Raw genomic sequence first — 72,089 nt, 5'->3', positions numbered from 1 at the left:
TTTTTTTTTTTTTTTTTTTTTTTTGTGGGTTTTTGAGTGTGTTGTGTTTTTTGTTTGTTTTGCTGGACTTTAGCTTTTTAATGTGTTTAAAACCTCTTGATCAAAATACATTTCTCAAAAGAGGTTTACAATACATTTTGTATTTGTACAAACATGTTATATTTATGACGCGAAGGATGCATTTACACCTCCTTTATGGTGCAGTACATTACAGAATCCTACTACCACCATCTTTTTAGTGCAGTTTCATGCAAACTATATTTTACATAAGGATAAATGTTATAGGTGTGGTTGTAGCCAGGACAAGACGGTAAGAAATCTGCGTTCTTGCTCAAATATCACTTTACTGGTACCTGGTTATGTCTTCTCTGACCAATAATGATGAATAGGTGCAGTAAACTTGTGGGGAAAGATGTATACCCTTTCCCTCATTGAAAAAGATCGGCTTGAAATTCTGTGTTTTGTTAATGAGAATTCAACTCCGAAGTTCCCTCCCTATTCTTCCCATTTTATGACCTATTAATTTCTGTCCAGTTTTGCTACAAACTAAAGCCCTACATGTTATAAATATAGATATATTTGGATCACATTCACTGTGGTTTAGACTGTATGAACTGGATGTGTGTCCAGAACACAAGTGTGTGGTGTGTGGGTTTTTTTTTTTTTTTTTTCCCAAAAAAGTGTGAGGGACCTCCGGCTACTAAAGCAGTTTGGCGGAGACTTCCCACTCCCGGAACAAAGTAGTCAGGCTGAGCACTGTTTGGCCATTCACAGCAAGCTTTGTGATCTGTGAATGAAGCTTTCTCTGACTGAGGTAAAATGATGATGTCACGATCTCTGCCTCTACCAATCAGAGGAAGCTTTGCATTCATTCATGGAATACAAAACTTGCTGTGAATGGCTGAGCAGCACTCAGACTGACACTATTGTTCGGAGAGTGGGATGGGAAATCACTGTCCCACTCCCCGGAACACGGAGCTGGAAATAATCGTTGTTTAGGCCAACTTGGTAAAACAAGCTATTTTAAAAGAGCATTAGAAATCTAGCTGGGCTTTATTATTTAGTACAGTGTCCAGCAACTGCACCTGTTAGTGCACTCAATAGTTTGTTTGGGCTAGCTTGGCCCAAGCAAGCTATTTAAAGGGACATTTAAACCTAGTTGGGGTTTTAATTTTTTGTGAAAAGTTGCAAAGGATAATTCCATTTCAAGTTTAGCTTTAGAAGCTGTTGGTAACATTGGCCCTGTTTAGTGTGTTTAGGCTTGGCACTGTTGCTTTGCAGGATTGAGGTCCTGGGGTTCATTCCCACCAGAGACTTTTTATTTGCATGGTTTTTGTGTTCTCCTTTGTTTCTGTGGGAGCCTTGGTGTGCTTCCACTTCTCAAACCACAACTATACTACTGATCATTTTGGTTACTTCCGCCCCCCCCCCCCCCCCCCCCCCCAAAAAAAAAAAATTTTGGCTGTACCTTGGTAGGACTAGAATCCCTCTTGGATATTCAATGTTCTCCACTCAGTGCTCTGTAGAGGCGTAAAATAAACTGTTAATACATCAGTAAAAGAACTGAATGTTCTTTGTAACAAAATGACTGACATTCTGATTCCAAGAATGAGCAGTGTAGCTCTTGTGTTAGGGATGCTGGAATTTCTAGGTCAGGCAAAGGACGGATCATTGACTCTTCCACTCATCTAGTTTCTATTATTAGAGCTTTTGATGGGAAAGGCCAAGATAGCTTGAAGATTTGCTTCATATGCACCCATGTTGAGAATACTGTATGTAGCATTCTTATTCAGTAGGGACTGTTCAAGTGGAGTAGCTCTTGACAACCCGTTAGACGCAAGTTTGCACTGGTCAGGCTGAAGTAGAGCAAAGTGAAATCTAAAAGGTCACTGGTATTGTAAGCTTGTACATTTTATTATTGGATCAAACTTTTATAACTGGATGGAAGTAGAGCCCCGTTACAACCTGTAATAGTTTTTATGTGATGTTTCTGGCAGGTGGATAAAGGGGTTGTTCCTCTTGCTGGTACCGATGGTGAAACCACAACTCAAGGTAGGTAATTAAAATGTTGTTGCCTAAATCCCACAAATTTGGAATTTAAAGATAATGAATAGGTTAGTGTGTTTAATGCTCTATAAAGAAGAAAAAAATCAGCCTAATGTACTGGAGAGGGAGGGCACACAATGCTTGCCCTACTTATGACTTGGATTGCTATTTGATGGTTTGCCGTTTACTGCTGCTCCTCCCTGGAGCAAATCTGCAAGTCCGTTGACGCAATAGAAAGCATATACCCCCTGTATGACTGATCTCTTAACATGTATGCATGAGAAAAATCTTGCCCTCTACTGGCAATTGTACAAATCTCTAAATATTAATAAAAATACGTAAAAATGTGCAATGCAAATAAAATCTAGACCAACCTTTTGTCTCTAGGATAATAAAATGTTAATGGACCCAGTTGGTAAAATGTTTAACCACTTTGGTGTCTTGAAAGTGAGAGATGCGTACTAAAAAAACGCTACAACTTCAGCATAGTTTAGGATGCATGTCCTGTGCCTCTCCCCGCCTCTATTAGCAGCAATAACAGCCGGGAATTACTTTGTATTACAGCAGGGGTGACTGACAAACTGCTGCACTTCTGTGTAAAATGATATTTGCAGATAGTCTGCAAGTATCATTTGAGTATTTTGCTGTGCTGGGAGCATGCTCTCTGCCCGCTCCCAGCACAGTAACTGAAGCGTCACAGAAAGCACCCGATCATAAGTATGCATCGGGAGCTTTCTGATCATGTGACCACTGTGTGGACCTAACTCTAAAATTTCCAAAACCTCCATAGTAGGAGCACAAGTATCAGTGGATAGGTTAAGGGCAGTGCGCCTGGAGGAGCCCATCCCTCCTTTACAGGGGCGCCCAGCAATATCAAAATGACTGCAAAGGCATGCAGTGCATCCCTACATAAAATTAGTCAACTACACAAAAAATGGCAACCATCCCAGGTCCCAACCAAAATTTTTTTTTTTTTTTTTTTTTTTTTTTTCCCCCTTTTCCTCCCGTTTCAGTATTTTATTAACAGAAGGCCAAAATTGATGGAAAAGAAATAGTGTGGGAGAGTGTTGGAATGACGCAGCTTCCATCTGGGAAAGCAGAGAGTATTCAGACCTATTGGACAGTAAAATCGCCCGAATGGGGTCTACAAAATCAAGGATATCCCAGCCCAGAAGATGCTGAAGCTGGTTGGCAAAAAAAATACATTTTGGGGTGTGGGATGGCCAATCCACCAGCATCCCTTCCCAGTTGAAGTGTGGATAGTATAATTGGGGGGGAGATTTCTTTTTCCAAATAAGTTCTCGGAATAGAGTTTATACCATTTTTGTGGTACACAAGTGGGAGAGTTATGCAGGATATATAGTAATTGAGGGGCCCAGATTGTTCTAATAAAGTTAGTGGCCAACTACTGTTAGGGGGAGCTTATATCGTTGTGATTTGTGAATGTTGATCATTTATGATAACGATCTGGTGGCAGTGATTTGACGGTATAAAAGGCTCCTAGTTAACCGACCCCAGTGACAATCGCTCTGTCTGCTGGCACTTGGATTGTGGTCCTGCAAGCTTGAATATCTTTGTACAGGGTGAGGCTGAGAGTGCCATTGTCACACATCAGTGACAGCGTGGTGTATGTTTGGTCAGCTATTTGCTACTTAGGGAAGGCGGCCAGGGTCTGACACTGCGTCTATCACAGATGCCTTCCCCCCCCCCCCCCCCCCATTCTCTGCTATGTCTCAGTCTCCTAAATACCAAGCCAAATTTGGATACTTTCCCTGCTTCCAAAAAACAAAAATAAATTTAACTATGTATTAATGCCTACAGAGGCTGCATTAGTTTATGCATTTTCTGTCTGTCTAACGTTCAGCTTGAAGATGTTGCTGTATGTAGGTCAAAGGTATCAGTAGCTGACTCTCCATTAGCCGTCACTGGGAAATTTTAGAGCTTTGGGTGTGGACATTGCTATTGTCTATGAAATGGAGCTTTATTCTTTTGATTCTGTGGGGGTGATCATAGGAATATCATGCAGTGCACCCACCTGTCAGTTCAGCTGCCAGATTAGTTAACTCTTTTGTTTTTCTAGGTTTGGATGGCTTGTCAGAGCGTTGTGCTCAATACAAGAAGGATGGTGCTGACTTTGCAAAGTGGAGATGCGTACTGAAAATTAGTGAGCACACTCCCTCTTCACTGTCCATCATGGAGAATGCCAATGTCCTAGCTCGCTATGCAAGCATTTGCCAGCAGGTGAGTGGGTTATAGTTTGTGGCAGCACAGAGAATACAAGATGGTGTTAATGACCAAAGGCATCAGAATAACATGTCCTCAATGTAGATATATTTATTCTCTTCTTGCAGAATGGTATTGTTCCCATTGTGGAGCCAGAGATTCTTCCTGATGGAGATCATGACTTGAAACGCTGTCAGTACGTCACTGAGAAGGTGTGTACGCCCTGATCTGCCCGCTGGTTATAAGTGCTAGCTCTTTGAGGACCAAGGGACGTATTTGTCCCATGGTTTTAATTGCCTGTATCATCTGATTAAGAACTTTAAATATTTTTTTTTTTTTACAGCTAAAAAAAACTCCCCTAGAAGCCCACTAGTTTCGTGTGGTGTGTTTGTGTTTTTTTTTTTTTTTTTTTTTTTTTTCCCCCAGCCAAACCCCCCCCCCCCCCCCTGCCAAAAACACTGATTACGGTCTATGTGTGCATGGACACATAGGATAAGATGCTGGGGAGTCTACTGGCTGTAGAGAAAAATGGCAGCTGTAAAAACGTTCCATGTGCATGAGGACTTAAAGTAATGACCAAGGTCTTTGTAATATGAGGATTCAGTGTACAGTGGAACAGCGTATACAAGTGCAAAAACCTGACCTGTATTTCTACTAATTTGAAAACATTATCTGGCACTTTAATTTATACACAAATTTTTAATTTATTACTATCAAGTGTACGTTGCGCTAAATATTTTTCTATGTGTTCACAAGTCTGTATTTTTATAAATCAATCGGTCTCTACCCTTTTTTTTTTTTTTTTTTTTTCTTTTTTTTTTTAAATGTACTTTTTCCATCTGAAGTACATTTTTAATCCTGCTAGTTACCTTTTCTTCCTTTGTGCTAAATTGACTACAAAAAGCACAGAAGCTGATCTGTGTTGGTGTGGTCATTTTTCATCCTTTCCTGGCCGTTCAGAGGTACAGGACATGACTGTATTGGGTAGTTTGTTCAGCCACCATGCCTCCTGACCAAATTGCAGCCTGCCTCAGGCACACCCCCTCCCAATCACAGCCTGCCCCCCTGTTCAAACACAGCTTGCTTCAGCCTGAACAGCCTATGTAATACTGGCACAGAGTGTGAGTGTGCACAGTGTCCTGTAACCTCACCTCTCACTATCAGGAAGTAGAGCTGCATGTCACAAGACAGAACTTTTCACCTTGTAGAAAAGGGAAGAGAGGCCTGTTCTGAATCTAAGCAAAAGCAGTTCTGGTGCCTGCATAGTTAAAACTGATAACATTGTATGTTCACAACTACTTAAACCGTTAACCTAAGCTGTACATGTCCGGGTTTTTTTTCTAGGTTCTAGCTGCAGTCTACAAGGCTCTAAGTGACCATCATATTTATCTGGAGGGCACACTACTGAAACCAAACATGGTAACTGCTGGCCATGCCTGCCCCAAAAAGTACACTGCTGAGGAGATTGCAATGGCAACTGTGACTGCACTTCGCCGCACTGTGCCACCTGCTGTCCCAGGTAAAAACCAAGGGTTTTTTTTGGTCCCAATGATGCTTTGCCTGTAGTTTAAAGTAAAACTATGACCTTCCATTTTAACCACTTGCCCTCAAAAGGATTTACCCCCTTTTTGTGACAGGCCATTTTTTTGCATTACGGCGCCACGGTATTTCAACTGCTAATTGCGCGGTCATGCAATGCTGTACTCAAACTAAATATGTTTTTTTTTTTTTTTTTGTTTTCCACACAAATGGAGATTTCTTTTGTTGGTATTTGATCACCTGTGCGGCTATTTTAAAATTTTTTTTCTAGAAACAGACTGACCATTTTGGGGGAAAAAAACCCAAAAACAATAGTTTTGACTTTTTGCTATAAAATATATCCGGTAAAATGAAATCAAATTTCTTCATACATTTAGGCCAAAATGTATTCTGCTACATCTTTGCTTTAAGAAAAAAAAAATCCCAAGAGATGGAAATTAAATTGGTTTACATGAAAGTTATAGCGCCAACGTGTGTGCGTGCGTGCGTGTGTGTGTGAATGTATGCATATATGAAGGAAAAAAAAAATATAATACTAGTAATGGCGGCAATCAGCGACTTGTAGCGGGACTGCGGTGGACATTCTGACGCTGGGTGGGAACTGACTGCCACTGACATTCCAATGACACTAATACAGTGATCAGTGCTAAAAAAAAAAAGGCATTGACACTGGGCAGGAAGGGGTTAACATCTGGGGCAATCAAAGGGTTAACTGTGCTGTTTTACTAGGGAAACCTGCTGCTGTGTATTTCTTTGCTGTGCAGAGAAATACACAGCAGCATGTTCTTGCTGGCAGTAGAGACCTTTGCTGTGCACACACTATTTTTGCATAGCCATGTAGTGGCTATCAGCATTACTCCTACTGATTTAACAAGTCCACAATAGCTTGTCGGTGAAATCCGCAGCTAGCCCTGCCCATGGCTTTCTGGATTGGCAGAACTGACTGACTGTGCTGCTGAAACCCTTCCACTTATGACTGCGGTGTTTGAGAAAGGGAGTGTGTAAAAATGTACAAATGGATGAGGATTGGGCTGACTTTTTTTTTTTTTTCCCCTCCCCTTCCCTCTTTTGAGGCACTTGGGAAGCATAGTAACTAAATTTGACACCTGTTTTCGAGTCCCACACAGTAGCCTTTGGATTTATTTGCTATGATTTAAGCACATGTAGCATGACACTGTTCCCTGCTTGTAGAAGCCCTGATGTATTTGTATTGCTGGATTACTAAAACTTGCTTGAAATTTGCCTACGTATGAGTGCAGTCATCCACGTTTCTATGTGAAGTATCCTTTTGGCTGCAAACTGGACCTCTCTGTATGGAATGTGGGCTAACCTGGAGCAGTGTCTTCACATTCTAGGAGCCTTTAAATGTATTTTAATTTTTGCAAATGCGGCAGCCATCACACACCCTACATAAACACAAAATACAACAGGGAGAGTCATTTGAAATTTTGGAACAAACTTAAAACTCCATCTTTGTAGTAGATTAAATGTATGACATGGCATATATCTAAAATTGGGAGGCTAATTTACTGATTTACTATACAATCTAATCTTGTCATTTCTACTCTTACTCTACAGGTGTTACTTTCTTGTCTGGCGGACAGAGTGAGGAGGAAGCCACTATTAATCTGAATGCAATCAACAACTGTCCTCTAGCAAGGCCTTGGGCTCTTACTTTCTCCTATGGACGTGCTCTCCAGGCCTCAGCACTGAATGCTTGGCGTGGCAAGAAGCAAAATGAGCATGCAGCTTCAGAGGAGTTCTTGAAACGTGCAGAGGTAATGTTCTCAGACCCAAAGCTGGCAACACACATTACAATCTGCATGCACAATCTAGATTTGCTTAGGAAACATTGTGCATAACTCTGTAACGTCTGGGCTCATCCAAGACCCGCTGATAGGCTGAAGTGGAGCAGCAGGTGGATGACATCACCATCTATATCTTGGCACATTCCAGGAAGCCTTTGTATTTGCTGATAAAAATAAAAGGCTTTTTTGAATGGCACATTGAGCCTCAATCACTTTTTATCCAGCAGAAGATGGGAAGTCTCCCACACTGCTGCTGGAACACAGCTCCGTGTAAGGGCTTGTTTACACATGCTTCAAAATGCGGACAAGCTTTTTTTTTTTTTTTTTTTTTTTTTTTTTTAAATCGCTCTGAATGCCAATCAAAGCCCCATCTCTAAATAAAATGGTTAGCTTCAGTCTGCAGGGATGTTGACCCCTGTCTCAGAATAACTGACCAATTTTAGCAGGCCAGTTTCCTGGACACTGATGTTCTTGACTTTCATGCAACTCTACAATGACTCTATTTCGCAAATGGGTACTGAATTCATTATGGGGCATGTTTCTCCACCACCATAACTCACCTGTATGGCTATGACATGTTTTAGTGATTTTTGTTAATTATGGGAAGATCAGTAAATACCATTTGTGAGTTAAAAGATTACCCCGTCATAACCGCCACACTTTTCCTGCAAATGCCTACTGCAGGAGTAGGAAACCTCAGCACTCTAGGTATGGTGACACTACAAACCTCATCATGCTTCTTCTGGAAGTCATGTCTATGGCTGTCAGTTTTGCAGTGTCCATTGTTTCGCTACAGTTGGGGTGTTGAAGTTCCCTACCCCTGGCTTACTGTTGTTGTGTCTTCCACAATCCTTTTCTGCACGTACTGACTCCTCTAATGCCCACTGCCCTACCAATTGTGATCCTCTACTCCATGTACTGAACACTGTCATACCCCCTACACCCTGCTCTTGCACATACTGCCTACTGTCATGCCCTCCGTACACCCCTACATAACTGCCTGCTGCCACACACTTCTCTTAGGTCTCCTTTTCTGCAGTGATTGCCCCCTAGGATAGTCTTCCCTCTCTACTCCTGTACATATTTACCTCCCATCATGCAATCTGCAGTCTGTTCATGGTGCTTGCTGTCATCACCTCTGTACTGCACATAATTTCTACAGTCATATCCCTCCTTACGTTTCCTACATATACTAGTCTTTCCTTTTTTTCCTTTTTTTATATTCTTCATAAAAAAAAAAAAAAGGAAAGGCACCCTAGGCTACTCACTCCTGACTTGGACAGCATAACACCCCCTTTCTGATCTCAATAATATAAGGGTGAAGGTGCTCTGTAGTATAGAGGTGAAATAGGGAGGGCCGATGCCGCTACTTAGCATTTCAGTGCAGCAGTGTACTGAAAGTCACAAGCTTGTTAACTATATATTTTTGTCCATTCTTGTTATTGAACCGGTAAAACACAATGCTTTTAAATGGTGTATTTAATGGAGCAAATTAACTTCTTAGGATTTAGATACACTTCATTTTGGGGGAGGGGGGATGTTTACATATACAACAAATATTAACATCTGATTTTCTTGAATCTTCCCTTTTTTTTAGGTAAATGGCCTAGCAGCCCGTGGAAAGTATGAGCAGAGTGGTGATGGATCAGGGGCAGCTAGTCAGTCCCTGTACGTTGCTAACCATGCCTATTAAGTTTGGCAGCCATATGAGCACTGACCTGCAGAACACCTCCACTCTGCTTCCCTCGTTCTTCAAGCAGCATTCACGTGGACATCCCCTGCAGCCAAAGCTTGGAATAACCACAGCCATTGCCTCCCAGCCTTTCCCAGTAATATTACACTGCCAGTATAAGCCTACCTTGGCTTGTGCTGTGGTGGTGGATCTTAAATACAATGATGGGATCCAGCCTTTGTCTTGCAGTGTAATGTCTTTGGTTGTGTTTAACTATTTTCCTACTAGATCTTTTATTTTTTACAGGCTGATTTTACAGATCTAAGGATAGAGAAAATAAGGTAAAGCTATTGAAAATGGTATGATATTTTACAAGTGGATAACACTGACCTCTGCTGGACAGGAGAAGGATAGATGTTTATGTAGCAAATTAATTTTCACTGATCTAGTACACTGGAATAATTCCCCTGCACAGTGCAGACACTATTGAACCCTTGGTCGTGTCTATTTTAGAACAGTCTCTCTCTTCAGTAACTCATTACTTCATCTAGGCACTGTTCTGTGAAAGGTCTTGCACTTTTGTGGTACATCCATAGATTGCGTGGTTGTGCGCTACTTATAACTCTGGGAGGTAGATCCATCCTTAAAGTACATTGGATGGTGTTAAAATACAGAAGCCCTTAACACTAGAGGAAAACTTACTGCTGTGTATATTGTGAAATAGTGTTGTCATTATCTGTATGCAACTGATGTACCAAATAGATTCAAAAAAATAATAAACTAGTGAAATTAAATGATGTTTGTTTGTTTTTTAATACGCTATAAAAGTACAGGCATTGTCCACCACATCTATTGGCTTCACTGGAGATTTCATGGTTTATGAGATACTTTACCATGGGCAAGTTGGACAGGTTCAACTGGTGCAGTGCTACAGGTTGATTCCAACAGAACAAGCTTGTTTTAATTTAATCTTTCTAGTTTTTATTTCTGCACCTCCCATTTGACTATATTGTATGTGACAATAGGAAGAATAAAGAGAAGCTACTATATGTATCCATGCCTAATTGAAGCATGTGAAATCACTTGAAACTCTTCTGTTCAGGATTGTGCAACTGATTTGCTTTTGGAGTTCTCTAGCATCCTGAGGATAAAGGGGTGTATACGTACAGTTCTATGCTATTTTTCTGCAAGCAGTTCAGTTGGTCATTATAATTTCTCTAAAGACAGATCGACAGTGCCTAGATCCTCTCATTTTTATAGAAATCTGTCTATAGAGCGGAAAAGCTTGCCACACATTGCAGTCACTTTTTTTTTAGATTTACCAAAACTATGAAATGTGGTGATAGTCTATCAAACAATTCAGTCAATTTGTGTCCAGTTATGCAGGTAGTTGCATTACTTGCTGGTAGATAAGGAGATTGTAGAACTCAGGTTGTAACATGTATGGTCATTGTAAGCTTGATGTCTGATCTGAAACTTGGAATGTGTACTCTCTGCTTTTGTGTAGGTTTTGGGTTATCTAGATGGCTTTCTCCTAAAGAGCTTATACCCTTCCAGCTGTCTATAAACATTCACAGGACAATTTAGATGCCCCAGGCTTTCAGCTGGGTGATCATTTTTCACAAATCTGCTCTTCAGCCTTCTCTTCCCCTGCAATTCTTGGGTTTGGTGCTAGACACATCCCAAGCAAAGGTTTTACTTCCATAAAAGACAATTCTGCCTCTGCTCTGGAATGGAGGTTAGAGACATCCCACAATGTTCTAGGCCTCATGGTATCCTCCTTCCAGGATATGCAATCCACCCAAAATAATTTGTGACCTCTCTAGCACACCACCTTGTCAACCTGGAACAAACACGCTCCTTCTCTTGACCTGCCCATGTTCCTATCCTGTCAAGCAAGGAATTCCCTAGCCCTTGGTGGATCTCCAGCCCAGTCTTTAAGTCTTTCCTTCCTTATCGATGTAAAGTGACAAATGACACTTTCAGGCTGGGAGTGTGGGAGGAGTGTTGTCCCTCACTGTCAAGGAAACATGGTCATCAGTGAAAGCCAAACTCCCCATCAGCATCCTGGATCCTAGAGCAATAAGGATGGCAGCTGTGGCCTACATCAACTACCAAGGGGGCACTAGGAGTCAGGCAGATTTGAAGAAAGCAAGCCAGTCAAGCTCATGCATGAAAATGTTGCTGCCCAGCTATGTCTGGTCCAAAAGGTGTGGGCAACTGGAAATCGGATTAATTCAGCTGTCGCCGCATGAATCAAGGAAAATGGGCCATTCACCCAGACATCTTCAACCTGATTCCGTATGCTAAAAATGGGGGGGGGGGGGGGGCATGGATGTGGATATCTTGGCCTCCAGATTCAACCACAAACTACCTCTGTTTGTAGTAGTCATGAACAAGGACCCTCCTAGCATTGGCATTGGATGCCTTTTAATAATCCTCTGGTCTTAATTCAGATTACGGTAATCTGTCTTCCCTTCACTGCAAATTCTACCTTGTCTGCTCAACAAGACAGAGCAAGAGAAGAGGCTGGTGATTCTCATTGCACCAAACTAGCCCAGAAGAACCTTGGAAATAAACATACTACATAGACGAATAGTCCCCCAACCTCTCCCTAAAAGGCCAGACCTGCTGTCTCAGGGTCCTCTGTTCTATCCTGCTTTACAGTCACCAACCTTGAGGCCCAGATCTTGAGAGGGGGGAGTCTCTAAATCTGTTTCTACCTTTTGTAAGTGCAAGAAAAGTCACTTTTCCTTAGAGCTCTATTGTACAAGGAAATCATTTTTTGCTTGGTGCAAACAGTCACTTTAGTCCCAAACATTGCTGTGTCTTGCATTCTGGTGCTTTTTCACAGTTAGAACTTGAATGAAACCTGTCCTTACAGGAGTGCTTAAGGCCAAGTTCTAGTCATGTCCATTCTTTTTCAAAAACCTCTGGTTTTGCTCTCCCATGTCAAAACCTTTTATTCAAGTTGTATTTTGTAACAGGCATTTGCAGCACCATGTGCTTCCTTTAGGACTTGAACTTGGTTCTCTCTGCCCTGTACAAATCACCTTTTCATAAAAGGTCACCTAAGGGGGCATCCATGACTGGTTCAAAGTGTGTTGCAAACTCTGATATAGGGGATAGCAATAAAAAAGGCCACTCTTTTAAGGAACTGTTCCTAATTCTTCTAAATGACAAGGTAGTCCTACATGCAAGAGTATCCTTTCTTCCTGAGGTGGTATCTGTCTTCCACCTCCAATGAAGGTGTAGTTCTGCCATCCTTTATGCCCTGCTCCAAAGCACCTAAAGGAAACTGCTCTTCTTTGTCTGGGTATAGAACCAGAAGAGTCTCTACCTCCAAAGCAACAGCTTCTATCAGGAACCCGGCCCCCTATTTTTCCTGTCCTCCAGGACCTCGCAAGTGACATCTTGCATCCACGTGTACCATCGCTTGATAGACAACTAATCGTAAGAACGTACACTTTCAATACCAAATCTGTGCTATTTTGTGTCCACTCCACCAGGTCTTTGGGAGTTTCCAATGCATTCTGGTACCAGGCCTCTGTAGCCTATCTTTGTAAGACCACCACCAGGTCCGCTGTTCATAACTTTTTTTTCAATGTTCTACCTGGTGGACTTCCAAGCTTCTGCAGATGCTTCTTTTGGGGTCTTTCTGAAGCTGGGTCTGTTTATCCTTGCTGGACCTGTTGGTGCAATTGTTTGCTTGGTTCTTGGCCACCCTTCTCATTTATTGCATGGATATATCCCAGGGTCTATGAATACTCAGCCTGTGTGCTGTACGTTATGATTTAAGATGAGAGGACTTTTGACTTGCCTATAAATTCCATATCTTGGAGAACAGTACAGGACCCAGGCAACTCTCCCTCCAATTACTTAGTTTTGTAGCAAGCAATGCAGAGTAACCGAGGTCTCTGTGGGAAAGGGTTATATGGAAGGTGCCCAGGGACTTTGCCACATGCTGGTATGAACCTACAACCCAGGTTATATGAATACTTGACCTGTGTCCTTTACTGTACTCCAAGATATGGCATTTGCATCTGACAAAAAGGAAAATTTGACAAACTGTAAAGTTAACCAGTGGGAGTCTTTTATGATCTACATGAAGTAAAGTTAACACTGCTGACATGAACAAACCTAAAGTGTGACTGTAAGTAGCTGTTTGTGAAAGTGGCTGGGGATTTTTACTAATATAGTGGACTTCAATCAACTGTTTATAACCTGCTCTAGAAGAAGTGTGTGTGTGTGTGTGTGTGTGTGTGTGTGTGTGTGTGTGTGTGTGTGTGTGTGTGTGTGTGTGTGTGTGTGTGTGTCAATCCAAATGAATTTGAAGTGCAGATTTTAACCACTTGAGCTCCAGAGGATTTACCCCCCTTAATGACCAGGCCTTTTTTTGCTGTTTGGCGCTGCACTAATTCAAATGATAATTGCACGGTCATGCAATGCTGTACCCAAACAAAATTTACGTCCTTTTTTTCACACAAATAGAGCTTTCTTTTGGTGGTATTTGATCACCTGTGCGCTTTGTTTTTCTGCGCTATAAACAAAAACACGAAAATTTTGAAAAAAAACAATATTTTCTACTTTCAGCTATAAATAATATATCGTTAACTCAAAGTTAGTCATAAATTTAAGCCAAAATGTATTCTGCTACATGTTTTTGGTAAAAAAATCCCAATAAGTGTATATTGATTGCTTTGTGTGAACGTTATAGCGTCTACAAACTATGGTATAGATAATTTGAAATTTACACAGCTTTTACTTTCTGACCGCCCATCACATCTCTTGAGGTGCTAAAATACCAGGATAGAACAAACACCCCCAAATGACCCCTTTTCGGAAAGCAGACACCCTAAGCTATCTGCTGAGAGACATATTGTGTCCATGGAAGATTTATTTTTTTTTGCACAAGTTTCTGGAAAATGACAAAAAAATGTTTGTTTTTTTTTTGTTTTTTTTTACACAAAATTGTCATTTAAATGATTTATTTCTTGCACAAGCCATGGGTATATGTGGAATTTTACCCCAAAATACATTCTGCTACTTCTACCGAGTATGAGGATACCACACGTGTGACACGTTTTGGGAGCCTAGCCACATACAGGAGCCTGAAATCCAATGAGCACTTTGAAAGCCTGAAGGTGCGTAACTTCTTCATTTCACTTCCCCACTACCTATCACAGTTTTTCGGAGGCCCTGTAATGCCAGGGTAGCACCAATCCCCCCCCCCCCCCCCCCCCCCCCAAATGACCCCTTTTTGGAAAGTAGACACTCCAAGGAATTTAAAAAGAGGCATGGTAAGTATTTTGCAGATCTCATTTTTTCTCACAAGGTTTTGAAATCTAAAAAAGAAAAAATATATTTTTATTTTCTTTCTTCATTTTCCAAAAACTTGTGGTAAAAAAATAAATTCTTTTATTGATTCAACATGCCCCTCAGCAAATAGTTTGGGGTGTCTACTTTCCAAAAAGGGGTCATTTTGAGGGGTGGGGGCATTTTATGCTCAGCATTAGAAATTTATGCCGCACATCACTCACTCTTCTAACCACCTGAAGACCAAGCCTTTTCTGACACTTTTTGTTCACATTAAAAAAATCTGTATTTTTGCTAGGAAATTAAAGTGAACCCCCAAACATTATATATATATTTTTTTTTTTTTTTTTTTAGAGCAGACACCCTAGTAAATAAAATGGTGGGTGGTGCAATTTTTTATCTCACATATTACTTACACAGCGATTTTTTTCAAACACAATTTTTTTTTTAAAAATATACACTTTTTTTTTTTTTTATTTTTTTTTTAATTTTAATGCACAAAAACACAATATATTGGCCAATTATTTGGTATGATATAAAAGATTGATGCTATGCTGAGTAAATAGATACCAAACAACATGACATGCTTTAAAACTACGCATGCCCTGTGCAATGGCGACAAACTGCATACATTTTTAATATCTATAGGCAACGCTTTAAAAGCCTTTACAAGCTACCATTTTAGATTTACAGAGGAGGTCTAGAGCTATAATTACTGCCCTTGATCTGACGTTCGTGGCGATACGTCACATGCATGGTGTAATCGCTGTTTCCATACTGGCAAAGGGTCAACGCTCACGACCGCAGGTGTGCGCGGATGGGCGAGGGTCTTTTTTTTTTTTTTTTTTTTTTTTTAATGCTATCTCAGGGAGGGGGGGCATTTTCTCCCGCTGCTTGTAAAGGCAATTCTGCAGCTAATTAACCACTAGGAATGCTTTTACATGAAAGCCCATTGCCGGCTGAAAAAAATGATACCAGGATGATGCCTGCAGCTGCAGGCATCACCCTGGTATAACCATTCAAAGTACAGTGATGTACCAGTACGTCACTGGTCCTTGTTGGGTGTATATGCTATGTTCTTTTTTTTCTTTATGCAGCCTGTGGGCTGAATGGGGAAAAAAAAGAGAAGAAATCTCTGCCAGAAAAAGTGTGTGGTATGCCCACCATTAGAAACCTCCCTCAATCCACCCACTTCTAATGGTGGGCACATATGAAATGTGCCAACAAATATAAAATATATATGCCGAAGCATAGGGGCCATCCACCCACTGGCCGCCCCAGGCCTCCATGCTTTGGCATATATTCTGTGTTTTTTTTTTTTTTTTATAACTGCGGATGAAAAATCTAATCCAACAGCACTGCCCACGCTGACTTATGTCTATTCTGAGAGCAAGTTCCTGTTGCTGTCAGAATAAACAGGTCAGCGCTGCAGCTGAAAGCATTCCTGCAAACAGAAATGGTTAACAATAAAACAACAAAACAGTGAAAGTCGAACAATCACAAAAATGACAACAAAAAACTATAACTATTTTTGGTTTTTACATTTTTTTTTTTTTTTATTTTTTTGGGGGGTATTTGTACTTTTAGGACCAAGGAAAGGAGGGACAATAGCGGCTGTCACGCCTAATTCCACATTTGCTGCAGACATGACATCTTTTTTGGGGTCTTCTTTGGGTTGGGGTACCAGGAATGGTATCGGGAAAATGTCTCTCATGCAGACGGCTAACTGCATCTGGGAGAGGGATTTGGGGTGCAGCACCTTCTGGATACAAAAGGGCCCTGATGTTCTCTAACTGGAAATTTAGGTATGATCCACTATGTCCAGTTGCTTTATAGAGAACAAAAGTGTTATATACAGCCAATTGAAATAAATAAACTGACACTTTTATGTACCAGCGTTTGGATTTTCGGGAAACTAAGTACGGATGCATCATCTGGTCATTGAAGTCCACCCCTCCCATGTTAAGGTTATAATCGTGGACACAGAGGGGCTTCTCAACAACACCAGCTGCCATGGTAATTTGGACGGTCGTATCTGCGTGAATGGAAGACAGGAGGTAAACATCCCGTTTGTCCTTCCACTTCACTGCAAGCAATTCTTCAGTTCTCAAGCAGGCTTTTTTTCCCCCTTTTTTTTAAGACGGGTATTTACAAGCCGTTGGGGGAAGCCTTGGCGATTAGATCGCACAGTGCCACATGCGCAAATTCCCAAATTGAACAAATGTCTAAATAGTGGCACGCTTGAATAAAAATTGTCCACGTAGAAGTGGTACCCCATATGGAAATAGGATGAGGCCAAGTCCCAAACTATCTTGCCACTGCTCCCCATGTAGTCTGGGCATCCGGGGGGGCTCCAAGTGACTATCTTTTCCCTCGTAAATCCGAAATTTACATGTATAGCCTGTTGCCCTCTCACAGGTCTTATACATCTTGATCCCATATCTGGCACGCTTGCTGGGGAGATATTGTTTGATTACAAGGCGGCCAGAATATTGAATGAGAGACTCATCGATGCAGATGTTTTTCTGGGGAGTATACACATCTGCAAATTTTTGGTTAAAGTGATTTACGAGGGGCCGAATTTTGTGGAGCCGGTCAAATTCAGGGTCACCCCGAGGACGACTGAGTGAGTTGTCGTAGAAGTGCATAAAACGCCTTATCGTCTCATATCTATGCCTGGCCATGGCAGCAGAGAACACGGACATGTGAACAAGAGGGTTGGTGGACCAATACAACCGCAATTGATTTTTATCATTAATGCCCATGTTGAGGGTTAGGCCCAAAAAAACTTTAAATTTGGAAACCGTAATGGGTTTCCATGCGAATGGTCTGGCAAGGTTTGAATTTGGGTTGGCGGCGATATATTGTCGTGCATATAAATTGCTTTAATCCACAATCAATGCATAAAGATCTTCTGTGAAAAACAGCTCAAAAAAATTAAGGGGAGTATTTAAATTTGCTGTTTCCACCTGAATTCCGGGTTGGGCAGTGAATGGGGGAAGTACGGGTGCTGCAGAATTTGTGGGCTGCCAATTGGGATTTGCAAGCACATCCGGAAGGACACTAGGGGCTCTACGGGCCTGTCTGTGAATTCTTGGTGGCTGCGGGACACTACTTGTGCTCGCCACCGCACCAGCTTGTACTGCACTTATGGGACTCGCCACGTCACCAAGTGATACTGCAGTGCTGGTATGCATACGACCAGGATGTACTAAGCCGCTGGTGCTCGCCAGTTCACCAAAAGATACTGCGGCACTAGTACTGGCACTCTGCTGTATATGAGAGTCATCATGCATTTGTACCACCTCAGCAACCTGTGAATGGGATCGGGTACGCCTGACTTTAGCAGGGACCACTTCCTCGTCGTCTGAGCTACCTGTCAGGGTGCCGCTGCTGTTTATAGGTTCGTATTCTGAGCCTGATTCTGCCAGAGAGTCTTCCCCTTCGCTCTCACTTGACATGCTCAGAATCCTATAGGCCTCTTCACTAGAGTACCTTTTGCTTAGACATTTTGGGATACTATAGTAATGTGAATGCTGGTATAGCGCTCATCTGATCAAAGATATTGATCCAATCAGACACTATACTAGCAATGAAGGTTTAGCGTGCAAGTAAGTGTGTTCCAGGCAAACAAGGGGTCAAATGTGATTATTTGTGTACTAGCGGGCAAACTGGCGCTATCTGGGAGGGGCGCTAACACTATTGGAAGTCGCCAGCGACACTGATACAGTGATCAGTAAAAATTGGTTCACTGATCAGTGACACTGGTGACAGGGCAGTGAAGGGGTCAACTCGGGGGGGGGGTGATCAAGGGGTTAGACGGGATCACTGATGTATTAGCGGGCAATCTGGCGCTATCGGGGAGGGGCGCTAACACTATCGGAAGTCGCCAGCGACACTGATACAGTGTTCAGTAAAAATCGGTTCACTGATTGGTGACAGGGCAGTGAAGGGGTCAACTCGGGGGGGGGGGGGTGATCAAGGGGTTAGACGGGACTACTGGTGTATTAGCGGGCAATCTGGCGCTATCTGGGAGGGGCGCTAACACTAACGGAAGTCGCCAGCGACACTGATACAGTGATCAGTAAAAATCGCTTCACTGATCAGTGACACTGGTGACAGGGCAGTGAAGGGGTTAACTAAGGGGGGGGGGAAATTAAGGGGTTAAATGGCTTTATTGGTGTACTGGCGTGCAAACTGGCGCTATCTGGGAGGGGCGCTAGCACTATTGGAAGTCGCCAGCGACACTGATACAGTGATCAATAAAAATCGCTTCACTGATCAGTGACACTGGTGACAGGGCAGTGAAGGGGTTAACTGGGGGGGGGGGGCGGCGATCAGGGGGTTAAATGTGTCCTAGGTGTGTTCTAACTGTCAGTGTAGTGTTTTACTCACGTTTAAATGTCTCTTCTCTGTCTGGAACGGAATGTGTCCAGGCAGAGAAGAATGACATCATATCCTGCCCTGTGTAAATGTCAACACAGGACAGGATAGAACAGGGACCGATCATCCGATTTCAGCCAGAAATCACTGGCTGAAATCTAATGATTGATCCCTCCTGGATCAAATCGTGTCGCCCGCGGGTCGGCGGGAGCGCGTGCGCCCCCTACCCGCGAATGTGTCGGGAGCGCGGAGCACGTTTTAAAACGTGCTTTTGCGCTCCACTGCCGCCCTGCACACGTATATACACAGTGGCAGGGCGGCTAGCGGTTAAGCTTTAATTCAAGGGGTTGAACATAAATATCAAGTGCAAATTTTAGGAACTGCAACCATTTTTATACAGTCCATCCATTTTCAGGGGCTCAAATGTAATTGGACAAATGAATATAATCATAAATAACATGTTCATTTTTAATATTTTGTTGAGAATCCTTTACTGGCAATGACTGCCTGAAGTCTGGAAGCCATGGACCTTACCAAAGACTGGGTTTCTGATGCTTTGCCAGCCTCTAACTGCAGCTGTCTTCAGTTGTTTGTTTGTGGGTCTTTCTGCCTTTTTTTAGTTTTCAGCAAGTAAAATGCATGCTCAATTTGGCTGAGATCAGGTGAATGATTCGGCCATTGCAGGATACTCCAAAACACACTGCAAAGCAACCCAAGACCTTTTGAAGGAAACGTGGATCATTGTCCAGCTGTACTAGGAAGTGCCGTCCAATCCACTTTGCTGCATTTGACTGAATCTGGGCTGACCGTATATCTCTAAACACTGCAGAATTCATCCGGCTGTTTGTCTTCTGTCACATAATCAATAAACACCAATGACTCAGTGCCACTGGAAGCCATGCATGCCCATGCCATCACACTGCCTCCACCATGTTTTACAGATGACATTGTGTACTTTGGGTCATGATGGTTAGTTTCATCTGTTTGATGTTTTTTGGCAAATTTTTTAATCTGGCTTTTCTATTCTTCAAGTTTATGAATGGTTTGCAGTGTGTGGTGAACCCTCTGTATTTGTTCTCATAAAGTCTTCTCTTGATTGTAGACTTTGACAGTGATACGTTCACCTGGAGAGTGTCCGTCACTTGTCTGGATGTTGTGAATGTGTTTTTCTTTACTATAGAGAGGATCCTGAAATCATCCACTACTGTTGTCTTCTGTGAATGTCCATGCCTTTTAATGTTGCTGAGCTCACCAGTGCAGTCTTCTTCTTTCCTCTGAATTTACCAAACTGTTGATTTGGCCACTCCTCCTAATGTTGCTGCTATCTCTCTGATGGATTTGTTTTGTTTTTGAAGCCTTACAATGGCCTGTTTCACTTCCATGGACAGCTCCTTTGAACGCATGATGTAGGTTCACAGCAATAGATTCCAAATGCAAATGCCAGACTTAGAATCAACTCCAGACCTTTTACCAGCTTAATTAATGAAGAAATAACGAAGGAGTAGCCCAAAGCTGGCCATGAAACTGCTTTTGATTCAATTGTCCAATTACTTTTGGGGGGGAGGGGGGGGTGGCTAATTGTTAAGAGCTGTAATTCCTAAACCATTCCTCCGATTTGGATGTACATACCCTCAAATGAAACCTGAGAGTGTGCACTTTCAGCCCATATTCTTTATATAACTATAGCTTGAATATGTTCTGGTAAATACCTGGGGGAAAAACGAAAATGTTGTGCCTGTGTCCAAATATATGGACCTAACTCTAGTGTGTTAGGTGGAGGCCACTGCCTTTTTTTTTTTTTTTTTTTTCCCTTACTCATATTTTGGGACTGTTTTTCACTAGTTTTGCATTTGGCTAGGGTCAGTGTCACTAATGGTAGCATGAGGCGATACCTGGACCCTACAGAGGTTGCACAGGCAGTTGGACAGGGCTGTGGAAGGTCCTTAACTTATCAGCAGGGCCAGTATCTGCTCCTTTTGTGCAAGAAGGAACAGGATGAGCACTGCCAGAGCCCTACAAAATTACCTTCAGCAGGCCACTGGTGTGAATGTTTCTGACCAAACCTATAGAAACAGACTTCATGAGGGTGGCCTGAGGACCTGACATCCTCTAGTGATCCCTGTGCTCATGCCCAGCACCATAGAGTTTGATTGGCATTTGCCTTTGAATATCAGAATTGGCAGGTCTGCCACTGGCGTCCTGTGCTTTTCACAGGAGAGCATGTTCACCCTGAGCATATGTGGCAGACGTTCAAAAGGGTCTGGAGAAGCCGTGGAGAACATTATGCTGCCTATAACATCATTCTGCATGACTGTTTTGGTGGTGGGTCAGTGATGGTCTGGGGAGGCATTTCCTTGGAGGGACACACAGACCTCTACAGGCTAGACCAGTGGTGGGCAACCTTTTTTTTTCCAACTGAGCCAAATCTCGCCAAAACCACGATTGAAATTTATTTTGAGAGCCACATTTTTAAAACTGAAAATACATCCCCCATAGTAATTCATCCCTCCTATAGTAATTCATTCCCCATATTGTGCCAATTCACTTACCGTTGCTCCGCGCGTTCCTCTCGCCGTGTTCCCGCACCGTTCCGGTCTTCAGGGTGGACTGTGAGAGGAGAGGAGTTCGTCACGCTGCCCCGCCTACATCCTGGCTGCCCCGCCTACATCCTGACAGCCAGTGTTTGCCACGCTCCGCGGGCCGGATTAAAAGGTCCGCCGGGCCGTAGTTTGCCCATTGCTGGGCTAGCTGCAGAGTCCTGACTTTTGGGGCGGCCGCCCGAGAGGAGGGAGGGGAGCGGGCGCCCGGCACACAGAAGAGCCGCATTAAAGTGTGCAAAGAGCCGCATGTGGCTCGCGAGCCGCGGCTTGCCGACCACTGGGCTAGACCATGGCACCCTGACTGCAATTAGGTTTTGGGATGAAATCCTTGGACCCATTGTCAGACTACGCTGGTGCAGTGGGTCCTGGGTTCCTCCTAGTGCATGACCATGCTTGGCCTCTTGTGGCGAGCATATGCAGGCAGTTCCTGGAAGATGAAGGAATTGATACAATTGAATGGGCCCCCATGCTCGCCTGACCTAAATCCAATAGAACACCTCTGGAATATCATGTTTCGGTCCATCCAACACCACCAGGTTGCACCTCAGACTGTCCAGGAGCTCAGTGATGCCCTGGTCCAGATCTGGGAGGAAATACCCCAGGACACCATCCGTCTCATTAGGGGCATACCCTGGTGTTGTCAGGCATACATACAGGCAAGTGGGGGCCAAACTGAGTACCTTTCTGAGTTGCTGCAATGAAATTTCAGCAAAATTGACTAGCCTGCTGCATCATTTTTTCACTTTGATTTCCAGGGTGCCTTTGAATTCAGTCATCCTGTAGGTTGATAATTTTCCATCAAATGATGGGGCATCCTTACGTTCCTAACACATTTCCCAGTCCATATCAGTATAGATATCCATCATGATCTGTTTCCCCATTTGAGATTTGATGTGTTTTTTTTTTCAGTGTTCCTTTTTAATTTTTTTTTTTTTTTTTTTTTTGAGGTGTGTGTGTGTGTGTGTGTGTGTGTTCAAAGTAATAGCAGCCAGACATCACTAACCTGATCAATCACTGTTTTTGGTAGAAATTAAATTTCTACATGGCAAATAATTTACTAGCAGGTGTAGTAGAGTATTAGAAACCCAACAGTCATGACATGCATGCTGCTGATTCTGTGTAATTGAATCACTAATTGAAAGGGGCATGTTCAAAATAATAGCAGTGTGGAGTTCTATTAGTGAGGTCATTCATTCTTTGTAAAACAGGTGGCAATTATTGCCCTTATTTAAGGAAGGAAGGCAGCAAATGTTTATACATGCTGGTTACAGTGCATTTCTCTGAAATTCTGAGGAGAATGGGTTGTTCCAGACATTGTTCAGAAGAACAGTGTACCTTGATTAAAAAGTTAATCGGAGAGGGGAAAACATATAAAGAAGTGCAGAAAATGATAGGCTGCTCAGCTAAAATGATCGCAAATGCTTTAAAATGGCAACCAAACCCTGAAAGACGTGGATGAAAGCGAAAAACTACCATTCGAATGGATAGAAGAATAGCCAAAATGGCAAGGACTCAGCCAACAATCAGCTCCAGGAAGATCAAAGAAGGTCTAAAGTTACCTGTGAGTACTGTTACAATTAGACACCTATGTGAAGCCAAGCTCTCTGCAAGAAGCCCCCGCAAAGTCCCACTGTTGAAAAAAAGACGTGCTGAAGATGTTACAATTTTCAAAGAGCACATTGACTGGCCTAAAGAGAAATGGTGCAACATTTTGTGGACTGATGAAAGTAAGATTGTTCTTTTTGGGTCTAGTGGCCGGAGACCAGGGCACAGGGAGGTGCCCTTTATCTGTTTTACCACGCTGCATGGCCAGTTAAGGAAGGCCGGTGGCTATTTTGGATGTGAGTGTGTTTCTTTGATATGTTTATTTCCACCATTAAAGAATTACTACACTATCAGAGGCTTTGTCTGGGGCTCCTTTTGCCTATATTGGAGCCCCCCTTTTGAAGGTGGTTCCTGACTCCTGTTTCACTGATGTCTGGTATTCTGGAGGATCCACCCGGTGGCTGTTATTGGCACTACTTGATGCTGTCCTTGGATTCTTGATGGGTGACACCTTGTGGCTGCTGTACAGATGACCACTACCATTACAAGTGTTCCAGATCCAAAGAACCAGGAGTAGGTCTTATTTACTCCATGCGCAAGCACCTCTGCTATCTGGTTAGTGCAATCTACACTCGTTTCTACCATCACAGGAGTCACGGATTTTTTGCTATTTAAGCCTTATTGACTCTCTCACTGCAGTCACGTTCCTCCTTTTTTTTTTTTTTTTTTTTTTTTTTTTTTTTTTTTTTTTTTTTTCTTCACTTCAAGCTGATTTATTTTAATACATGGCTATTTATTGTCCATTTTATCCTTATTCATTTTAATTTGTTTTATGCCTACTAGCGCTGTATATATTGTTTTATGGTTTATTATTCTGGAGGTTTTAGAGGTTACCTTTTTATGCTAGCAGCTAGTCTTTTGCTTTATATTTATTTATCCAATACCTTTTCAACCAGTGCTTGATCCCATTTGCAATTCAGATTATCCAAAGGATCAGAACTCAGCGTAGAAGAAAATTGGGCTGAAACTGCATGCCGCAGCTATAGGTGTCTGAAAAACATACAATTTGTTCAGTAAAATCTGCATTTACGTTCATCAAAGGAAAGGAGAGAGCCCTGCGACAATATGTTTCAGCAACTTTATACCACCACCGCCTCTAATATCACTGCATTGTCTTTGGGTTGGCAGAATCGCCATCGCACAGTGACCAACACTGCCGCCCAATAATACAACAGGAAATTTGGCACAGTCAAACCTCCTCAGTTAACAGGAAGGTACAAGGTCAATGTTGATAGTCTAGGCGTACCTTCTGCCCTGTTAGTCATTATTGTGATGAATGCGGTGTCCGACCCATGCCCTTATCACCAACTCGTGATAAAGGACTGGCCAATCTCGTGGCGCGCTGTCACTTATTTAACAATGCTACTCTCAATTTCACCCTGCACGAAGATTTTCCAGCTTGGGGGACCAGAATCCAGGTGCCAGCAGCCTGAGAGCAATTTTCACTGGGTTAAGTTAATTAATCAACTAATCCTTTTAAATGCCACCACCGCCTTTTTACCAAGAAGGAGGAAACTCACAATCTTGGCAATCACTATGAATTTTTTTTTTTTTTGAATAAACATCTGAAACACACACTGTCACCACAGACAAGTATGTTCAGAAATTTATCATTTATACAATTGCACTCGTCCAGAGACAGGGATTCCTTAGTTTGGACTAAAAGCTTTACCCTAGGTTCACACCTAAGCGGTTTCTGCAGCATTTTGCAGAAACGCAGTACAGTCCATTTAACATGATTTCTTATGGGACAGATTGACATCTCTGCGTTTTCACCCGGTGCTTTTTTTGTAAAAGGTCAGACTTTTTTTTTTTTATATAATGCAAAACGTATCATTTTTGGTTCTATAGACTTCAGTGGGAATGCTGCAGAAAAGCATGCATTGTGTGTGTTTTTTTTTTGTTGCTGTGTTTTGTGTTTAAAATCTGCCTAGCAACAAGAAACCTTACAAAATGCAAGTGCACAACACAAAACACAATGCAGAAACAGCTCAAATGCAACCTGCATAGGTGTGAACCTAGCCTTAGACACAATTTCAACACTTTTTTTTTTTTTCTCCAAATATGGTTTTAAAATAAAGGTCAAAAATAGTGCAAATAGAATATTTACAGAAAAAAGGACTTTACAAAGAGACAAAGCAACAGAGAAAAAAATTAATTGATAATGAATACTTGCAAATCCCTTGATTTTAGACCAATTATTTATTTATTTTTTTAGCCCAATTGATCAAGCAAAAAAGGTACAGTGTGTCTCTCTAGTCCACTTAAATGTTCCTTGGTTGATGTTAAAACAAGAGCTGTCAAAAGGTCCTGATGTTCCCTTTTTCTGTGGTAGCAAACCAGATGATTGATCAGATGGACTCTGTCAACATCCCTTTAAGGGGTGGTGGCTGTGAGGTCCCCATGGTTATGACTGTATTATGGCCTTCCCTTACACACAGTTTGATACTAATGTTAAATTCACTATGTGTAGGTTGCATTCTAGAATCTGGTAGATTATTGTTCAGCATTACATTTCATGTCTAGGAATACCAAACACAAAGTATTTTACATGGGCCTGTCACCCAGGAGGTAGGAGACTGCTATCTCCCCTTTCATATGTTCTAACTTAGTCATGTATGACCTTAATTTGTTTGGCATGATATTCTCCATTTAAATACTGTATATACTTAATATTAATGTGTCTTGGTCTTGTTGGATTTTATGAATTTGTGTGCATTTTGCTAAGTTGTGAATTGGGCAGAGGTCTCGGAGAGGTCACCCCATACCTGCCTGGTTTCTGGGTAGACATTTTATGGCACAATATGTGTCCCTAATGCTTTAATTGCCCTACAAACCACGTGTGACAGAACTGAAGGATTTTGTCATAGTTTTATGATAGGTTAGAGGGAAGTGTTTTAATCTGTAGATATTTTCATGGTCAGTAGAAACTAACAGACATCGTGCCAGAACTCAATTAGCTGTTTACAGCTCTGACCAAGCCATGTGTGCTGGTGTCTGCTGTCCCTAAGTTGACAAAAATGGCTGAGACCTGAACAAGATGGATATCGCCTACAGTTTCCAAGTGCCTATGCACACAAACATTACAACTATACTATCCAAGCGTCGGAAAAAGGACTTTGGAATAGGAATAGATGTTTGACTAAAGAAATACACATTTTTATAGGAAGATTGTTTTTAGCAAATTAACTATAGTACTAAAGGTCAGCGTGGCCCAAGCTGTGCACTTAGCTTGTAAAGAAGTTAATCTTCAGAATCCAGTGAGCTGGAAAATAGTTACTAGAATCTCAGGGCTAATTGTTCACCGTGCATCTTCTAGAATTAAACCAGGTATCCATCTGGGCCTGGTGTTTTCCCAGATTGATGAGCACTTTTATAGCTGTCTGCACTTCTAGGAAGATTGGCTGCTCCAATTTTGGTTTTCTGAGTAGGGGAAAGAATCGTGAGGTCTACTGCTTCCAAATAAGACAACTCTTGTGAGGAGTAGTTTGCCCATGGGGTATAGATTTTCATAGTATTCGACAAGGCGCGCATTAATTTAGTGTGGGGTCACTTACTGGTGAAGCATCTGAGGCCTGAAGAACAACAAAGTTAGTCTTAGGGGTTTGCTCCCTGGCCAACCAAGCCAAGAAACTCATGGTTTTATGACCCTGATCAAAGATGAGCTGCTTTTGACAAAGTAATGCCTTCCTAGCCACGTTTAGCACAAAAAGGGGGGCTTCCTCAATGGCTAGCTGAAAATTGTGGGAAACAGAGTCCAGATTATCCACATACTGTCCCTCAGAGTCGGTAACCAATGAATCAGTAGTCTTGAGCTCCATCCTCCACTCTTGATTTTAGCACCGTATTGAGCTTGGAGGGAAGCCTTAAATGCCTCCCACAACACTTGGGGGGCTGCAGTACCTTAATTTGAAATCCAGTATTGCGCTAAGGCCTCTCCCATAGGGGCTACCACCTCCAAGTCTGCGATCCAATAGTGAGACAGGTGCTATAGCCAGTCAGACATGGCACTCGAGAGCTGCAGTTGAAGCATTATGGGGGCATGATCAGAAATGCCCCTCGGCAAGACAGTGATCTCCTGCACTCTTGTTCGGATTAGGGCACTAGCATACATAAGATTCTGGACAGCGTTTTGTGTATGGTAGAATAGCAGTTATAGGCCCTGACATCTTGGTTCTTCTACCTTCAAAAGTCAGTGAGCTGATACAGTTCCTCCTGGTGCATGACAATTCCTGGCCTCATGTGGTGAGAGTATGCAGGCAGTTCCTGGAGGCTGAAGGAATTGATACCATTGAATGGTCACCGCACTCACTTGATCTAAATCCAATCGAACACCTCTGGGATATCAAGTTTCGGTCCATCCGATGCCACCAGGTTGCACCTCAGACTGTCCAGGAGCTCAGTGATGCCCTGGTCCAGATCTGGGAGGAAATACCCCAGGACACCATCCATCGTCTCATTAGGAGCATGCCCCGACGTTGTCAGGCATGCATACAAGCAAGTGGGGGGCTATACAAACTACTGAGTACCATTTTGAGTTGCTGCAATTAAATTTCAGCAAAATGGACTAGCCTGCTGCATCAATTTTTCACTTTGATTTTTGGGGTGTCTTTGAATTCAGTCCTGTAGGTTAATATTTTCATTTCCATCAAATGATGGGGAATCCTTATATTCCTAACACATTGCCCAGTCCATATCAGTATAGATATCCAGCATGATATTTTTCCTCATTAGGATCTGATGTGTTTTCAAAGTGTTTATTTTTTTTGAGCAGTATACAAAAAAAAAAAAAAAAAACACATGCAAAAATATAACAAATCCCAACCACCCCCCTGCCCCCTCCAACAAACTGGTTTTGGGAATTATGATTCTCCTAACTGTAACAGAACACTATTAAATGTAGGGATGCCAACCTCATCACTCAGGGGCAAGTTTCTCAGCTGACGCCAAGGGCACAAACTTGAATTGCTGTAAAACTGAAGAAAAAATAGAGGAGCAAGTGCCTGTAGTCCAGCAAAAGGCACCTAAACAAGATGCACTGCAAGAAACGTGTAGGCACCGAAGGTTCAGGGGTCATCAGATTGTAGGTGCACTGTGAATATTCCGGGTTCATTGAATAAAATAGAGTCCAGTACACAACAATACAATTCCATAGGGTATAATGATTGGAATGTGCAGGCCAGGAATGCACACAGGAAATACTGTAAGATCAGAATCATCAAGCAAATAACAAACACAGAAGTGCCAAGACGGAATAATTTCCAGGTATCTGACAGCCTGTCAAACAAGAGGTGTAGGCTGCCATCTTAGGCATGCAGGCAATCTCCAGCTCCAGGGGAAATAACCTTTCAGAGCAAGTAAAAAACAAGAGCGTTACTATTCTAAAGGAGTGGGGCAGCAAAAACAAGGCATACCTGAGTTAGTCTGCAAAATTCTTGGCGGGAAAAACACCATCTCCCCGCTAGATAGACATAGATGGAAACCAGCGCAGTGGATGGACAGTTTCAGACCACGAGGTGGCTTCCTCCGAGACTGTGAAAAAATGTGTGGTCTCACCATCTTGATCGCAGAGTTTTGCAGGGTACAGCATACTGTACATAATGCCCTTGCAATGAACCTTGGCTTCGACTCCATTGTAGGATTGCCGCTGATGTCAACTGGATAGACCTGGAATATCTAGCAGTTTGCTGTTTTCATAGTGGAGCTTGCCCTGGTTCTGTCCTCCCTGAGAACCAGATCTTGGTCCCGGTAATTCAGGAGCCAAAATATGAAGGTACGTAAGGGAGCCCCTGGAGGACCTCTGGTAACTGGCATGTGGTGGGCCCTCCCCACTACAAAGAAACCGGAGAAATTGGCGTGGGGTAGCAGGGTGCAGAGGAGGTTCTCAGTGAAGCGTAGCAGATTGGCTCCCTCAGCCTCCTCTGATATGCGCACAATGCATAGATTATTGCACCTGCTTCTATTCTCTGCATCCTCAGCCTGGGCTTCTAGGTGCTTTACCTTGACTCACAGGGTATGGAGCTCAGCCAAGTGTTCCTAGGCAGTGTCTTCCACATCACTTTCTCATTACTCGGCTGCTGCAATGTGGCCACAGAAACTATCCAGATCCCACCGAAACAGGCCTCTGTTGGTCTGCAGATGCTAAATGTTGGTGGAGAGGACCGCTTGACAGTTGTTAATAGCTGCCATCAGGGAGCCAAAGTCAGCAGGCTCTGTAGGTGGAGAAAACTCCTGGGTCATTTCTGTAACCATGTCCTGGGTGTCAGTAGGCTTCACTGGCGTGGCCGCGAGGATGATCTGCAGGACTCCTGAGTGCTTGGCAGAAGCTGGATTATGCCTTAGTTTTTCCAGGCATTGTCAGCCTCTAGGAGCATGGTTGGCACTATAAGACTAAGCGATGCCTCACAGGAAAGGCTCAGATCAGGGAACGGGAAGCAAAGCCTTCATCTAAGAGTCTACTCCGGTTGCCATCTTGGACACAACCCTCATGTACATGAATTTTTAGTGTGTTTTTGGCAGAGTTCAAAATCCAGTCTCCTCCCTCTACAAAAAAAATGTATGAAGCATGAAAACAAATCAATCTGTGTAAAAATGCGCATAAAAATCTGGATGAATCTTCTGCACACTGTTTTATATACCCTTTGTAACAAACTTTGCAATAAAATAGACACAAATTGTAGGAGAGCTACAATGTTCAGGTCTGGTCACTGTCCTGCACTGCAATATAATTAAGATATACCTGTGCTCAAATCCCAAGACTTAATACATACACTATATTGCCAAAAGTATTGGGACACCCCTCCAAATCATTGGATTCAGATGTTCCAATTACTTCCATGACCACAGTTGTATAAAATCAAACACCTAGGCATGCAGACTGCTTCTACAATCATTTGTGAAAGAATGGGTTGCTCCCAGGAGCTCAGTGAATTCAAGCGTGGCACAGTGGTAGGTTGCCACCTGTGCAATAAGTCCATCCATGAAATTTCCTTTCTACTAAATATTCCACGGTCAACTGTTAGTGGTGTTGTAACAAAGTGGGAGCAACCGGTAACAACAGCAATTTAGCCACGTAGTGGTAAGCCACATAAAATGACAGAGCGGGTTTAGCGCATGCTGAGGCGCACAGTAGTCGCCAACTGTCTGCAGAGTCAATAGCTAACGACCTCCAAACTTCATGTGGTCTTCAGATTAGCATAACAGTGCATAGAGAGCTTAATGGAATGGGTTTCCATGACTGAGAAGCTGCATCCAAGCCTTACATCACCAAGTGCAATGTGTCAGATGCAGTGGTGTAAAGCATACTGTCACTGGACTCTAGAGCACCGGAGATGTGTTCTCTGGAGTGACAAATCACGCTTCTCTGTCTGGCAATCCAATGGACGTGTCTGGGCTTGGCAGTTGCCGGGAGAATGGTACTTGCCTGACTGTATTGTGCCAAGTGTAAAGTTTGGTGGAGGGGGGATTATGGTGTGTGGTTGTTTTTCAGGGGTTTGGCTTGGCCCCTTAGTTCCAGTTAAGGGAACTCTTATGTGAGGCATCAGCATACCAAGACATTTTGGACAATTTCATGCTCCCAACTTTGTGGGAACAGTTTGGGGATGACCCCTTCCTGTTCCAACATGACTGCACACCAGTGCACAAAGCAAGGTCCATAAAGACATGGAAGAGCGCATTTTGGGGTGAAGGAACTTGATTGGCCTGCACAGAATCTTGACCTCAACCTGATAGAACACCTTTGGGATGAATTAGAGCGGAGACTGCAAGCCAGGCCTTCTCATCCAACATCAGTGCCTGACTTCACAAATGCCCTTCTGGATGACTGGTCAAATATTCCCATAGACACACTCCTAAGCCTTGTGGATAGCCTTCCCAGAAGAGTTGAAGCTGTTATAGCTGCAATGGGTAGGTCAACTCAATATTGAACCCTACGAACTAAGACTGGGATGCCAATAAAGTTCAAGTGTGTGTAAAGGCAGGTGTCCCAATACTTTTGGCAATATAGTGTATATACAGGCATGGAAAAATATTGGCACCCAACTATAGAGTTCATATATAACCCATCAGGTTCTAAAAATGTGTGACCAATGTTAACACTTAAAGTTCTGGATGAACCTTCTGCATGTTGCTATACACCCTTTCTGACAAACTTTGACCACAAATGGATTTTTAATTCACATACATTTCAATATATGTTTAAGATGACCAACTGCGTCTAAATAGTCCTTCTCGGACCAGTCCCTACTCTGATCATCAAAATTAAAATGATTACTTAGCTGGAAAAATGAATGGCTGGTGGACAATGCTTTCCCTTCATTTACTAGCTGGATCACAGGCCCCAGACTCTCCACCCAGAAAGTCATGGCATGTTAAGCCTCCCCATCCTATCTTCTGACCCCCTGGCTGATTCAGCAACTGAAAATCGATCAGAAAGGCAAGCAATGATGGCACCCTGGGGAGCAGGGCTTCTAATAAGAGGGTAAGTCAGCTTCTTCTTTTCTCTTTTACACAGCTGGAACTACTGGGGATCGGTTCCAGAAAATGCCTCGCCACACCAATCACCCCCTCCTGTGCAGAGTCCCCTTCTCTCTGAGGCTGGGCCCTCACGGCCCCCTCCGCAGTGCTGCCAGCTTCCCCTCTTTTCCCTCCAACCAGCTGCTGCAGGGCACAGGATTTCAGAAAGAAGAGCAGGGTGGGACAAGTAAATATATCTACTGGCCCCTTCCTTTTCTGGATGAACACAGGGACTGACTGATACTGATCACTCACTGTGTTCATTCTTAACTGCAGCATAGTAAATTCTGTTTACTTTACGTTAGTTTGTAATAAACAAGAAGACTGGGCAAAGCTCCTTCGGTTTATTCATTCTGTGCAGCTGAGGCTGCAGAGATATTCCTCAATCTCTATGTCATCAAACAGTTTCTCTGTCTCAGAAGAATCTGTTTAGACCCCTGATATTTCCCCAAAGCCACCCAAGAAGGCTGTTAAAAAAATAGTAAACAATAATTTAAAATAGCATTGTAAAAATATCTAAAAAATTGTAGACAAAGTAAAAATAAAAAAACACAGAATTATGGGCACATTCACATGGGTTCTGTGGCCAAAACATTGTGAATAAGCAGTTTGTTTGTCCAGCTGGAACTGCTATGGGGATGCAGCGGCTATACGAACACAGCTGAAGGTCCTAATTTGACAGGTATGCAGATGCGGTGAATGGTTCCAAATGTGTTTGGGGCTGTAGACCTGCGCCCACATGCCTGTTAAATTAGGATCTGTGGCTGTGTTTGTACTGCTGCTTGTGGGCTCTCAGACACTAGGTGGGTGGGCGCGGTTATTCTTCCTCATCCGGTTCTCTATGGTCAGGGAATTTCCAAGATGGTGTGGGTGTACATTGTGTTTGCTGCATACTCAGATTAAGGGTCTGGTATTGATTTTTAGGGAGACCTCTTCTCTTCTGTGTATGGAACCCCTTTAACCAATTTTATACCCGGCAATTTTACACCTTCCTGCCCAGGCCAGTTTTCAGGTTTCAGCACTCTCACATTTTGAATGACAATTGCGCGGTCATACAACAATTTTAACCACACTAAAATTTATCCTTTTTCTTCACACAACTAGAGCTTTCTTTTGGTGGTATTTAATCACCACTGGGGTTTTTATTTTTTGCTAAATTAACAAAAAAAGACCAAAACTTTTGAAAAAAAACACACGTTTTCTTTGTTTCTGTTATAAAGGTTTGCAAATAAATAATTGTTCTTCATAAATTTAGGCCAAGATGTATTCTGCTACATGTCTTTGGTGAAAATAACCCAAATTAGGATGTATTTTTTAGTTTGTAGGAAAGTTATAGAGTTCACAAACTATGGTATAGATCTGAATATTGATCAATCCTGAAGTACTGACCGCCAATCTAATTTCTTGAGGTCCAAGAATGTCAGAACAGTACAGATATCCCCCAAATGACCTCTTTTTGCAAAGTAGACAGTCCGACGTACTTCATAAGAGGCATGGCAAGTTTTTTGAAGTTGTATTTTTTTTTTTGTCATTTTTTTGGAAAATTAAAAAAATGTTTCACTATTTTTTTTTTTTTTTTTACATATTGTCACCAGTGCAGTACAGTGTTATCATATAACTGGCATGGCGGTGATCAGGGACACGGACTGGTGACAGTATGGAGGAAAAAAAAATATATATTTTTTTTATTTATGAAATTTTTTTTTTTTTTTTTTTTTAAGATTTTTTTTTCATATTTCACTATGACCAAAGTAGTACAATGTTACCATAGTAACATTGTACTACTTTGGGGAAGTGATCAGTATTTTTTTTTTTTTTTACACAATTTTCTTATAGCAAAGAATTACTTTGCTATAAGCAAGCATTTACCTGAATGACATCGATTCATTCAGGGGTTTTTTTTTGTGTTTTGTGCTTAGCTGTGATTTGGCCACAGCTAATCACATGACATGGGCATGTGATTAGCTGTGACCATTCACAGCTAGACACTAGTATACAATGGATGGCATGTATGAAGCCATCCATTGTATACAACTGTCATGTGACCTGCTGTGATTGGTCACAGCAGGTCACATGGTACTGGCAACAGGGGCCGATACTCAGATCTGTCATCGGCCGTGGCCGAGATACACGGCCAGTGACAGATCGCGCCGCTGCGTGGCTCTGCAGGAGCGTAATCTGCGCATGTGCGGGAGGATGCCATATGGCATCCACCCGGAATGCTGATGACATTTGCTGGCCGCCATTCGGCCATAGGGCAGGCGCCAAATGGTTAAAACCCACACCAGACTCAAAGGCGTTTATCTGCTAAAGCTGCAGAGTGCAAAATCATATTTTTGGGTGGGGGGGTCCACACAAATTTTTATTTTCATTCTTGGTGTGGGATGTGCAAAACATTTATATAGAAAAAAAAATATTCAGTTTAAATTGATGGCAAATGTAATTTCATTGCCAGCTTCTTAAAAAACCAAGACAAAACGAAGACTTGGTTTTTCCTTTGTAAATGTCAGTACCACTGCAGCATATTCTGTACATCGGGGAGATGTGCCCCTTCACAAGCAGGATTAGGGCGCCCTCAGGCGTGTTATTAAAAGGAATTGGGTGATAAAAAAAATAATGCTTTAGCAAGGAACATACGGTCCATTCCACATTAATAATTATGCTACCAAAATTAGTGTGAACTGTAAATCGCCTTCAGTATTGTTCCTGTTGCTGAGGTTGCCGTTATGCTGAAGCCCAGAACCGCTGAGCAGAAGTAAATCTTTAGGCTGACAGCAGATTGGCTTTGGCTCTGATTTTTGGCACATTGATGAAAAATAGAGAGCAACTGAGCATATGCACAGCAGGGTGAAACAGTGTATTACTGGATTTTAAACAGTTTTGGCACTTATGTTTAATGTTTTACATAGCTATAACTGCAGAAGGAGCCAGCCTGAAGTGATTTACCGGGACTTAATTTCCTGACTAAAGTTTCACTTTAAGAATTTGAAAAAAAGCTGCTCCTCGCCAAGAGGATTTTTTTTTTAATTGGTACACAATCCCTGGGGAGGTGCCCACACCCCAAGGTCCTTGTTATGGGTGCCCTGTGCATAAATGATCATTTAACCCTAGCTTTAAATGTATGCAACATAACTACTTGCTGACCACCCAGCCACCTTTTTCTGTGGGCGAACGGCTTATACAGGCATGATCATGTACCTGTAGGTCAGCAGTGGCTTCCAGGTTCAGGAAATGCATAACACCCACCCCCTATGGCCGACTCCCGTACCTATCATCTTTTGAACTTCAAAAGGAGGGTCACTGGAGGAAGGAAATAATCTGCTGCAAAATGTGGGCATGACCAGTCTTAACAGTGGGAGGGGGCATAAGGGATGTGGTTAAACAAAACCTGTTTTTCCTTGCATCTATAAAATATGCTTTGATTGCTTCATCTTAGCCTACCTTAAAGAAGAACTTCATTAAAATAGTCAAGGACTACATAGAAACCAGCAACTGATGAGACAATGATCACTTTGGTGAGAAGTATATAATGTACAGTACAGGGGCGGATTGATCACTTGGAAACTTGGGCACTGCCCGAGGGCCCGGGGTCAGTAAGGGGTCCCACTAGATGCCCCTGGTACCTTTTCATAGGCTTTTTTTGAGTTTGGGCAGGGACATAGGGGCCCCATGATTCCCTATTGCCCGGGGGCCCCATGAGTTGTCAGTCCGCCCCTGGTACAGTATTGTGTATATATTGCAGGAGTGTGTAAAGCAGAGCACAGGAGTCGTGGATGTCCAATGCACTGAATGCTGCAGTCAGTATCAAGTTTAGGATACATAACACAGACTGCTGGGGTCCAGGGAGTGTAATACAATTGTTCAAGGATCAGGAGCAGGGCTTTTTTTCAGCTGGAACGTGGTGGAACTCCACCACCTCTGGGTCAAGCCTTCTGCTCCTTGTTCACCACCATCATTTGTAGACATAAGTGACAGCTTGTCTCCCAATGGCTCCGACAGATCTGATCACCTGAGTGGCTCCCGCTGAGTGCAGGATGGGGACAAGGTAGATGCAGGTACCCGGGGTGCAGTGCGGATGCTGACACCCCCACTGGATGATCTCTCTGCAAGTGAGAGAGGCGAAGCTACCTACAGTATTCGGGGAGGTAAAAGAGAAGGAGAGGGGTGAAAGTGAGATGTGGATTGGGGATGCAGAGGTAAGCAGCTGTGGAAGAAGACTGAACTCTGCACTATGTACATAGCACATCCCCAAACTCTGCATTTAGCACACTCCTGAACTCTGCACTCTGTATGCAATGCATTCCTGGTATTTAATGCCGATTTAAGACCCTACCACTGTTAGTGAAATTCGACCACACCCACTATTTGATGTGGTTTGGAGGGTTATTACAGCAAGAAAAGTAAGACGTGGAAGATGGTGGTAGGTCACTGCCCGAGGTCAGTAGGGGGCCCCATGAGATGCCCCTGGTACCTTTTTCATAGGCTTTTTTGAGTTTGGGCAAGGACACAGGGGCCCCATGATCCCCTAGTGCCCGGGGGCCCCATGAGTTGTCAGTCCGCCCCTGGTATATACATATGCACACGCGTCTAGAATCTATATTGCACTGTAAAATGTCATGTTTTATCGTGTCTCCGTCAGGGAAGCCATTTTGTTAGGGTTTCGTACTTAAGCTTCTAATACCTGATCTTCACAAAAATGGCCGACTCTGCACACCTAAAGCGATCAACCTGAAGACATAATCGTTGGAAGTTCCACAAAGCCTGTGCTGTGATTGGCTGCTCTGCCGGCGACTCTGTAGAGCCGGTTTGACAGGGCAAACAAAGATGGTGGCTCCTGTGATAGGGTTCTCCGCGGTGGGTGAGTATTATGGTATATGATGGTGAGCGCTCCTGTTCATGAATGGACACTGATATGTTCTCCTTGTCACAGAGGCCTCCCGCGGGAAGCGAGCCGCCCTCTCCATCGCTCTGGTGGCCGCTGTGGTGGGGCTGCCCCTTTGGTGGAAGACGACCGAGACATACCGAGCCACCCTGCCCTACTCGGACATCAGTCAGCTGGGCTACCTGCAGGTATGGTCCGGAGAAGGAGGCCCGCCATGAGTCTCTGTTATGGGAGGAGGTCACTTCCGGTAGTATGAGGGACAGTCACACATTTGTCAGCATTTTCAAGAGGAGAGGAGTACAGGAGGGCTAACTGCAGAGGCCGAATGAAGTGTAAAGCCTCATTCACCTGTGTTTAGCGGCACAGCTGTTGTGTGCAGCCTCCTGCCAGCGCTCCTATAGATGTCTGTTGGGATGCAGCAGCTGCACAGACACAGGCGCTGCTCCCAATGTGACATCTGTTCAGGGGCACAGCTCTGAATGCACCATGGGTGAGTTCAGGGCTGCCAATTTCATATTGGGATCTCCGCTCCCTGTATGGTTCTCGCGTTGGGATCTCCGCTCCCCGTATGGTTCTCGCGTTGGGATCTCCGCTCCCTGTATGGTTCTCGCGTTGGGATCTCCGCTCCCTGTATGGTTCTCGCGTTGGGATCTCCGCTCCCAGTATGGTTCTCGCGTTGGGATCTCGGCTCCCCGTATGGTTCTCGCGTTGGGATCTCGGCTCCCCGTATGGTTCTCGCGTTGGGATCTCGGCTCCCCGTATGGTTCTCGCGTTGGGATCTCGGCTCCCCGTATGGTTCTCGCGTTGGGATCTCGGCTCCCCGTATGGTTCTCGCGTTGGGATCTCGGCTCCCCGTATGGTTCTCGCGTTGGGATCTCGGCTCCCCGTATGGTTCTCGCGTTGGGATCTCGGCTCCCCGTATGGTTCTCGCGTTGGGATCTCGGCTCCCCGTATGGTTCTCGCGTTGGGATCTCGGCTCCCCGTATGGTTCTCGCGTTGGGATCTCGGCTCCCCGTATGGTTCTCGCGTTGGGATCTCGGCTCCCCGTATGGTTCTCGCGTTGGGATCTCGGCTCCCCGTATGGTTCTCAGATTGGGATTAGCGCCTGTGTTTGTGCAGCCACCCTGTTTCAAATGACAGCTATAGGACTACCAGTGTGAGGATGCATGCAACATCTATGCTGGTAAACACAGCCCTGCAGGAGGCATAGATGTAATTGCATCACATGAATGAGGCCTTAGACTGTGTTAGTCCTCTATCCTTGTAACTTTCTCTACAGTGGCCCCTCCTATACTTTTATCTTCTTATAAAATGCATGAGAACAAAGCTAAGCTCTCCATACACTATAAAATCTGATTGTACAGTCCCTTATAGATCTACCATTGACTATATAGTGCAAAGGCATGCCAGATAGGATAGATTAGGTGTGTTCTCACCTGTAATTTTGTTAAAACAAATGAAGATTTAACCACTTGCCCTCCAGAGCATTTACCTCCCCCCCCCCACTTCCTCACCAGGCCATTTTTTGCGCTACGTTACTTTAACTGACAATTGTGCGATCATGCAACTCTGTACATAAATTAAATGTATGTCCTTTTCCTTTCAATAAATTTTTATTGTATAGTTTGGGTTTAAATGGTACAAATGCAACCACTATCATGTTCATAAACCATGGTAGGAATAAACTGTAAGTCAATTGCGGTCGTGCCTTGGAACATTTATCCATAGGTAAAAACAAGTAATTTGTATGTCAAAGGAGAGATACCTGAATCGACAAAACACATCAAGTCAGTACTGCAGCAGGAAGACTATACACCCATTGCTGACAAAATGTATGTCCCTTTTCTTCACAAAAATAGAACTTTCTTTCGGTGGTATTTGATCACACCTGCGGTTTTTATTTTTTGCGCTATAAACAAAAAAAGACCGACAATTATGAAAAAAAAACAAAACAACATTTTTGACTTTTTGCTATAAAACATCCTGCTGTGGGCATTCTGACACTGGGTGGGAACTGACTAACTGCCACTGACATCCTGAGCGACATTAATACAGTGATCAGTGCTAATAAAAAGCACACTGGCTAGAAGGGGTTAACATCTGGCGCAATCAAAGGGTTAGCTCTGTGTGCTTTGTGTGTTTTACATTATGTGCTGTGTGATGTTTTACAACGGAGACATGCTGCTTTGTATTTCTCTGTTGTGCAGAGAAATACAAAGCAGCATGTTCTTGCTGACAGGCGAGAGACCTGTGTTGTTTACACACAGGTCTCTCCCCTTTCCGTTTTCCCCGATGATCACCGAGTGCTGGTGTGGAATCGCTGGCTGTGACCTAGTGATTGATATCTTTAGCCACCGATGGCGGCGCAGGTAGGGTGGCGCACGCTCCCCCTACCCGGAAATGCAAATTGTGTATATATACGTGATTTTGTGTAGCCCTGCCGCCTTGTACAGAACATGGAAATGCAATTATTTTACTAATTATAAACTGCTAAATACCTTTTCTCATCAGCTGTATATAGCAGTTTTGTGACTTCTATTAGTGTCCAGCTAAACACTGGTTAAAGCTTGTAGGACGAGTTTTCATTATCTTTTGACTGCTTTATGAGATTGCTTAATCCCTGACCCTCTGTCTGGAAAGTGCTGATTGGCCCTGTGCTGATCACATGCACTCTCCCAAGAAAAAGAAAAAACTGTGCACATGCTCAGTTTGGTGTGTATTGCTAGAGTGTCCCCAAGGCTGCATGGTTTATCAGGAGATGAAATGGGGACAGTGGAAGAAGGGGAGGATCAGAGAAGATAGGATAAAACATCCTTTTTACACAATGCTTAGGATTAACCCCTTAGGTTCCACAATGAGTATAACAAGCATGCTTTACTGCATATACAGACTGATTTTACTGTTGTGGGTTTAGTAACACTTTAACTTTATAGTGATGGGTCTCTAAATAATTTATTTTTAATTATGGAGAAGGGTAGGATTAAATAAGTTTGTACTTCTTCCCACTCCTTTTCGGATATGTAAACTGAAAAATCTTTTTAGCTGTTCGTCTTATCTTGTAACTAGTTGTTTTGTGACTGTGTACTACCACGATTACTTCTTAAATTTTTTTATTTTTACATGTTCGAAAAAAACTAAAGAGAAGATTGTACAATTAGATTATATAGTGTATGGGCACCATAAGGTCCTGTTTGTTTATACTATACCGTTAGAAAACGGTGCTGCGTTTTTCATTGTGGTGCGCTTTTTTTTTTTTTTTTGCATAAAGGAATGCAGGATACTGAAACTGCCATTCCCCATTCTATGTACATTGAATGTTGGCAAATGACAGTAACCTGCCATGTACACTATGCCATGAGACAGTAACATAAAAGGGATCAGTGATACTCATGTTTTTATATTTCATTTCAATAAATTCTTCTTGAAGTTTTACAACTTACAAAGCAATAGCTGAATACAGGAACAGCAAAGGACCTGACATTGGCCAAGGGTACAGTTAAACTCCAGTCACATCTGCGCATTCTGGGAACGTACACAGAAATGTGTGTTTCCAGAATGTGTGAAGAACGTGTGATGTGATTATGGTGCCATTGGTATTGACACCGTAAATGTGTGTTTTGCCACATGCAAAAATACACAAAAAAATGTGCAGACTGGATTACAGCAAATGCTCCATGAGCTACTATGCTGCGCATGGGGCAGCCTATTAGAGTCAATGGGCTGCCCTATGTGTGTCATGCAAAAAAAGAAATGCGTGAAAAAACACACATTTGATATATGCTAGGTGTGAGGCCAGAATCATTACTATCCATAGTCTCAATATAGCCTTTCACTGCCTTCATTCTTATGGGTGTGGAACATAAAACTAAACCGCTCTTCAGACAGCTCCAATATTTAGACTGGCTAGCTTTTCACTTTCTACGCAGTACACGTAATGGGGTTGCCAAGTATTTGCCTTACTGCAGCACAGCCTACGAGACAGACACCGCAGGACAACATCCTAATCCTGGGACTGTCCTGCATTATCTGGGACAATTGGCAACTATGTTGTGGTCTATGTGAACTCCCACACTGTCTCCCACCTTCTAAGTGTGAAGTGACTGAGGATATGGTGGATGGGTAGTATTCAGATTTCAGATGAACTTTGATTTTGGATATAAGTTCACACTACATGCATTTCAGTTACTTTGTTTCTGCATCCAAAATGCACAAAAAGTAAGTTATATGGTTGTCAGTGTCATAGTTCACATCAGTGCTTGCAGCTCCAGTGCATTCTGGTTGCAGAAAAAAACTGTAGAACAGGCTGCATTTTTCCGGCACGTTACTGTACTGGAACACGGTAAAACGCTTCATAAATACACTGGAATGCAGATGTCCCTATTTAAATTGAAAAAGAGAGGGGAAAAAATGAACCAGAACGTATCAAACGCATCAAAACGCGCATGCAGAAGCGCATCGGGAATGCATCTGGTCTGCATTTCTATGGTGTGACCAGCCCTAAAGCACCTTAAGGCCCTATTCAATCAGATCCACCTTAGGGAGCAATCTGATCAGGGTCGCTTGTCAGTTTTTTGGTTCATACATTCCTTTGGACAGGTGGGGGTAAACAAACTTGTATCTGTTTACACCTGTCTACATTCGGGTCCGGCCTGTTCCATTTAGGTGAATCTGATCGGGGAGAAGTCGAGTGTAAACGGGTGTCCATTTACACCCACCTGCCCATAGAGCAGAGCAGGCTCTCTCCATGTTGGCTCTGTAGAAACTGAGTGGACATGCATGTGTCATCTGCCTGCTCTGCTCCGATCAGCAGGGAATCTGTGAGCTGATGCCGTCCGTAATGGAATCCTCCCCATAATAAAAGGGCCTTTAATGTTGTGTTGACATTACCTCCTGTCTGTGTTTTGTTGGTCAGAAGGTTTCTTAAAGGATAAGTTCACCTTTTGCTAAGAAATAGCTGCACATTTTTTTTGCAGGTAAAATAAAATGTGCATTTATTATTTTTTGTTGCAGGAGCCTGTAAACCATTGCACCAGCAATCATCAGATCGCTGGTGCCATGCAGGTCTCTTGCAGACCTGTCAGTGTATCTGCTTTCCTATATGGGATGTACTGGCAAGCAGATATACTGACAGGAAGAATCCGTGAACTACCACAGTGCTCCATAGCAGTTCATTGAGAGCTACAAGTTGACAGCCACTAAAGCTGTCAGGACTTGTAGTTTCTCATTCACAGTCCTCTGTGAATGAGTGACACAGCCGGGCTCGTCACTCATTCAGAGTACTGTGAATGAGAAACTACTTGGCAGGGGCGGACTGACCATTTGTAAACTCGGGCACTGCCCGAGGGCCCGGGGTCAGTAGGGGGCCCCATGAGATGCCCCTGGTACCTTTTTCATAGGCTTTTTTGAGTTTGGGCAAGGACACAGGGGCCCCATGATCCCCTATTGCCCGGGGGCCCCATAAGTTGTCAGTCCGCCCCTGCTACTTGGTGAACTTATTTTTTCATTTAGCATTGCTGATACACAGCCTGGACGTTGCTTAAGGCTCATATCCCAATAGCAGTCCTGTTGCTGGCACCAACTTGCCAGCGATGGCATCACTAGTAGAGCAGAGAAACCACTCACCTGGTTCCACATCATTCGTCCCTCACTGGCTGTTTTCGTCATTGCTGAGCATTATTTTGCAGCATTTCAGTCAGAGAGGGTTGACACTGCAGAATCAGGGGAGTGTTCTGTTTACCAATTCCTTTCCTGGCTAGTTGCTGCTGTAAATGGGGTCACAAGTCTGATATGGGTCTTTTTATATGCCCAGTGACTCCTCAGCATTGTCTGCTGGCTATAAGATATGTTTTTGAGTTTATCAACCTTTGCCTGCATCATGATGTGCTCTTATTTGTGTAGGTGGTATTTTTGCCTTTTTTTTATTAAGCATCTCTAGTACAAATGAAAATTTAAGTATTTATTTTAATTTATATGTCAGCTTCAGCTCACTGTGCCTGTTGAGGTGGTGTTTTCTAAAGGAACACTGACTGCTGAGCAACAAAGGAGAATCCCAGCTTCTGATTCAAACGAAAAGGAGATGGTATTAAATGGTGAGTGCCCTATCTTTGTGCTCTATAAGAAGTTGTGTTTATTGCAAAAAAAATTTTGGTAGCAGCCAATCATAGTCTGTAGTTTTCTGTGTGACTGCAGTAACATGAATTTTGGGTTTGAGTTAGTAAGTTAAGTTGTAAGTTATGTACACAACATCTTTGTTAAAATTCTCTATTTAAATATTAGAGTTACAATGTACGTTAGAAACTGTTAGCAGAAAGCATAGATAGTCGAAGACAATGAAAAGCATAAAAGTATAAACTTCAAAGTTCCATGTCTTTGTAACAAAGTATCCATTTTATGTTATAAGCAGAACAAACTAAAAAACATACAAGATCACAACAAAACATGTATTGGTCTGGCCTCATGTTAAATTCTAAAGATGACCATACAGTGTACAATCTTTAGTTCCACCATCAACTAGACAGTGCAAAGACCTGCTTGATTTGATATATATTGCATTAGTTAATGTTGATCTCATATTACATTGTTTTGGTAAATCCAAAGTAGATTGCATTGATATTGTACAATCAGATTGCATAGCGTATGGCCAACTTTAGGGGCAGAAGGAAATTTTAAAGCATAACTAAAGTGTAAAAAAATCCTAGTAGGTAGAGTTTTTTTTTGGTAGTAATCCTACTGTCTCAGCATGTTTGTGGGTTAGGTGGTGCTGCAGACATTTGCATCTTCTCCTTGGGTGCTAGAGGACCTAAGGGATTTGTATTTTACTGCTGGCAAAAGAAAAAGAAAACTCTTCTTCTGCTAGCAATTTGTTTGCGCACACTGCCTGCAGTGCATCCGCATTGCTGTGTACACTTTGCTACGTACTTCCACATTATGGTAAGACATACCACCAATCTGTGTGCTACAGTTCCACTTTAGGTTCCATTGTGACCACGTTTTATCATATTGAGTCAGTCGGTCATTTATTCTTGCAGCTGTAGCTACTAACTGCCAAAGCATTAGGAATATTTACTAAAGCTGGCCATAGTAGTTCCTGCTACAGATCTAAGGATCAGCTTCTCTTGAGCAGGAATGTTGGAAAATTCTTCTTCGATCAGTGCTGATCAGTGTGTCCTGACAGTGGAGGAGCCCCGCCGTCAGAATACAATAGTGCAGCTGGGAGGATTCCTCCATCAACCTGGAATATGGATTTATAGTCCTTCTTTTTTTTTTTTTTTTTTTTTTTTTTTTTGTGCCTGGAGTGCAGCTTTAACACTACCATATCATAAAAGTTGATTTATGCCATACAAGGTCTTTTTTTCTGTTTGAATTTAAAATCTGTTTCCACCTCAGCTCACACCAGTTTTAGCACCCGCTATGAGTTCAAGTACAGAAGAACAAGTATTGAGGAAGATGAAGTACTCTCTCTGCTGAGTTTACAAGGTACAAAGTATTTGTTGCTTTTCCTTCTCAGTTCAAGATAAGCCAAAACCAAAGACAGACTAGCTACAATAGTCCATTGAATCTCCAACATTTTAATGCCTGGTGTTACTTGGGAAATTTCCTAAAATAGTAGATGTCCTTTGTTGTTGTGAATTCTTTTTATCATGTGCCATATAGACTTGTTACCTAAAATAGTATGTGTTATCAAATATTGACATACAACATGCAGTAAGTACATTAAACATTGTTTTAGAAAGGTTTTAGATATAAATTCTTTTGTATGATCTCATATTGGTGGTCATAGTATGAAGAAAAAAAAAAAAGCTTAGCAGACTGGCAGCAGTCTATACACTCCTCAGCTATGGGCTTTTTCATGAATAGGTTAAAGTGGAAGTAAAGGCTAATATATGTCCAGTTAAAATGTTGGTTCCCTCTTCCTCCTACTTATGCTCCAAGCTCTGGGTCCTCTGTGCTAGCAGATGGGAAGGAGCGCCAACAATGGTGGGGTCAATGGAAGTTGGCACTTTAAAACCTAAGTGCAGTCAAAAACACAAATTAGAAAAATCAGCACAAGGGACATACTGTAACGTACAGTTAGCATGGTGTCTCCCTTTGATTCTACTTATTTTAATAGTAATCCACTCAGTCCCGCACCTCCTGCCTCCATAATCGTATCTCTGAATTGAGGGGATGGAGGTATTAATTATCCGCCCATTCCCCATTTATAGATCCTGTGCTACTACAGCTGAATGGCAGATCTGGCAGGAAAGGGTGGGCATAGTTGAGCACTCTTGATGGGAGTTGCTGACAGCCCTGTAACTGTATTAACCCCTCTCACGCTGGAAGATTGTAGGGGTGGGGGGGTGCATGACCAAGTGGATTACTACTAAAAGAAGAAGAATCAACTCAAGGAACACATCTTACTAGCCAGAAGTTATGTCTCTTGTACTAATTTTTCTATTTGTGTCATAAGCTGCACTTAGGCTTTAATTACACAGAATAATATTTTCGCCTGTGAGCTTTTCAGTTCACATTGTTTTTGATTAGGGCTGAATCGCAGTGTTTTGCCTGATTATGGGTGGAGAAGTAGGGTTATTGGAGGCAGAGAGTGAGTTGGTGGTCATAGACCACTATGAGAAGATTCAAAGCAGAAGCTGGTTGTGTACTGTGGAAAGAGAAAAGAATGCAGAATGACAGCAAATCCTGAACTTAGAAGGGGGGTAGAGGAGGCAGAACATCAACTGGTGGTAGCCCAGGGTGTATAGACAAGGTAGAGTGAAAGCTGATCCTGGCAGAGTAAAGTGTTGGCTAATTACTGATCAAAGGCCATGGAAGAAAGGGAGAGGGAAACCAGACACATGATCATGGATGTCAGAAAAGGACAAGAGAAAGAGAGAATATCTTCACACATGGTTCAAATGTGCAGCCAGCACCTAACCCTTCATCTGCAAGATTTGTTGTATAAATCACTGGATGTCCCATGGTCAACCCCTACCACACCCTGAAGTTCAACTCATGAGCAGTCCCTGTCATTTTTTTTTCCCCTCATTGTCCCCATTTATGTGGAACCCACTCATTACCTAATACTAGTCCTTCTCGGGTGCCGCAAAACTAAATGGTGCTAATGGAGGTTATGTACCAATAGTGCAGAGAAGGTGACAGTAGATGCAGCTTCATTGTGCTAACCACTTACATTTCTGGAAGAGGTGTTGTCATGTTGCCCCAATCACTTTTACATCAAATAACGATCCACTGTTTGGGTTGCGTAGAAGTGATCAAGTTTTAAAACTTTGTTTTAGTAGCAGAGGAGCCTATAACGCCTTTTGCTTTAACTCTTTCAAGACAGTTAAGGGGTTAAACTGAAAACTAGTACCTAGTATACACTATGAGAAAATAGGACAAATGATCTGATTTTCCACGAAGATGTGTATTCTGATGTAACCAACAATGGTATTAACATGCACAAAAATTCTCACCTGACAAAGGCAATTGTGGCTATGTACTAGCATAGTTGAAGGGGTTAGTGTAGGGTCGTTCTTTGCTTCTGAGCACGCGTGTCTTTTTTCTATTCGATTATTTCTGTACGATTACTGTACATATTGAGCACAAAATCAAGTGTTCTGTTCACATACGGCAAACAATTTCTAGCTTGCACCTTCAGTTTTTGTCACCTGAACAGTTGGAATCCATATACTAATGATCAGATAAGCAACCGATCGTTCCTCATAGGACATATTCGTACAATTTTCTTATCGCTAGTACTGCCTTTAAGGTTGGAAGTTGGGGTCCTAATTAGATTTTATGTTATATGATGTTGGTTTGCATTTGAAGAATACATACTATTGCCACAAGAGGGCTTCAGTCTCACGAACCGTTTGTATATGGATTGTTCCATTTATACAATTTGAGAAATACAGCTTAGAAAAACATCAGACATAAATATCTTTTTTTTGCCTTGCAGAAGCAGATGAAGCTCTCCAGCAGTTCAGTAAAGGAACCCAGGGATCCCTGTCTCTGTTTATTGTAACAGAAACCACTCACCTTTTCCCACAGGTACTAAGAGATCATATAACCTATGGTGCCTTTAACTACTTCCAGACCGGACACTTTTACCCCCTTCCTGACCAGGGCAATTTTCAGCATTTCAGAGCTATCACACTTTAAATGACAATTGCGTGGTCATGCAACACTGTACCCAAATGAATTTTTTACCATTTTTTTGAGACAGATAAAGCTTTATTTTGGTGGTATTTATTCACCGCTGGGATTTTTTTTTTTTTTGCTATGTAAATGGAAAGTCCCAAAATTTTGAAAAGTTTTTTTTATTTATAACATTTTGCAAATAAATAATATTTCATCATAAATCTTGGCCAAAATTTATTCCGTTATCTTTTTAGTAAAAAAAAAATAAATCCAAATTGGTGTATAACTAAAAATTATAATTTTTAAACATTTTTTTTTACATTTTTATTTTAATTTTTTATATATATATATATATATATATATTTTTTTTTTGACATACTGTCACCCTAGCAGTACAGTGTTACCATGGTGACAAGGTTTTATATATCCCAAGACTGTTTCTGGAGGAGCTGTTCCACCATTAGGGTTGTTATAGCTCTCTCCACTACAGTTTGCTTTTTATTATATTTCAAAGTAATAGAAAGTCTTAGCTATTGTTTTAAATTTTAACAATTTTAAAAATCTATAGAAAAAACTTCAGCGCAATAGGTACCTCCTTACAAATGTGCAGCTAGCATGTAATGTTTGTACTAATAAACAGTGACCGCGAAAAAGCACTCTTCAGTGCTTGTGAATACTTCATGATCAAACATACTTCCTGGTCGTATATTCCTATGGATATATATAAATGCAAATATAATCTTTAACATCCACATTGTTTGTGATACTTTTCTACAATTATAAATCGTGCGACTATATACAACATAAATCGTAGTGAACAGTCCCGTGTATTTCACGATAACTTCGTGTAGACAGGTGTAATCACACCACTATGTTCAAGTGTACAATGCTCCTGTATCATTCCTCAGTCCACTCCGCAATCATGTAAAAAAAAATAAAACTGAATATAGTGTAATATGTACAACCAAAAATAGTCTTTATTAAAAAATATATATACTCACATTAAAATGTGTCCTTCTGGGACACTACGGTGTTAAAAACTCACTATACAGTGCTCCAGGTTGTATAGATGCTGTAATCCCTCTTGCACGTAGACTTCCGGTTGCGGCTTGACGTCATCGGCACACCCTATGCGTTACGTCACAACAGTTGACTTCATCAGGAGTCCTGATGAAATCACATGTTGTGACGTAATGCGTAGGGTGTGCCGATGACGTCAAACTGGAAGTCTACGTGCCGCCATTTTGCCAGAGGGATTACAGCATCTATAAACCTGAAGCACTGTATAGTGCGTTTTTAACACTGTGGTGTCCCAGGAGGACACATTTTAATGTGAGTGGATATATATTTTTTAATAAAGGCTATTTTTGATTGTGCATACTACGCTATATTCAGCAGTTTTTTTGTTTTTTTTTACATGATTGTGGAGTGGATTGGATTTATATTAAGTGTTGGCAAAGAGTTGACAAAGAGTGGGAAGACTTTTAACCTAGGCTGGCATATATGGTACAAAGTCTTCCCACTCTTTGTCAACTCTTTGCCAACACTTAATATAAATCCAATCCACTCCGCAATCATGTAAAAAAACGCTGAATATAGTGTAGTATGTACAACCAAAATTAGCCTTTATTAAAAAATATATATCCACTCACATTAAAATGTGTCCTCCTGGGACACCAAAGTGTTAAAAACGCACTATACAGTGCTTCAGGTTGTATAGATGCTGTAATCCCTCTGGCAAAATGGCGGCACGTAGACTTCCAGTTTGACGTCATCGGCACAACCTACGAGTTACGTCACAACATGTGACTTCATCAGGACTCCTGATGAAGTCAAGTGTTGTGACGTAACGCATAGGGTGTGCCGATGATGTCAAACTGGAAGTCTACGTGCCGCCATTTTGCCAGAGGGATTACAGCATCTAAACAACCTGGAGCACTGTATAGTGATTTTTTAACACTTTGGTGTCCCAGGAGGACACATTTTAATGTGAGTGGATATATATTTTTTAATGAAGGCTAATTTTGGTTGTACATACTACACTCTATATTCAGAGTGTGTGTGTTTTTTTTTTTTTTTTTTTTTTTTTTTTTAACGTGATTGCGGAGTGGATTGAGGGATGATACAGGAGCATTGTACACTTGAACATAGTGGTGTGATTACACCTGTCTACACAAAGTTATCGTGGAAGTAAGACAAGTATTTTTCATTCTTTTTCTTTCTTGCAATGTGTGTGTTTTTTGTTGTTGTATTGCAGTGTTTTGTTGTCAGGGTTTGGGGGGCAGCCACTTGAGCAGACCTTGCATTTTACTGCAAGATCTGCTCTCCAGTTTTTAGAGAAGTTTAAATCGTTAGTTTGGACCAAACTGGACCAAAAGAACTATAACCTTCACTACTAAATGTGCCCTTTGTGTGTGCTGTATAAACTGTATGTAGCCTAAGCTACAAACAGTATACAGCTCTGTGTCCTGGCAGTGGAAATATATATCTATGGCAATAAGGGAGTGGGCAGAGATGCACAAAATACTGTATCAAATGAAGTCTAGTTGAGATGCAAGAAATAGAGGTGTTTCAGCCCATTGAACTCGGTTATGTGTTTATTTGTAAAGCTCATTGCTGAAGTATGCTTTTGTTCCAGGGGGTCACGGTCTACATTGGCAAGCATAGAAGATCATTCGTTAAACTTACACTGGACCCTTCGCTATCCACGGAAGAAATCCGCCATACATTGTATCGTAAAGTAGAGCACATTATTCACACCATGTCCATCACTGAGGAGGCTGTCACTGCCTCGCTGTCTGATAGGATCTCCATTGGTCGGTTCAATAAAGATGACTTTGAGAGCAGCAGAAGAGCATTAAAGTCCAGCCCAGGTACAGGCACAGTGATCACTGAATGCTATATTGTTCTATGATAAACACATTCACATCCTAAGTTGCTGGTTGCTTTTGGCTACTTAAAATATTCTTTATATCCCAATATGTCTCATTCAGAGATAACATCCCTTTCACAAGGGACTGTTAACCTGTCAATCCTAACTACTCTCCCCATGTCCACATCCTAGTGAAGAGCGTATGGGGCTTAGTTAACTCCTCCATGACCAACCATCGAAAGGACCATCTCCTGCGAACATATATAGAACCTTTCCACAGATGAATTACAGTTGCAAATTTCTCTTTTAGATTGTGATGTATAGGTAGTAGAAAATGCATCAGGCTCCATTCACAAAGCTTTAACACAAGGAAAAGGCACTTTATATTAGCTGTGTGACTATAATTTCCAAATGTCATTGGTCTTGGCTGAGAATACAGCCCGTTAATACAGCAGGTGAATGTGTAGCTGCCAGGAAGCGTCTACAAATAAATGACAAGCACTGTGGCTGTTGCACATATAACTGCACATCTAGCAGTTAAATGCTGTTGGGGACAAATGAGTCACCTATCAGCCTAGCATTGATTTTTACAGGCTTCCTGCTGATCGCACATACCTGTAATTCCTTTCATGGCTGTAAGCTGGTTCTTACCGCACCACTGCCCTTATTGGCCATGTAATCGAAGCCTAACTTTCACTGTTTTTTTGTTGATGAGAATCATTATCCTGTTTGTGTTAGCTTTGTAAATTGATCTTGTCATGGGCTGACAGGTAAAGTGTGCTAAAGGTTAACATTTTTTGTTGTTGGAATCCATGAATGCTATCTTAAACCAAAACTGCAGTTACAGTTGGTATTTGGTAGGTTTGAAAAAAAAAAAAATTATCTTTTGCCACATTTTTTTTTCTGGCCCTTTGAGACTATTGTGTTATGACTGTGCACTGTGAATGGCACCCCAATTCACTGCACAGTAGTGGACAGCATGGTCCATTACACTGGGTTGGCAGCTCATTCATTTTTGAATGAGCTTTTGCAGTGCACATAGACCCACAATAATAATGCTTGTTGATGGAACACATTGAACTTCATAAGCTGGGAAGTGTCTTCTATATCTGTACCTATGTCTTTGATATTGCTGGTTCGATTGGTCACATAACAGTTTGACTGCCCTAACATCTTATATATTATAGGTTATGAAATCACATTCACCCTTCTCAACCCAGATCCAAAATCTCATGACTTAAACTGGAATATAAGCTCTGCCTCAGACCATTCTATCCAGCCGTTCCTGGACAAGTTGCAGCCTGTAGCCAACTTCTCTGTAGACTCTCAGGTTAGTGGCAACTAGTTTACTAGTGTCTGTAGTCTTTGCCTGGTACCTCAGAATCTACCATATAACCTGTGATATTAGTACAGCTTTTACTATTAAATTCAAGTTGTAGTGAAAATTGAAGTAGCTATTTCAATTGAAGTGTATGTGTGCTTTTTTGCTAGTGTTCTTCACCTGCATGAGCTGAGCATTGATTCAGTTTCATGTTGTCATTTGTTGCCTTGCATGCACAGCATAGTTTGCTTTGTTCAAACTTGAGGCATGCAGCATGGCACTGCACAGGTTCATGCATAACCTTTGTCTGTAGCATAAGCACTTGCATATCCCACAATCCCTGTGTCTCTCGGTCTCATACTTTGCAGGTAAAAGCTAAACAGTGATTTGATCTGAAACAGAGCAAGAGAGACAGCTCAGTTATTCGGTGTTTCATCACATTAGCACTCCTACATTTGTGATGCATCACAGAGGAAATGGGGAGGCCTGCACTGGACGTTGTGTGGCCTAGAGTGTACAGTACTATTGAGACAGGTTAAATTGAATGGTGCAGATATACAGTTGAATTTGGATGTTCAGTAGCAAGTTATTTGCTAGGATGTTAGAATCAGGCAAAATAGGTAATTTCAAACTCAAAAATAGGTCATCAAAAACACACAAATTGAGAGGGCTAAATCTTGAAGAGGACCACATTATATTTACTGAAGGATTCCTTAATCTTACTTTGCTAAAAGCATAAAAAGTCACTTCTAGAAAGATCACTGTCATACCGGGGGGGGGGGGGGGGGGGAGATACTTATTTGGCTAGTGTGAACACAGACACTTCAGTCCCAAAGATTACTCTGTGGCTCACATTATTGCCTTCCTACAACCGGGACTTGACCAAAACTTGGCCTTTAAAGTGATTGTAAAGTGCAAGATAAAAGCTGCACCATTACTGCTCAATCCACCAGATTGGTCACGGTTTCCTGGTCATTCTGGCATCAAGCTTCTGTTGCCCACCTTTGTAAGGTCACTACCTGGTCTTATGTTCATACCTTTTTGAAAAGTTCTACCAGGTGGATGTCCAAGGATTCGAGTTTTGGCCATAAGGGTCTTACAGCAGCACTCTGAAGTTTGGTCTATTTTCCTTGTTTTTTGCCAAAGTTCTGTTTGCCTAGTTGTTACCAACCCCTCTTATTCATTGCTTGAAAATGTGCAGGGTGTATGAATATCAAGCATGTGACCTGTAATGTACAATTTAAGATAAAAGGAATTTTGTTGTATCTGTAAATTCTATCTCTTAGACTGCAGTACAGGCCACCCTTTCTTCTAATATTGTATTACTCTGCATCACTTGCTACAAAAGTGAGGACTCAATGAATGGGGTAGAGTTATAGGGGGAAGCTCAGGGAGTGTGTCCCTCAAGTAATTGGCAGTCTCTAATCACCTGAAGCTACCAGCATTTAACCCAGGGTTTATGAGCATCAGGCCTGTGTCCTGTACTGTACTCTAAGATATGGAATTTACAGGTAAGTCAAAGTTACTTTTATCTCCGCTTACTATTCCTTTAGATGTTGTTGTAGCTGCATTAGTTTTCACTATCACAGGCATGAAAATACCAGTTGATCTTGCCAGAAATGCAGTGTGCTGTGCATAGAAATTTTATCTTGCTTATCCAACAGTAATAGATTTGAACAAGGGCTGGCATATTTGAAGTCCAGGCTGTAGGACAGCCAAGGTGGTCCCATAGATGCACTAGAGAAAAAATTGTAGACCTGAAGGAACAGGGAGTGTATTATTTGTAGGGTCACTTGGTGGAAATCAAAAATGGGAGAAAAGCCTGAAAAATAACATGAATCACTGGCCATGAATAAATGTGCATATCAGGAAAATCAGATTAGGGTCAAAAGTCCTATTCTGCGTATTAGATCTTGGTTAGTGACTCAAGTTATAGAAGGCATAATAATGCATTGCTTCCAGCAATTTCATAATTGCCAACATTTGAAAAAAGTTTTTAGGGACACTTTATTTTCTGTTTGGTGAGAAAGCCTCTGTAGGCGGGTCATTGTTCTAATTAGGGGTGGGCATTCATATATTATCATATATTATGAATGTACAGCAGAGAAATACACAGCAGCATGTTTCCCAAGTAAAACACACACAGCACATGTTGTAAGACACAGAACACCCCTTTGATCGCCTCAGTTGTTAATCCCTTCCTGCCCAGTGTCATTAGTACAGTGTCAGTGCTTTTTATTAGCACTGATCACTGTATTAGTGTCATTGGGATGTCCGTGGCAGTTACTTCCCACCAAGTGTCAGAATGCCCACCGCAGTCCTGCTATAAGTTGCTGATTGCTGCCATTACTAGTATAAAAAAAAAAATATACCGCCATTTGTAAATGCTATAACCTTCACATAAACCAATTAATTTACTTGTATTGGGATTTTTTTTTAGCAAAGACATGTAGCAGAATACATTTTAGGCTAAATTTATTACTATATTTGTTTTTTTTACTGGATATGTTTTATAGCAAAAAGTCAAAAATACAGTTTTTTTTGTTTTTTTTTTGTTTTTGTTTTTTTTTTTCAGAATTGTCGGTCTTTTTTTGTTTTATAGCACTAAAAAAAAAAAATGCACAGGTGATCAAATACCACCAAAAGAAATCTCTATTTGTGGGAAAAAAAAGGACATAAATTTAGTTTGAGTGCAGCATTGCATGACCGCACAATTGCCAGTTAAAGTAACGCAGTGCCGGATCGCAAAAAATAGCCTGGCCAGGAAGGGCGGTAAATCCTCTGGAGGGCAAGTGGTTAAAGGGGGTGTGATTAAATAGAGTTTGAGATGACAGTGCAGAATGTGGTAATGTTAAATAGGGAATGTACAGTGCAGAAAAAGGGAGGATGAAGCTGTGTGTAGGATGGAGATGACAGGACGGAGGTGTGTGTTGGATGGAGATAACTGTGTTTTTGCAAGATAGAGATGACTGGATGGAGGTGTTTGTGTGTGCAGGATGGAGGTGTGTGCACAGGGTGGAGATGACTGGATGGAGGTGTGTGCGCAGGGTGGAGATGACTGGATGGAGGTGTGTGTGGAAGGGAGAGGACTGGATGGAGATGTTTGTGCTGGATGGAGATGACTGGATGAAGGTGTGTGTGTGATGACTGGATGAAGGTGTGTGTAGGATAGAGATGACTGGATGGAGGTGTTTGTAGGATAGAGATGACTGGATGGAGGTGTTTGTAGGAGGTAGGTGACTGTATAAAGGTGTGTGTATGAATGTTTGTGCAGGATGGAGATGACTGGTTGGAGGTGTGTGCAGGATAGGGATGACTGGATGGCACTGCATATATGTGTGCAGGATGGAGATGATTGACTAGATGGAGGTGTATGTAGGAATCCAGACTGTGGGATAGAAATGACTGACAGCCACCCCCACTAGATAGACCCCAAATGGCTGCTGCTCGTTTCTTCCTCCCAAAAAAAAAAAAAAAACAACCCAGAGAGAGGCCCTCAGCCATCATGACCTTCCCCTCCGATAAGGAGATGCAAAGTGAGCAGAAATGTCAGCAGTAAACATACGTCCAGTCGGGTCCACTGAAGCCTCACACGTGTTGCAGTTCAAGGCTCAAGGCGGGCTGGCATATTCATCTTCACCCCTCCAAGGCTGGCCACGCCCCCTCTCTGATTCCCACCCAATCATTGAGAGGCAAGCTTCACCTGAACTGCTCACGTGCTGACTTCATGGAAGAGGAGGCGGTAGGGGCAGTCACTGTATGATTAACCCTTGTGTTACCCCAGGGCTGTGGTGGGGTTTTGCATACTGAGTGAATTAGGTAGCTGACTGTCCGTGACAGAGCCTAATTTTCGTGATTCTGCCCAGGACAATGTCTGAGTGGGACATCAGTCGGTTTTCTGTGCATGTCCCGAGCAATTAGGGACCTTTGGCAACTATGCAATTTGGGCAGTTTAAGCTGCCAGCCGTGGTTGGGGCTTTGACTGTGATAGACCATGAATATATGGCATTGTGATACATTTCATTTCCTTATAGTTTCAAAATGGAGCATTCAATGCATACAATGTGCTTTTACTTTTAGATTCTGTATTATGCTGTCCTTGGAGTCAATCCTCGATTTGACAAGGATACCTCAAGCTACATCCTAAATGCACACAACCTGCCCCATGTCATCAATCCTGTAGAGGCCAGACTTGGTAAGTACTCTTAAAACAGATGTATATTGTCAGATACTATTCTTTTTCAGTACCTGTTATTCTGCAGAATTCCTTTCAGGTAAAACGAGCTGACTTTATTCATTTCAACAGACCTATATTTCAACTTTTTAACCACTTGACCTCAGGAATGCTTTACCTCCTCACGACCAGCGCATTTTTTGCTATTCAACACTGTGCTACTTTAAAGTGTTACGAAACCCCGGACCCTTTGTTCACTCTGTCTGGTCTCCCACAATACACAGAATATGGAAGTGCAATTATTGTAGTTAATATAAACTGCTAAATACCTTATTCATCAGCAGTTAGAGCAGTCTTGCGACTTCTATCAGTGTCCAACTTAGCACTGGTTAAAGCTTGTAGGAGGAGTTTTTCTTTCTGCTCTAGGAGGATGCAGGACCCCTGTCCTCTGTCTGGACAGTGCTGATTGGCCATGTGCTGCTCACATGCACTCTCCCACATAAAAAAAAAAACCCTCTCTAGGAATACACACCAAACTGAGCATGTGCAGAGTGACTCCACATGATATGTCTTATCAGGAGATGAGAAGGTGGCACTGGAAGAAGGGAAGGATCAGGGAAGACAGGATCACACAGCTTTTTTACACTGTGCAGAGGATTAACCCCTTAGGTTCCACAGTGAGTATAACAAGCATGCTTTACTGCATATACAGACTGATTTTACTGTTGTGGGTTTAGTAACACTTTAAATGGCAATTGTTCTGTCATGCAACACTGTACCCAAATAAAATTTTGTATAATTTTTTTCATACAAAAGGCTGAAAATTTTGAAAACTTTTTTTTTTACTTTCTGTTGTAAAATATTTCCTATAATAGGAATATATGTATGTGTATATATATATGTATGTATGTGTGTGTGTGGAGAGAGAGAGAGAGAGAGAGAGATCTCTGTATATGTGCTGCTCAAAAAAATTAAAGGAACACTTTTTAATCAGAGTATAGCATCAAGTCACTGAAACTCCTGGGATATTGATCTGGTCAGTTAAGTAGCAGAGGGGGTTGTTAATCAGTTTCAGCTGCTTTGGTGTTAATGAAATTAACAACAGGTGCACTAGATGGGCAACAATAAGACAATCCCCAAAACAGGAATGCTTTTACAGGTGGAGGCCACTGACATTTTTTCCCTACTCCATTTTTTTCTGATTGTTTTTCACTAGTTTTGCATTTGGCTAGGGTCAGTGTCACTACTGGTAGCATGAGGCCATACCTGGACCCTACAGAGGTTGCACAGGCAGTCCAACTCCTCCAGGATGGCACATCAATACTTGCCATTGCCAGAAGGTACGCTGTGTCTCCCAGCACAGTCTCAAGAGCATGGAGGAGATTCCAGGAGACAGGCAGTTACTCTACCAGAGCTGGATAGGCCCACAGAAGGTCCTTAACCCATCAGCAGGACCGGTATCTGCTCCTTTGTGCAAGGAGGAACAGGGTGAGCACTGCCAGAGCCCTACAAAATTACCTCAGCAGGCCACTGGTGTGAATGTCTCTGACCAAACAATCTGAAACAGACTTCATGAGGGTGGGCTGAGGAACAGACACCCTCTAGTGGGCCCTGTGCTCACTGCCTGGCACCATAGAGCTCGATTGGCATTTGCCATTGAACTGCCACTGGCGCCAGGTGCTTTTCACAGATGAGAGCAGGTTCACCCTGAGCAAATGTGACCGACCTGAAAGGGTCTGGAGAAGCCGTGGAGAACGTTATGCGGCCTGTAACATAATTCAATATGACCATATTGGTGATGGGTCAGTGATGGTCTGGGGAGGCATATCCATGGAGGGATGCACAGACCTCTACAGGCTAGACAATGGCACCCTGACTACCATTAGGTATCGGGATGAAATCCTTGGATCAATTGTCAGATCCTACACTGGTGTAATGGGTCCTGGGCTCCTCCAGGTGCACGACAATGCCCAGCCTTATGTGGTGAGAGTATGCAGGCAGTTCCTGGAGGATCAAGGAATTGATATCATTGAATGGCCCCCATGCTCGCCTGACCTAAATTCAATAAAACACCTCTGGGATATCATGTTTCGGTCCATCCAACACCGCCATGTTGCACCTCAGACTGTCCAGGAGCTCAGTGATGCCCTGGTCCAGATCTGGGATCAAATACCACAGGACACCATCTGTCATCTCATTAGGAGCATGCCCCAACATTGTCGGGCAGGCATACAAGCACATGGGGGCCATACAAACAACTGAGCACCATTTTGAGTTACTGCAATAATATTTCAGCAAAATGGACTAGCCTGCTGCATAATTTTTTCACTTTGATTTTCAGGGTGTCTTTGAATTCAGTCCTCTGTAGGTTGATAATTTTTTATTTCCATCAAACGATGGGGCATCCTTACATTCCTAACACATTACCCAGTCCATATCAGTATAGATATCCAGCATGATATTTTTCCCCATTGAGATCTGATGTGTTTTCAAAGTGTTCCTTTGATCAATTTTCAAAATTGATTGATTGTAAGCTTCAAAGAGCAGGGCCCTCGAACCCTTCGTGTATTGTATTGTCACTGTATTGTCTCATGTACTGTCCCCCACTACAATGTACAGCACTGAGCAAACTTTGTGGCGCTATATAAATCCTGTATTATAATAATAATAGTAGTATTTTATATATACGCTGCTCAGAAAAATTAGTCCTGATGTACTGATGGTTTTTTTCATTTATTGAGGCCCTAAAATGGGCCAGTACTAATGCCCCCCAAGAGACCACTTTTTGGAAAGTAGACAGAGTTATTTAGTAAGTGGCATGGCAAGTTTTTTGAAGTTGTAATTTTTTTTGTAAAATGAAGGAAAATGAAATGAAATAAATGTTTGTTTTTTTGCCTAATACAGCATTCTCATATGATCTTCACATGACACAGGATGCTGCTATTGGCCCAGGTACCATGTGATAGCTGTGGGCCAATTACAGCAACACTAGAGTAAGCATAACTGTTGTGAATTTCATTCATAATAGTTTTGTGTACACTGTGATCGCATAACCGGTAACCAAAATACCCCAGGGGACACGCCAGTATGTACAGTTGTGTTCAAAATAATAGCAGTCAGTCATCACTAACCTGATCAATCACTGTTTTTGGTAGAAATGATATTTCTACATGGCAAATAATTTACTAGCAGAGTACTAGCAGTGTAGTAGAGTAATAGAAATCCAACAGACCCAACAGTCATGACATGCATGCTGCTGATTCTGTGTAATTGAATCACTAATTGAAAGGGGCATGTTCAAAATAATAGCAGTGTGGAGTTCTATTAGTGAGGTCATTCATTCTTTGAAAAACAGTTGGCAATTATTGCCCTTATTTAAGGAAGGAAGGCAGCAAATGTTGTACATGCTGGTTACAGTGCATTTCTCTCTGAAATTCTGAGGAAAATGGGTCGTTCCAGACATTGTTCAGAAGAACAGCGTACCTTGATTAAAAAGTTGATTGGAACGGGGTAAAATATATAAAGAAGTGCAGAAAATGATAGGCTGCTCAGCTAAAATGATCGCAAATGCTTTAAAATGGCAACTAAAACCTGAAAGAAATGGAAGAATGCGAAAAACTACCATTCGAATGGATAGAAGAATAGCCAAAATGGCAAGGACTCAGCCAACAATCAGCTCCAGGAAGATGAAAGAAGGTGTAAAGTTCCCTGTGAGTACTGTTACAATTAGAAGACGCCTATGTGAAGCCAAGCTATCTGTAAGAAGCCCCCGCAAAGTCCCACTGTTGAAAAAAAGACATGTGCTGAAGAGGTTACAATTTGCCAAAGAGCACATTGACTGGCCTAAAGAGAAATGGCGCAACATTTTGTGGACTGATGAAAGTAAGATTGTTCTTTTTGGGTCTAGTGGCCGGAGACAGTTTGTCAGACGACTCCCAAACACTGAATTCAAGCCACAGTACACTGTGAAGACAGTGAAGCACGGTTGCGCAAGCATCATGATATGGGGATGTTTCTCATACTACGGTGTTGGGCCTATTTATCGCATACCAGGGATCATGGATCAGTTTGAATACATCAGAATACTTGAAGAGGTCATGCTGCCTTATGCTGAAGAGGAAATGCCCTTGAAATGGGTGTTCCAACAAGACAACGACCCCAAACACACCAGTAAACGTGCAACATCTTGGTTCCAGACCAACAAGATTGACGTTATGGAGTGGCCAGCCCAATCCCCGGATCTTAATCCAATAGAAAACTTGTGGGGTGACATCAAAAATGCAGTTTCTGAGGCAAAACCAAGAAATAGAGAAGAACTGTGGAATGTAGTCCAATCATCCTGGGCTGGAATACCTGTTCACAGGTGCCAGAAGTTGGTTGACTCCATGCAACACAGATGTACAGCAGTTCTCATTAACAGTGCTTATACAACGAAATATTCATTAAGTGATTCAAAGGAAAGCAAAATCTTCAAACATTTTTCAGTTTATATAGTGAATGTTTGAGTTTGTAAAGAAGAATACAAACACTGCTATTTTTTTGAACAGTCTAATATTCACTTTTCTTCAATTTTGTTAGAGGAACAACACAAATTTGATATATTTTTCTTCATGTTTTGATTTGGAATAGAATGTGTAGTGTTCCCAATGCATTTGTGTGTATGGAAATAAAAGCTATTAGAAGGATTTTGAGCTTTATTCAATTTTTTCAACACACTGCTATTATTTTGAACACAACTGTATGTGCTAAGCAGCGTATATTTACGTTGTTGAGCCTGGCCGCACCACCTGCCGACAGTACTTTTACTGTGGGCGGGGCAGCAAGTGGTTAATGACACCCACACACATTTAGCAAATGCACGTTCGCTTGTACTTGCTAAAATGCATGATGTCATAGTACCACGTGTTTTGGTGCTGCGGATTTTAATAATAATGCAGACACCTTTTTTGCGTGTTTGACACTCATGGAGCAGCCCATTAAAAAATGTAATATGCGGGAACACACAAAAATGCACTCTTGCTCGTAAACCCCTCCTGGTGTAAACAAGCCCTCAGACTGATGTTCCCCAGGATTTTGCGCAATTCTAAAGGGTGCCTTGACTGATAATAGGTTGAAAAAAACAGGGCTAAATGATGCTGGACATCTTGTAGTTGGAAAATGCTTCTGCAGTTTCTAATGCACACTGTGAGAAGCTCACAATGTGCAGTGAAATCGGAGTAAGCAATTTTCATTAGGGGAGAGAGGAGCCTGTACAGCACTGATTGAAAGTAAGGCTGAAGTTCAGCTTTAAGCAAATCATTTTTTGAAAATCTTTTGTTAGTCTGAAACTGAAAGTGCTGTCACTGTCAGAGTCTCTAAGTAAGAATATTTGCAACAGAGTCAAGAAAAAAAAAAAATACTCAAACTGTATGCAGTAAGGCATGATGCCAAACATACTGAAAATAGATCTGGAAATCACATATGATGTGCACTTTAAATATGTTTATATTTTTAAGAAACACCTGTTTTTCTGAAACTTTGTTGGGGTTAAGTCAATTGATTGCAGAAAACTTGAATTAAGCTTTAGGATTTAGTACTGGTAGTTTAAATACTGAGAGTATACAATATATTGTTTGTGTATTTCTCTAATTCCTTTACTTTTGGATCTTCTTACTTTATTTGTCTACCATTACCTGTATGTTTCCAGGTTCCAGTGCTGCCTCTCTGTACCCTGTACTCAACTTTTTACTCTACGTCCCGGAGTATTTTCACTCTCCCCTCTACATTCAGAACAAAGATGGCAGGAGGGTACCCAGTAATGCATTTCACAGCCCCCGTTGGGGTGGTATCATGGTAGGTACAGGTTTATTTTACTGGTGGAAGACACTCCAAATCTGGTGAGAATAGCAATTAGCAGAGTCATGTGTGGGCACAATATGTCTTGGACGATTTCACACTAAAGATGCAGGAGTGCCAAGGAATTGTCACATAGTCAAGAAGCACACTTCTAATTCAGGATACTGCTCAACCACAATTGCCTTACTAAAAGATTTACTGTTTTGTATTCCTTATAAGACTTTAAATCTCATCTTTTTGAGTATAGGCCTACTCTCAATACTAAAAACCAAATGCCAGCCTCACCTGTAACATGGAAAAGATAACTTCAGTATGCCAGATCATGGAAGGATGTTACCACTTTATTTGAAATGTTTCATGTCATCCCCCTTGGTCAGTGCTTGATTGGCATAAATCATGCAGCAGTGCAGGCTTCTGAATGAAAGTCCTGCAAAGAAACAGGAACCAGAAGTCCTCTCTCTAATGGAGTAGCAGGTACTTTCTGTATATTTAAAAGCTGAACTCCAGGCAAGTAAATAAAAAAACAAAAAACAAAACATTGCTGTAATCATTATTACATCCTTAAATGTATTTTTCATCGAAGTGGTGTAAGAATCTGATTTTTGGTTGGTATCAACCTCTTGCAGTCCTTGTACAACAGAGCTAATACTGAGGGAGAGAGAAGCAGCACAATGAGCCAGTCAGCTGTACTGCAGTGCAAGTAGCATGTTGGCAGGAGAAGGGAGCAGAGTGACAGAGAAATTCATCATTTTGCTATTTCACTTTTCTGACTGACCAGTCATTTGGTGGTGAGGAGACCTGTAAGTATTATTGAACTGCAACTGAGAAAATTATTCAGGTCTCTTCTCCTGCCAGACAAGAGTGTGTGGTGTGGCAGAGCTGTGAAAATCTCAGAACTGGTTAAAAAAAGAAATACCAGTTATTTGACAGGTAAAACAGCTCCCTTTTATGTATTTTATCTGTGTGTTCAGCTGTTTGCTTTGAGTACCTTTTTGGAGATTTTCTCCAAAATTGCCACCCATAGCTTTAATCCTAATCCCTACTCTAGTCCCAGAATATAGTTTTGGAAAAACTTCCTGTGAAGGCAGCAAATGCCCTGTTACAGTAGATGCTACTCCATTGTCTCCTGCACATTTTTTAAAAAATAATACTGTTAAGTGATGGCCTGGTCATAACAAGTTAAGTCCAAATGGGGCCAGGGTGGTAAGTAGTCACAGGCGCAGTTTTAAAAAGAGGCTTGGGAAAAACGCACGGCACAGCGGTGCCATTTTAACTCGGCTTTTTGCTAATAGAATACAAGGCTAAAATGATTGGATCAAGAGGATATATTATACTAAGTGCTTGCAGCAACATATGTTAACTCACTCAGCAGAGTTGCGTTCTTTCCACAGAGAGCTTTCTGCTAGCTAATCAGGATTAACCCCAATGTCCAACTGTTTCAATTACAATTATTAATATTGTATTTGTGGTACATAGGTATTTGTTGATTCGTACAGCCTTATGTATTTATTGGTATACTACAACTCTCTAAAACCTGACGTTGGAGAAGTCCAGTACTTGTCCAGGACCAGCATTTGTTGTTTTCCTTTACAAACGTATTACAGTTCTGAATAATAAATGTCCAGGGTAGGAAGAATATATATTACAGTTTTATGGACAGTCTTTCATGTAAATTTCTGTTATTGTAGAGGGATGTCTGAACCTCAACAGCTAATTGCTGATCTTTGCACATTCATGAGTGCTCCGTGCAGGAAAATTGTCACTAATGTAGCAGTTTGTGCTATCTCTTTAACTAGGTGGGCTCAGTTCATACTATTGCGACCTGAAAGTCGTGCGGCTTACAGTGTGACTTTGCCAGGCGACTTCCTGTCAATTTGCTGGTGACTTGAGGACAACTTTGGTGCTTTACTTTCATGCCATGCGACTTTGCCTGGTTAATCTTCCTGTAATGTCAGATCCAAAACACAATCAATATAGATGAGCATCCGACTTGGAGGTGACTTCCACTAAAGTCTATGTGCACAAGCCTGATAGAAGTCTCCTTGAAGTAGTACAGGAACCTTTTCTAAAGGTGGAGTGACTTCAGTACTGCTAATTAAGACAGCTCTCATCGACTAACATGGGATTTCACATGCCATGTGACTTAGGGTCTCACAATTCTGATCCACCAAGCCTTAAGGACCTGCTATGTCTTATAACAACCTTGGAGTATTTTCTCTAGTTCTTCGAGATCTTGAATAAGTTGCATGAGTCTACACAGAACCATTGGGGCCTTTTATTATGTTGTAATCTAGCAAACCAGTGACATTGGCTCCTAATTGCATAATAACTGTACAGATTAAATAGTGTAACGGAGTAGTTACGAAGTTACACTGCTGTAGCCTCATTGTAGATCACAGGTATGTTCTGTGATTTCATCATAACAAGACTTGCTGCTAGAAAGTGGGGGAAAAAAACCCCCAGAAGTATTTTTTTTGGTTTACTTTCATAAAAACTATACTCTATTTAACCTAATTGGCTAATTTAAACCTTTTTCCCCCTTTTAATGCTGAACTGTTTTTCCCTTATTGATCACATATCTTAATCGTACAGTACTGGACAAAAGCTGAGTATTTATAGACCTTGAGTTTGTAGACTCATACCTTCAGGTGATTAAGGACATGCCCCCTGGGTAAAACTCCCACCTTTTCCACACCTTACCCCACTTCATGAGCCCTCATTTTTTGCTAGTGTGCTAAGGTGATGGACCATTTCCCACTTACAAAGAAATCACTCTTCGCTTAACTAAATGTTTAATTTATCTTCAGATTTTTCAGTCAACTCATCACTGTCTTTTATTACCACAATAGAAGCAGTGCAACTTTGGTAAAACCTTGGAAGCCATACCTGTGCGTGGGTACCCTTATAAGGTACTCAGACACTTCCACCAATTCGCCATAAGGACTTTGCTACAGGACAGTCTACATCTGGGTTGCTGCATACTACTTCTGAACAATCTTGCCCCATAATCCCTGCCCTACTGAGTGCCCCACAAGGGACCACCCTCACCTGTAGCTAGGGTGGAAACCAGGTGAAAGGGAGCCATGGCAAAAACTCCAGTGAACGTTTCCTGCTGAAAGCTGAACCTTACATAGGCAGAATGTTCTGCGACTGTTGCAATTTCTCTGACAACTAACAGCTTTAAAACAGCCATCTCTGTCAAGGGTTGGAGTTGGGGCCCCTTCTGCAGCTCCTTCATCTCTACCTGTGTTGGATCCTGATATGCCTAGCCTAGATGAGTTTTACATAAAGGGAAAGAAGAGGACCTGGAGACCGTGTTAGAGGAGGCTCTAAAAAGAATGATCACCCCAGACTCCTACACAGCTGAACCTACAGCTTCATGTAATATATTTACTAATGTGGATATGCTCACTTCTGCTGTGTGCAAAAGCCTCAGTATTGTCGCACTTCATTCTCTTTCATCTCGCCTTGCTCCTTTTGGGTACAAAGAGACCTGATAAATCTAACAAAAAACATTTCCTGTTAATGGACAAATAGAATGGGCAATGATGATTGGGTCAATTCAGAAAATATTTTCACTACTCCAAAAATCTTTACTGAGCTCCTATCCAGTGGAAAATGTATACACTAATAGTGGTCTGTTCTGCTGGTTGAGCCTACATTCTCAGTCTTAAACATCTTGCTGTACCTGTTGAAGATGTTTTTTCATTCAAAGTTTCTACAGACATTAAGTTTGATATGCTCTTAAAGGGTCTTTATGCTTGAACCCAGTTCTTCAATCTGCTATCAGTGCAATTTCTGTCTGTCAATCAGTTAACTGAACCAGGCCAATGAACAACCAATATGGTCCTGTGTTCCAGGACCATTCCTTAACTGAGCAGTTACTGCAGTTCCTGCTCCACTTTTTTGCTTTGGATTTAATTAAACAAATTTCCAGATTGGCTATAATCTTCATTTACATGTGCAAAATATTGTGGCTCAAAGCCTATACAGCTGGAGCAGCTTGTAAAAGACATCTCACATATACAGTATGCCCTTTTGAAGGAGGACAACTTTATTTGTGAGACACTTGACAAATTCATTAAAGATATCACAGGAGGGGATGTTCTGCTTTAACAGCAGAAGATTCAGTAACCCCCTTCCTCAGGAGCCTGTACCTTGTCAAACTCACTACACCCAGGCTTCATCTTCAAAACCTATGTTCAGTCCTTCCTTTTGGTGTAGGACATGGCCCACAAAGCTTACCAAGTCTTCCCAAAAGCCCTCTTCACAGTGAGGGGCTCACTCATTCCTCCTCGGGGGAGGTCTGTCACAGTTTGCCTCTTTCTGGGTCACATATGTCTCAGACCAATGGAGTAAACTACCTTTTCTGGACCTAAAATCCCTCAAATTCCAAAATTTTACATGGAATCCACAAGGTCAGTTATTGCCTCTCTGACACAAGGGGAATACTTGCCACTCTTAGTCATCCAAGATGGCTATCTGCAAATTCCCATTTATGCACCTCATCTGCGCTTCACAGTGAAAGAAGACATTCTTGCAATGCATTAGAATGCATTTTTGTGAGTTTTGGCCTGCCCTGCATTCCCAAAGAATCTTCCTAGTAGGGCAGTGATACTCTCAGGGATAAGTACAAATCTGAGCTTTTTTTATTCACAGGTAATGTTTACACTTACTGATGATACAGATGATTTTTAAAGAGGGAGGGGGCCCTGACATACAGTATATGGACCTTGTACTGCAAGGTCTGCTTTGATCATTATTAACTGCTTACATCCTAAGCAAGACTAAAAGCCTGAACACTCTTAGAACTGCAATCACAACAATTTTGTTTTACAATCTTCCCTGTGAATCATTCATGTCTCTGCAGGTATATAATGTGAACTATGGGAATCTGGAGGAGCTGGAATTTCCAGTACATGTTGATATTGACATGATATCAGTCATGGAGGTTTTTCTGACACAGTTACGGTAGGTATTCTATAAATCTTGACAAATTTTAGTTTTCGGTTATATGGATCAGCTCAAGATACGTGCATACATTTAATGTGTCCTAGATTGCACTTTCATTGGGTCCAACTGGTTTCAAGGAAACCTGTACTGATAAAATACATGGGCTGCCAAGGTTGAACTCTGCTTTTGAAAATGCTAGTTGGCTGGCTGTTCTGCTGATCCATGGGATTCAAAACATTGGCCTCTTTTAAAACCGAGCACAGTGACTATATCACATTGTACCTCAATTTTAAGCTCTTCATAAAATCTGGGCTTCTGTCAGGGCTCCCAGGTGTGACCAGAGGTGTGTGACTGACGCAGGGAAACGCAGACCTCAGATATGTTATAAATAATATAGTTTATTAACACTAACAATACAAACATAAACGCAGTGCAATACTAAAACATAATACAGTGCAACCAAACCAAACCAACCACCCACAGATAACAGTACATACAAGCAAGCGTCGTCAGGCAGGCCAGGTCAATATCAATAGGGCAGGTAGGTACAGGGGGAGCAAGCGGAGAATGGTCGGGGTCACAGGCCAGGTTCAGCAGGTAGCAAGCAGCGTAGTACAGAGGGTCAGGCAGAGGGATGGTCAGGGTCACAAGCCAGGGATCAGAACAGGTAGCAAGCAGCGTAGTACAGAGGGTCAGGCAGAGGGATGGTCAGACAAGCCAGGGATCAGAGCAGGGTCAGCAGAGAATCAGACAGGAACAGAGAGCAGGAACAGGATACAGGGCCCAAGAGAACACAACACCAAGGCAGAGTCTGCAAGTCTGGCCATCCCTTAAATACCCCAGCATAATCAGTTCCAGGTGTTAGCTGGCTGCAAAGTTGAGTCTCTGATTGCTGGGAGCACCCGCTGGCCAGCCCTGGTACTGCAGATCAAAAGGCAGATGAGTCCCACCATTGCTGGCTAGTCCATTCCTGACAGCTTCAGTGTAGAGGCTGAGGTGTACCGCAGAGTGTTGTCTGCAGATGGCGGAGCAGTAAGTTGGCTGCAGTGTCCTTTATTCTGATTTCACTAGCTGTATGCTTGTTTTTGGTCAAGGATTTGAAAAGTACTGATGTTAAAGACAGCCAGGCAGGTAGCATTTTTAGACCGAAATCAGCAATGGCAGTTATTCAGTGAAGCCTGTTTTGACCCTGTGTCCTTTTATCAATTACTAGTCTACGTTGGCTAATGACGGCTTTTCAAGACTGCTCTTTGGGCAGTGTTATTAAATAGCATTATCACCTAATGTATGACCTTTTTTGTTTTTTTATTTCTAGGCTTCTTTTAGGTATATCAAAAGTATATGTGCCTGCCAGCTATCAGCTGGAAAATCCAGGCAATGAAGGACTGACTGACTGGGAGTTAGATAAGCTTCTCTGGACAAGAGCTGTGGAAAACATTGCTACAGTCACTACCACATTGACCTCCTTGGCTCAGCTACTGGATCAGATTGGGAACATTGTCATCAATGACAATGTAGCCTCGGAGGTGAGTCCTGTAAAATATAATTTTTTGCAGATAACAATATTTAACAAAATATGGACTTGGAAGATTTTTGCTTTCATTTTTATATTTTCTTGCTTTTTTTCCATTCCCAATAATTTGACTCCAAATGTAGGAGGCATATATAGTGAAGGATTGTGCATCTTGGGTAAAGCCAAAAAAGATATATACATTGCTGTACTACTTTCTGATGTACCACAGAGCTATGTAAGGAGAAGGTTCACTATGGAGTTGTGCTGCTGCTGGCAGTGTAATGGTTCCTCTACAGTTTGTTGAACCTTTACAACCAATGTGCAAGTAAGCAGACCTGGGCATAGCGTGTCAACTGAATGCCAATGAGTTGGACACATCCAGTTTGCTTGCTCTTGGTGTTAACTCTTAGTGCCTGTATGGAAACAAAGCAGCTTTCAGTGGGCAGCATTCAATGCAAAGGCAAATGTAGCTGATGCCTAAAGAGGCTTGGGTATGAACTGAGATGGTCTACAGATAAGCCCTTAAGGGGTTCCACCAGTGTATTTGGCCCCTCCACTAGTGGGAGATGTGCAAGTTATCCTATTAAACACAGTGAAAGTCAAAAAGCTGTTTTTGTTTTTTTTGTTACTTTAACTTTTTCCTCCACAGGTATATCATGCAGTGTCGTCTGTTCAAATTGCACTGTCTGAACTGGAAGCTGGCAGGCTGGAGAATGCTTTTAAAGCAAGCAAAGAAGCCATTACTTCTTCAGAGAAGGCTTTCTTTGACCCTTCCCTGCTTCACCTCTTGTATTTCCCAGATGACCAGAAATTTGCCATTTATATTCCTCTGTTCTTGCCCATGGCTGTCCCTATCTTACTGTCTCTGCTGAAGATAGCTAAGGAATACAAGTCAAGCAAGAAGGAAGCCACCAAAACGGACTGAGGGCAGCCTTCATAAGTCTTCTCTGGATTTCTTGAACAAGGAGAGCACTGTTGACTATGTTTATTTATTATCTGAATGTACTGACCTAAAAAATTGACTGGAGAATAGAGGCTTATGGGAAGATGCAGCCTACAACCTGCATTCTTTCTGGATTGCAGCTGCATATATTAAGGATTTTTTTCTCTTGTTTATAAAAGGATTAAGGGTATCGGCAAGCATGATCATTCCCTCCCACGTGTTCTTCAGTTATTCAGAATGTTGCTCATTTGTGTTTTTATACATGTGTTTACACAGACTCTACTCCCTTTTTATTGTTTGATTGGATAGAAAAAATTCAAAACTAGGTTCTCAGGGAAAAAGGATGTATATGTTGTTTCCAAGTCCAATTGTAAATATAAATTGCCCAACAGAATGGAAGCTTCTGTTCTTACATTATTTTTTTTTAGCAATCTAAAAGAAACCAGCTTTCTTAAAGCTAATACAAACAACTATAAAAGTTGGTCAACGAGCTGCCTATGTCATTGAAGGATGATTGTCAGTATTTCAGTGTCAGAGAATACACTTAAAGTGGTTGTGGTGCTCTTTTGTAAATGAAATAAAAGCCCAATGATTCTAGCTTTAGCAGGCTTTTCTCTTTTCAGACTTCTTCCCAAGCAATGATGTTTGTCATGGTAAGAATGTTTAGATCTGAATAATTTACTATTTTGTTTTATTCTCACTTTCTTTAATATCATAAGAATAAAGCTTTATTAGGAAAGTACTGCACATGAGCTAGTCAGACACATATTACAACAGGTCGTATAATTTAAAGTGCATCGTGAGAGCCACATGGTACAATGATATAGCGATGCCAGATAGATGGTTTGTTGAAATAGACACTGAAGTACGTAGAACTAGAAGGAGAATAGATACTTGCTCAGCCTTTGAGTGCTGCAGATGACCTTTTCTCCAGTTGTTCAGTTATGAAAAGAGCAACAAAAAAAAAATAGACCGTAGAGAAGGCAAGATTAGGATAGAAGCGTAAGAGAGTTAGGAGTCAGGGGCAGAAGGAAAGTGGGAGGAGGGTATCGGGAGTCAGGGCTAAGAACGTACAGCCTGCAGAATTTAAAATCTCCTTCAGTGGTATGATATAATATCTTTATCTTTCAGGCATTGGGTAACCAAAAAAGTGATTCAGGCCCTCCAGGTGGTGATGTAAGTGGTGTATCAGTTGTGATATTGGACTGTCAGTTTCCCCATGCATTCACAGGTGGGAAAATCCAGCAATTCACGCTTTCACTGTCACAACAGTAGTAAGCTGGGGTTCCAGATTGGCAGCCAAATGAAAGAATAGGAGCAGACATTTGGTAGCTTTGGAGATGAGCCCAGGAAATATGGAGAGGAGGGCTATTTCAGGGGACACTGAGGTTTGTGACATGTTACTAAGCTGTATTGATCAAAATGTTAGAATTTAAAGGCTGAAGTGAAAGTATGAAGTATATAAAAATGTATACTTCTATAAAGTATGCAGTATATAATATTGGGACAGCTATACCAGCATGTCAAGGTTTTAAAGATTTTTTTTTTTTTTTCTTGAGCTGCATATGACAAACTGGCTTTATGCATAAGCACAAATGTTTTATCTAGAGCTTTCTGTGAGAAACAAAGTCCCTCTCATATGCAGAAACATAAGTGGTACAGGGGAACACGCAGTTAAGCAGTTTGGTATAAGCTTCAAGATAAGATGAGAAGGTCTCTCCTGAAGGCACAGGGTCTCAAACAGAATTGGATCTCTGTTGAGTGGGGACATCTTTGAGATAATTAACCCATGAAGCTGCAGGTATTGCAGCCAGCTTCCTGAGAAAAAAGGGGGTTAAGTTGGAGGTTAGAGTGGTAGTAACTGACCATTATGGAATACACTCATGATCAGGGATAAGGTACTGTGTGCCTAGGTGAAAAAGTGAGAGCAATTTGTCCCTGATGGGAACATTGAATTCCCTAGTATGGGGTCAGACTCTCAATACGCAAGGAGGCTGACAGTTGCTTAATAAGAATCCCACATTTTCAGCAACAAAGGGATGCAGAACGGGAGAGTAGGGTAAATGGAAAGGTAGCACCCATGGGATAGAGCTCGGTGGGGGAGAAGACAAGGATTCTTCAACAGAGACCCACAATTTATCTGTACTATGGAATATTCAGGCCAATCTATGGACCACAACTGCTCCCCTATGATATATTTTAACTAAAATACCACAGTTTGGAGAGAAATGTGTAAGGCTTGATATGTGTATAATAAAACACAAGGTGTGGGACATCCATCTTGAAGAGAGTGATGCAGATAAACTAGGAATGATATTTGGCAAAACAAGTCTTGACCCTGGCAAGGGTATCCTCAAGGGTTGGCAGGTAGTTAGGATTGTAAAAATCATTTTATAGTTCCAGATATTTGTACACAAAATTATTCAAAAGCAGAATTAGAAGTATCAGCTGTAGACTTCTGCTGTTTGAAATACATTTTCTCTACTGTTATCATTTGCAATTTGTGCATGTGCCAATTTTCTCTTGCTTTAGCTGACATACCTGTAGTTAAATAATATATCCATTATGCAGCAGTAAATCGCATCCATTTCTCTATATTCTATATTTATCAATAAACAATGTAAAACAATAATAACATTGTATCTCTGTGCCCTACCATCAGTCCAACAATACAGTGTAATCACACTTCTTTCACTGCAGTAAGTATTTCACATAGTGTTAATTTTTTTATTCTTCATAAAGACTTCTTTTCAGCCAACACATGTGAACACCTCCATCATCAACTGAAAATGCACTCACCCTGTCCTTTGCCTTTCTCATTAAAGACAGGCAATAAATACAGATTGTTCCACCAGGATACAATCGGATATTATATACTCCTGTATTCTCATATAGCTATCATATAACAAGAAAGCAAAAAGAGTACACATAGTGAAAAAAAACCCCAACTTTTAATCAAAAATCTAAAACTTTTTAAAAATCTAATTTTAAAAAATACACTTACATGGAATTGGTGCTAAATACAGGTGAAACTAGAAAAATTAGAATATTGTGCAAAAGTTCATTTATTTCAGTAATGCAACTTAAAAGGTGAAACTAATTTATGAGATACTCATTACATGCAAAGCAAGATAGTTCAAGCTGTGATTTGTCATAATTGTGATGATTATGGCTTACAGCTCATGAAAACCCCAAATCCACAATCTCAGAAAAGTAGAATATTACATGCAATCAATAAAACGAGCATTGTACATAGAACAATATCGGACCTCTGAAAAGTATAAGCATGCATATGTACTCAGTACTTGGTTTGGGCCCCTTTTGCAGCAATTACTGCCTCAGTGCGGCGTGGCATGGAAGCTATCAGCCTGTGGCACTGCTGAGATGGTATGGAAGACCAGGATGCTTCAATAGCGGCCTTCAGCTCTTCTGCATTGTTCGGTCTCATATCTCTCATCTTTCTCTTGGCAATGCCTCATAGATTCTCTATGGGGTTCAGGTCAGACGAGTTTGCTGGATAATCAAGCACAGTAATCCCACGGTCATTGAACCAGGTTTTGGTGCTTTTGGCAGTGTGGGCAAGTGCTAAGTCCTGCTGGAAAATGAAGTCAGCATCCCCAGCTCTTCTGCGGAAGGAAGCATGAAGTGCTCTAAAATCTGCTGGTAGACGGCTGCGTTGACCCTGGACTTAATGAAGCACAGTGGACCAACACCAGCAGATGACATGGCTCCCCAAATCAACACAGACTGTGGAAACTTCACACTGGATTT

At 41.9% G+C, this 72,089-nt stretch overlaps 2 protein-coding genes across 2 annotated transcripts in view; both read left to right on the top strand.

Annotated features, from left to right (window-relative positions):
• The window catches only part of ALDOC (aldolase, fructose-bisphosphate C), a 20,756-nt gene extending 10,674 nt beyond the window's left edge, over nt 1-10,082 (top strand). The window contains exons 4-9 of the mRNA XM_089693617.1: nt 1,998-2,052; nt 4,127-4,287; nt 4,398-4,481; nt 5,614-5,788; nt 7,387-7,586; nt 9,214-10,082. Of these exons, the coding sequence (XP_089549743.1) occupies nt 1,998-2,052; nt 4,127-4,287; nt 4,398-4,481; nt 5,614-5,788; nt 7,387-7,586; nt 9,214-9,309 (771 nt within the window). The 3' untranslated portion in view covers nt 9,310-10,082. The remainder of the gene's footprint in view (nt 1-1,997; nt 2,053-4,126; nt 4,288-4,397; nt 4,482-5,613; nt 5,789-7,386; nt 7,587-9,213) is intronic.
• A 26,353-nt stretch (nt 10,083-36,435) lies between these two features.
• PIGS (phosphatidylinositol glycan anchor biosynthesis class S) lies at nt 36,436-68,921 on the top strand. Its single transcript, XM_089693616.1, has 12 exons — nt 36,436-36,564; nt 36,637-36,776; nt 42,566-42,677; nt 43,975-44,064; nt 46,526-46,617; nt 49,346-49,580; nt 50,767-50,909; nt 54,981-55,095; nt 60,761-60,906; nt 65,780-65,880; nt 67,178-67,388; nt 68,025-68,921. Exons 1-12 carry the CDS (start codon nt 36,531-36,533, stop codon nt 68,298-68,300), a joined length of 1,695 nt encoding a protein of 564 aa, XP_089549742.1. The 5' UTR covers nt 36,436-36,530; the 3' UTR covers nt 68,301-68,921.
• The last annotated feature ends 3,168 nt before the right edge of the window (nt 68,922-72,089 follow it).

Source organism: Staurois parvus, unplaced genomic scaffold (genome assembly GCF_062004578.1).
Source record: "Staurois parvus isolate SC_StPar_1 unplaced genomic scaffold, SC_StPar_1.0 ptg000635l, whole genome shotgun sequence".
NCBI lineage: Eukaryota > Metazoa > Chordata > Amphibia > Anura > Ranidae > Staurois > Staurois parvus.
The sequence above is the reverse complement of the archived record's forward strand: the minus strand, read 5'-3'. Positions and strand labels throughout refer to the sequence as shown.

What these genes read in the sequence shown, in the direction of transcription:
- PIGS (XM_089693616.1), top strand. Translation starts at nt 36,531, where the DNA reads ATGGTGGCTCCTGTGATAGGGTTCTCCGCGGTGG. An exon ending in GATAGGGTTCTCCGCGGTGG is followed by an intron (nt 36,565 to 36,636) that starts GTGAGTATTATG and finishes TCCTTGTCACAG; the next exon opens with AGGCCTCCCGCGGGAAGCGA. An exon ending in AAAGGAGATGGTATTAAATG is followed by an intron (nt 42,678 to 43,974) that starts GTGAGTGCCCTA and finishes TTTCCACCTCAG; the next exon opens with CTCACACCAGTTTTAGCACC.